The 72,089-nt window shown below is 40.7% G+C and overlaps 1 long non-coding RNA gene and 2 pseudogenes across 1 annotated transcript; all 3 read left to right on the top strand.

The window, feature by feature from the left end:
- The first annotated feature begins 24,127 nt into the window (after window positions 1-24,127).
- LOC117308800 (mitotic checkpoint protein BUB3 pseudogene) lies at window positions 24,128-25,454 on the top strand (annotated as a pseudogene).
- A 21,841-nt stretch (window positions 25,455-47,295) lies between these two features.
- LOC117308881 (protocadherin-8-like) lies at window positions 47,296-49,321 on the top strand (annotated as a pseudogene).
- Window positions 49,322-49,491: 170 nt separating this feature from the next.
- Window positions 49,492-50,465, top strand: LOC141276969 (uncharacterized). The gene is made up of 3 exons (XR_012327457.1): window positions 49,492-49,818; window positions 50,208-50,275; window positions 50,373-50,465. It is a non-coding gene; the product is annotated as an uncharacterized lncRNA (long non-coding RNA).
- Window positions 50,466-72,089: the final 21,624 nt, after the last annotated feature.

Raw genomic sequence — 72,089 nt, forward strand, 5'->3', positions numbered from 1 at the left:
GGGGGCTGGAGTGGATGGGGTGGCGGGTAAGGTATGATGAGGTTGCTTAGAAGGATGCACTGACCTTGGTCCTGAAACGTGGCTGAGAGAGCGGGGATACAGGGAGGGAGGGATTAGAGTGGTATTGATGAGGTAGAATAGATATGACTTCATTGCGGTTAAGATGGAGACGCGGGAGAGGGAAGCATGAAGGATGTCCCCAGGTTTAGGGGACTTCCTAGCTGGGAGAAAGAATAAATTTGGGTTTGATGGGAAGATAATGAATTCTGTTTGGACATGTCAATTTATGGTACCTGTAGAATATCCTGACAAGATTCAGAATTTCCTGGAAAAAACACTATGGATTCACATGTGTAGTGGGGCTATGGATTTCCACAACTGCAACAAAATTCCCATGTGGAAAAAAAGAGGAATGAAAAATAAAGTTCCACCTTAAGAAGAATTTAAGTAAATTCTCTTTTATGAAAAAAAAAAAAAAGAAACTTTCTTCAAATTCATAAAAGTCACACAAATTTCAATTCAAGCTTGGAGCTATGTTACTTTTTCTTCAAAACGCCCTAAGGCTTTAATTTAGACTGTGGTTGAGCATCAGAGTCCAGTGTGTGTGTGAGTGTGTGTGTGTGTTTATTTCTGTATGTTTTTGTTGTTTTATACAGGAAGAAACTTTTTTACTATGTATATAATTCCCAAATGAGTGAAGTTTCTGTATTAAGCCCTCTAAGAAATGTAATATTTTACTATGGTAATGATTTATTGCAGGTCAAAAGTTGGTTAGACAAACATGTGTAAACTCAAAGGAAGGAGGTGGGGTTAATGGACTGAAAAGACAAAAAAATATATAATCCTCCCCTAGCATTTATTTCTTGTGCCAAACATCATGGCACTTAGTTGTATTCTGTATTTTGTGCCTAATTATTTTCTGTACATAACTCTTGCTTCCTCTTCTGTGCTAAGTTCCAAGAGAGCAGGAAAGATTCTACGTGTTATTTATTCTTCACAGTTTAATAATAGGTTCTCAAGAAAGACTTCATTTGTATTGCTCAACTAATGTTTATTAGGCATCACTCTGACCTTACACAAGTAAAATGATCCTTGGAAATGATATGAAAAACACACAGTTTTTTTCCTTGAAGAGTTCATAATTTAAAGAGAGAAAAACACAGAAAAAGCCCATTTTCATAAAGTATGGTTAGGTGCTTAAAGCGATAATCCTTTTTCTAGGCAGACCCTTCAATTTTTTTATTTGATTTTTATTTTATATTGGGATATAGTTGATGTACAATGTTGTGTTAATTTCAGGTGTACAGCAAAGTGGTTCAGTTATATGTATATCCATTCTTTTTTAGATTCTTTTCCCATATAGGTTATTACAGAGTACTGAGTAGAGTTCCCTTTGCTATATAGTAGATCCTTGTTGATTATCTATTTTATATATAGTTCATAGTGTGTATATGTTAATCCCAACCTCCTAATTTATCCTCCCTTCCCTCACCTTTCCCATCTGGTAACCATAAGTTTGTTTTCGAAGGCTGAGTCTGTTTCATAAATAAGTTCAGAACCTTCAATTTTCAGTGAGTCTTTGGACTAATGAGGCAGGAAGTACTATCTTTTCTTCACACTGAAGTTTGTGAGCTGACTGGGTTTATCAGACACTGTGTGGGCTGATCAGATCTCCAGTAGTATTTGTTTGCTAAAATCAAATGAATGTTCACATATTATATGGAATTATACTGGAGGGAACATCAGAACAGACTAAAGCTTTATAAAATTGACAAGAACGTTGGGAAGATTAGCAAGTTAATATTTCACAAAATGCTTTGAAGATAGAAAGTACCAACATAACTGCTAATTATTATTATTAGCCCCACAACCTTTTTCTTTTTCCCTTTAATGTTAGATCTATCATAAAACCTCTTAACTTCAAGGGAAATTATTTTTTTAGACGAGCATTTTTTTAATGAAGTCAAATGTTAATATATGCATTTATGGAAATACCGTTTCTTCCATTATTATTTTTTATCCTCCCTAGAAGGCAGAGATTGTGTCATTTATCTATTTTGTGAGGTGCCTAGCAAGGCAACACTCATTTTGTCACTCTAGAAGTGTGTTGGCAATGTCTGGCTTACCTTTAAGAGAAGCAAAATGCGTGTTTAGAATCCTAGCTGTGACTGCAAACTACTGAGATTAAAAAAAAGAATCAGAACTTAAGTAACTAAAGAGATTTGCATTTTAAAGTGGTCACCAGGGGAGATTGTAGGGTCTATTCTACCAGAGATGCTGACATTACTCTAAATATTTTGGTTCTCCTCATTTGAAATTGCTTTCAGAAGCACTTTTACAAACCATATTAAGAGCTAGTGTGATTACTTCATGTCACATCTTATGTATGAAAAGAACATGAGAGATCAAAAGCAGGAAATGTACCCAAAGGGACCTCTCTGTATTGGTGTGTGTAAGGCTCGGAGAGTTAATGAGTTAGAAATTCATTGTAATAATATAAAGCAAACCATCCTAATGCTTTACCCACCCATATGGGCTTGAGAAAATTTCAAACACAAACATTGAAAGGCTTTAGAGCATTTTCAAATTTAGATGTTCTGTTAAACTTGGTTGCTTGGGATAAAAATCAAAACTGTGCTTAAAAGACATTCACTAAAGAAGAAAAAAAGCAAACATAATAACAACACCACACACACACACCCTACCCACTCTTTTTCCAGTAGCTTGATTAGATATTCTGAAAAACCAACTCAGTTCCCACAAGGTTTCTTCCTTTTTTCCATCACAGGCAATGATAGCCAGAAATTTTTGGTTACTTTCCTCTTTTTTCTCATCAATCTGATTTGCTGCCAGGAAAGAAGAGGAAAGAGAAATAGATAATGCGCAGCTGGAACATGGAGTTGGCTGAATCATTGCAGGCTTGTATTCCTTTCCCTATCTGCCACGTCTGTTTAAGGCTGCATTGGTTTGCTAAGGCTTCTGTAATAAAATACCTCCAACTGGGTGGCTTAAACAACAGAAATTTATTGTCTCATGGTTCTGGAGGCTAGAAGTCCATATCAAAGTGTCAAGAGGGCTGATTCGTGGTAAGTGCTGTGCGGAAGGATCTGTTCCATGGTTTTCTCCTAGCTTCTGTGGGTTTGCTGGCAATTTCTGGTGTTCCTTGTCTTGTCGACACATTACCCTGACCTCTACCATGATATTCACCAGGCGTTCTTCTTGTGTTCATGCCTGTCTTCACATTTCCCCTTTTATAAGTATACCAGTCAAGTCGGATTGGGGTACACTCTAATGACCTCATTTTAACTTAATTACCTCTGTAAAGAACCTATCCTTAAATAAGATCACATTCCAAGGTACCAGAGGGTTAGGACTTCAACATATAAATTTGAGGGGGGACATAATTCAACCCATAACAAGCCTAGAGCAGGAGTGTACAGAGAAATGAGAATGTGGGGAAACAGCAGGCATCACAGCTTGATCTTTTGTACTATGGCAGGTATGAACAGGAAGTCATTCCTCTCACTTTCAGAGATTGCCATGCTTATAAGGATCTAGGCTAAGAAATCTTTATCATGTCCATCTCAGGTAGATTTCCATAACACTTTACCTGTACCTAACTTATGACCCTCACAATTTTCTGCCTTGTATTACAGTTCCTTACGTACCCAAATTATCTCTCCTATAAAACTATAAACTCCTTGAAAGTAGTATCTAATTCATATTTATTTTTATTCCTTGATCTAGCAGAGTGCCTTGTACATAACAGATACTCAATAAATTGTCACTGAACCTATAAATCCATGCAAGCTTTATAGTTACAGAGTTCCAAGAGTATACAAACTCATTGCCAAGCACTATATCAGTCAACATAGGTTAGATTGTGCTGCAGGATCAACCAACTCCTAACTCTCATTGACTCAATACAACAAAGTTTATTTCTTGCTCAGGCAAAATCTTCTGCAGGTCCAGAGAATTCTCCAAGGTGGTCATGTTCAATTGTGGGAGCAAGGCACCCCAGGAAACTCAGCATGAAACTTCAGTGTTTCCTGTAGCAGGAGAAGAGATCATGGAGAAACCAGCACTGGATCTTAAATGTTTCAGCTGAAAAGTGACACATGTCACTCTGCTCCCAGTCTGTTGGCCAGAACTAGTGTCATGACCATCATGACCCAAATGCAAGGGGGCTAAGAAATGTTATCTTCCACATGTCAGGAAGGGGAGAAGGACTAGAAATGCTGCTGAACACTAGTAATTTCTACCTTAGGCACTTTTTCCCCTCAAAGGTATATTTTATATTAGCACTGTGTTTCATATGGCATTTATTGAGCCCTTACTATGTGCCAGGCAATGTTCTAAATGCTGGTGCTCCAACATACAAAAGACAGATTAGAGGCTACATTCCAGTGTGGCTCAAGGATGACAAAGGGGTAACCAAATAAATAAGTGAGATATCTGCATACCGTAATAAATGCTATAAAGAAAATAGAACAGGATAATATGGTGGAGAATAACTTCCCTGTGATCTCAGCACCAGTATGTCCTAAGGTTCTTCATCTTCTATTGAAAAGTTAGTGCTTATTTTTGCTTTCTCATATAATTCAAAATGTAATATAATCATTCTTATACTGTATTATCCTAACTGAAACCCAATTGAAGAGAAACTTTAAATTGCTGGAATTTGAAACCCTCCAACACATTTTTAGGTATTAAAGTCAAGTAATGAGAAAATTAAGTCACACAGAATAGTTATAAAAAGAGAAAAATAATTTAAAAAAAGAAGCACACACAAGCTGTTTTAGTTATCTATTGCTATATAATAAACCGCCTCAAAACTCAGTGGTTTAAAACAGCAGCAATCTCTATTTACAATAGCCCGGAGATGGAAACAATCTAAGTGCCCATCATCGGATGAATGGATAAAGAAGATGTGGCACATATATACAATGGAATATTACTCAGCCATAAAAAGAAACGAAATTGAGCTATTTGTAATGAGGTGGATAGACCTAGAGTCTGTCATACAGAGTGAAGTAAGTCAGAAAGAAAAAGACAAATACCGTATGCTAACACATATATATGGAATTTAAGAAAAAAAAATGTCATGAAGAACCTAGGGGTAAGGCAGTAATAAAGACGCAGACCTCCTAGAGAACGGACTTGAGGTTATGGGGAGGGGGAAGGGTGAGCTGTGACAGGGTGAGAGAGAGTCATGGACATATACACACTAACAAATGTAGTAAGGTAGATAGCTAGTGGGAAGCAGCCGCATGGCACAGGGATATTGGCTCAGTACTTTGTGACAGCCTGGAGGGGTGGGATAGGGAGGGTGGGAGGGAGGGAGACGCAAGAGGGAAGACATATGGGAACATATGTTTATGTATGACTGATTCACTTTGTTATAAAGCAGAAACTAACACACCATTGTAAAGCAATTATACCCCAATAAAGATGTTAAAAAAAAAAAACAAAAAAAACCCCCAAAAAACAGCAACAATCACGTACTCACTCATGATTCTGCAATTTGGCCCAGACTTGGTGGGGAAAGCTCATCTGTGCTCCATGTCTGCTGGGCTGGAATATCCAAGATGTCTTCATTCTGCATTAATGACTTAGGTGGATGACTGTAATTGCAGCGGCTATCTAGGTATCTCTGTATCTCTCTGTGGCCTTTCCTCTCTCTCGTTCTAGCTTGGGCTTCCTCACAGTATGGCAGCTGGGTTTCAAGATGGGGCATTCCAGAAGGATAAGCCCAATACATAGTTGCTTATTAAGCCTTTTCTGGCATTGCACTTGCTAATGTTCAATTTAAACCAAAGCTTGTTCCGTGGTCAAGTGCAGAGTCAATCAAGGAGGCAACTTTATATTCTACCCTTTCTGAGTCTCCCATAGTCTCATTCCATTAGAGCATCAGACTCAGGCTTGAAGTCTAGAATCTCATTGTCTAAATCAGGTCCAGGGAGGATAAGGCTTCTTAGGTGTGGTGGCTTTCAAGCTGAATACCTCTAAGGTAAATAGATAAGTTATCTTTACCCCTTCTGCCCACTACCCACAACCTAAAATCATGGAGCAAGGACAGAAAACAAAAGCACCTATTCAAAGAGGGGAAATGGGAGAAATATGAGTCACTAGTCCTTAGCAAGTCTGAAATCTAGTTGGGTACATATGCCAGTTTCATGATTAGGGCCTAGTTCTGATAGCTGGTGGTGGTTCTCCCATGGCTACAACTGAGTCACTTTTTCAGTTTTCTTCCTCCACAAAGAAGGTTGAGAGGATAAGGTCTTCTTTTAATTTTGAAATTCAAGTTTCATTTTGAAATACTTCTGTCTCTTTTAGTCCAATCTGGCAATGTTGATATTGTATAATTCTCTTAAAAACTTTGTGGATTTCTTATAAATCTTATTATGGGTTCACTTCATTAGGCATTAGTTTTGTCATATCCATAAAGACTGAGCCCTTTCTAATTTTGCCTGCAAGTCAGTGTACTGTAGGACTGTGCCCTTAATATACTTAGAAGACCTTTTTTTTCCCTCCTAGATGAGAGTCTATGAGTCTTGAGGATTATTAGAAGCCCATTTGTCTAGCCAGGAGTATACGAGGCAGTGCCCTAAATCTTTCTGAGTTCTTATAAAAACATCTTTGATTCAATCTTTACTTTGAGGTCTCATTTTACTGGTAGTGCCGTGGATTTGGTATTTTTCTGAGGTAATTTCTTACTCTGAAAATATTTCACCAACTTACACTGGGGATAAGAATTTGTTTTATATTTAAATCCCCAATTCCTTTACATTTGCTTTAAATTCTGCTTGAAAACGAAGTTACTATTTTAGCTCATCTTACTCCTTCCGTAACTTACCTTAAGCAATTAAAAGACATCAAGTGCTACTTGAAGCGTTCTGTATCATCCTTAGCTGGAACTACAAATTAGGTATCCTTTCTGTTTTCCATGTTACTGTAGATGACAGCTTTGCTAATTAATCTGCACATACATAACTTGGGTTTTCTTTTCTCCAGCTTCAAAAAGCAATTCCTACTGCTTTTCTAACGATTACTAAGAGTCTTCTTGAGGTTTGTCAGGTCTCTGCTCACTTCACTAGTTTAGGTTTTTGTTGTAGCATTACTTCAACTCTGGGTACCAATTTCAAATTTTCAAGTTATCTTAAGGGGCTGTTTTACTAACTGTTCTGCCAGTACATAACTCAGGACCCTTTTTCTCCAGCTTCCAATAGCTATTGCTTTACTGCCCTTCCATTCTCTACTAACACAGAAGTACAAACAAAAATCTCTTCCAAGTTATTTCCTTAGGAAAATAAGTACACATTTAATTTGATCTCCTATATTTTCTGAATCAAAAGTTATAGCCTGAATAGCCATAACTGCCATTATGAAATTTCTCACTGCCAAAGATTCAGTTTTCTTAAACTTAGAAAAAATTGCATTCAATAGTTCTCTTTTCTTTCCTACTTTTTCTCTTTCTTCTTTCTCTCTCTTTTCCCTCCCTCCTTCTTTCCTTCCTTCTTTCCTCACTCATGCATTAATTCATAAAATATTTACTGAGTACTTCTTATGAGCCAGGCACGTAGTATTTGTCATTAATGTACAGAAACAAATAAAACGATTTGTTTGCTTGCCCGAAGCTTATATTCTAGGGAGGAACTAATTCTTAGTCACCCTAAAAATCATGTGAACCAGAGAACCTATTTTGGTTATTTGATAACCCAAGTGAAAATTTCAAAGTGAGAAAAGTTCATCTTTGATTCACTTCTCTTCACCTGTTGGTGAACCCTTTCCCACCTTTGGAATTCCTCTCCCTGGAGCCCACCATTCTAACATTTTTCCTAGGAAGACTTTGTTGTCTGCTAGTTTTCCCCCAGAAAAGGCTTCAGGATCTGCCCATATTTTTCCTGTCTTTCTTTACACTAATACATATATCTCTACCTTCTTTGATTCCACCAAGGCCTTGCTTTTGACTCAGGTTCCCCAAACTCATTTTCAGTAATATGATATTGAGTAATCATTGCTTTCTTGGATAAAATAATAACAGAAAAGAGTATCCTAAAAATGTAATGCCTCAACCTAAAGAGTATCTAAAAGTATGCCTGGGCCTGTGATGGAGATATGTAGGGGTAAGTTGGCCTTTCAGGCTTCCTTAGATTGCTATGGCAATTCCACATGGCTTCTGTACCTCCTAAGATTCTCCATGTGAGCCAGGCCATGTGCTGGAGAAGGCACGCTTTCAACTGTGGGTAAAACCAATGGCTGTGCAATTAAATTTATACATTTTTTTTTCACACTAGAGAGGTTTGCAATGTAGGTCTTGCTTCTACATTGGAAAACACCTTATGGACCCTCAAGTTGCTGATGGGACCTGACCAGCCCAGGGGTAAAATTTCTGCCTCATGGCCACCAGAACTCTGATTACAAGTGCAAGTAACTTTGTGACCAGCATTTGTTCTTCATATTTACTTGAAACAAATCTATGTTAATTTATCTCTTTTGAATATTTAACACCTGAGAAAGAAGATTTCCAGCCCCACCCTCTTTTTTTCCTCATGCAATTTTCTTTTATGATTGTTTATGCCATCGTCTGCATCAGCTGGCCTGGACATCCAAGGGGAAGGTAAGACAGTGAACGTGACCCACTCATAGGGTTTGTAGCTCCCCACCACATTGGGGTTTTACCTGTGGGGATTAAATAGAGGTATCTGAACCCCAAAGAGGCAGTTCAGCCCAGGGAGATAGTCCAGCACCTGGCTCCCAGTGAGCAGATGGAGGATAGAAGCTGTGGAGTCCTGCTTTGCCCCTTGACACCTGTGGGAGCTGTTAGGTTTGGAAATTGCTACATTTCTATAAACGTGGCATGTTCTCAAGTGAAGAGAATACTGGGAAAGACTCAATCTCTTCAAATGATAGTTTCTTAATCTATAAAATGTGAATAAGAACATCTGCCCAGCTTTCTCAAATATGAGTTGTATTTATAGCTCTGGTCATCCTGGGAAAGGAGGTGTTCATCAATTTCTGACAGAGTTTCTGCAAACCAAAACAAAAATATATTCCTGCCGAGACAGACAGGTCTAACTGACTTTCTGACTCAGCTTGAATTGCTGTTGGTGGTCACATAAATTTGCTTTTCTGTGCTTCTTGGAGAGCAAGTTGAGATGGAGAGGCAGAGAGGGACATTCCTTTGTACTTTTGTTACTATCTGAAAGAATTTCATTTCTCTCTCTCTGTAGGAATAAAAATAGAATCTAAAAATGTTCCCTTTCTCTGGGGATAGTTAGGTGCAAAACAGCTTAAAGCCATCATCTAAACAGTTATGACAAAGCTACTTTTTTTTTTTAGGGAGGGAAGGTATAATCCTATTATCTTTGTGTGGTTATCAGCGCCACTTGAAATTCCAATTAGTGCAGCTAATCACCATGGGCTCCTCTGGTACTTAGCTGGCAAACAGCTAAGTCTAATTAATACTTTGGAGTGGTGGGTAAATGGCATTTATTTTATTCCTTCAGACACATTTTCTAAGTAAAATTCTGATTTGGGGCTTGTTTCACTGCCAACGGGCAATTTATAAAAAGGAACAAAGAAATAATTCTGTATGAAACTAACAAAATAAGGTCCTTAAGTGATCTTGTCAAATCTGAGAGGAACTAGAGGTCCCAGAGATAAAGAAAGGTAGGTTACTTGATGGCCAGTCAAAGGTATATTTCTCAACTATTTATTACTTTTTTAAAATGTATAAAACAGGAGAGGCATTATTCATTTAAACTCAGATTTGTATAAAGAGTCATTACCATTTGACTCATTAACAATGATTCTTTGCTTAGAAACAGGATAAAGTATTAATAACCCAGGACTCTGGGCTTTTTTATTCAAATGGCTTAGAGCCAGGGTTGCAGGCAAGTCCAGTATAATTACCTGGGTAATCTCCAAGCAAAATAATATCAATGCTTTCTCTGTGACCAGTAGGCATTTTAAATGGGAACTAGGGCTTGGCAACTGTGTTCCTTTATGCAGAAGTTCTCTATTAGTTCCTGCTCCCCAAATTCAGAGTCCCACAGTCTCCTGTCCTAGAAAGGTCCTGCCGTTGACTTGGATGTGAGTCAGCTTCTCATGGGGAAGCCAGGCTTGACCACATGCCCAATGTTGACCAACATGGTCTACAGATGCCTTGGAGGAAGAGGCAGATATGCTTACAACTTAGTCAAACCCACCGTGACTACTGAAAAATCTATTCTGCTGGTTATCATCCTCTCAATGTCTGAAGAAAATCACTACAATATTAATATTAACCCAAAGAGTAAGGGTCTGGTTTCCTTTCAAGGCTGTCTCTCTCTGTGGTCCTGGTGGATTCCTATACATGTGTCTCAGAGTAACTTGTTTATAATTAAACAATTGCTTTGTTCTCTCTCTCTCTCTCTCTCTCTCTCTCTCTCTCTCTCTTTTTTGCGTTATGCGGGCCTCTCACTGTGGTGGCCTCTCCCGTTACGGAGCACAGGCTCCGGACGCGCAAGCTCAGCGGCCCTGGCTCACGGGCCCAGCTGCTCCGCGGCATGTGGGATCTTCCCGGACCGGGGCACGAACCCGTGTCCCCTGCATCGGCAGGCGGACTCTCAACCACTGAGCCACCAGGGAAGCCCCCCCCCCCCCTTTTTTTTTTAAAGTGTGTATTTGCAGAGACTTCCAGACTTTCTAAACCAGAAAATGCTGTTGAGAAGAATAATGAGTCCTAAAGTTTTGTAAATTCCTCTGGTTTTGAGTTCAAGTCTTTGACTGGGCCCTGGAGTGGGAAAAGGGGACACTTATTTTTAGGACAAGAATTCTGTGTTTAATTTTGGGGAATATGAAAGCACTGAATGTTTACTTGGGAAGGGATTTGAAACATTTTGTAGGCTTTTTGAGTTTTTCAGATAAAGGCAATCCACACCACCGTTCTTAGGCAAAGTAGTTCTGCAAGTAGCTCTTCCAGGAACCAAGAGCTGTTCCCCAATGGATAAGCATTATTCTGTATAATTATGGATATTTTCCCTTCCAAAAATATTTTTTTTTTCTAGAAGCTGCTGTTTCAAAGGCTTTCAATTCTGTGTGTCATTATCAAATAATCTTTTTTGTACTCGGGTGTTTATTATTGGATTGCAACAACGATAAAGCTCTAGGGGTTTTTGTCTCCTTTGGTATGCTAATTAGCCAGTTTCCTTTTGATCTTTTTCTCACTGAATAGAGTGAAAAGCTATCTCGGTAGGGAATCTTAGTGCTGTACATTCATCCCCTCATCTCCATAATCTGAGGATCAGAGGAAGATAACAATTTCACTGCTGAATGAGAGCTTCTAGAAGCTTTAGTTAGAGCCCAGTGCTGCCAAATAATCCCACTGGCACTCAGAGGTGGGCACAGAGGAAGGAGACGCAGAGGGGAAAGAAGCACAGATACTTCTTTTAGCAGAGTGAGCTCAATCGCTTTTATTTCTTCCCCAAGCATTCAGTCCAAGGCAGATCCATGTCATTTCACCTAATTTTTAACTTTTAGATGTCTTTCTCCTATTGATATGTTTTTAGTGACAACGAATGAATATTTAGTTTGAGGAAAATGGCCTGAATACTGGGAAAACAAGCAGCTGACAAAATCTGTTAGACTCTAAAGCTGTCTTTCAAAAGACACAGTAAATTCACATATGCAAGAGTAACATGTGGGAAATTGTGTGGCTCTTATGGGTTGAATGCACATGCTTGTATGCTTGGGAACGGATAGGAAAAAGAAGCTATTAGATTTTTAGTTTGATCACTGATTGGTCTGCTATAGTTGTGAATATTCGCCTTTTTATTAAGATCTTAAGATGTAAGATAAAGTCTGGGAAGTCAAATGGAAAATTTCACCATCAATATCTAATATCTCTTGAGAATGCACTGAGAGGGCAGCACTGCATTACGATGACCCAGCAAGTTGATACGTAAATATTCTAGTCTCAGGAATTACACCCTGCCCATATGAGCATGCGCGCATGTACGCGCGCGCGCACACACACACGCGCGCACACACATTAGGTTGAGCCATATGAAATCACTGTTTTTGCAAGTAAAAAAAGCAATTTCATATGGTTCAACCTAACACAGTTTTCTGTTTGGGAGCTATGATTACAGGTAATCAAGCTTTATTTAAAAAAAAAAAAAAAAAGAGTTCATACATTGAAAAGAGTATTGACTCCTTTAAAATCATCCCCATAGGGCTCTTGGGGCGCTGGGGGCGCAGGAGGCGACGTGGCGCTGGCCCGTGGGGCTTCGGGGCAGGAGCCAGAGCCTCACGGCCACGTCAGCAGATGCTCACTCGTTGACAGCAGAGGAGAGGAACCAAGTTATACTTGACCTTAAAGCAGCACGATGGTCGGAATTAAGTGAGAGAGATGCCATCTACAAAGAGTTCTCTTTCAAACATTTTAATCAGGCATTTGGCTTTATGTCCTGAGTTGCCCTGCAAGCAGAGAAGATGAATCATCACCCGGAGTAGCTCAACGTGTACAACAAGGTCCAGATAACTCTCTCATCGCATGACGGCAGAGGACTGACCAAAAGAGATGTGAAACTGGCCAAGTTTAGCGAAAAAGCAGCTGCTTCTGGATGATTTTTTTCCAAAACGCATGTAAAATCTTATATACACATCTAGCTCCAATGTATTTTGAAGGCAATTTATCAATACATGAACAAATTAAGTTGTAAATTTAGTTCACCTTTTGAACCATCACATTTTGTAAAATCAGTGCTTAAATAAAAATGATTTAAACTTGAAAAAAAAAATCATCCCCATAGAGTTCTGTTTCCGAAAATGCTGCATGGCTTAGGGCAATTCTAGAATAGTCCTAAACCTCAGGGTTTTCATTTCCTCAGTGCTTGGAAAACCATCTTTACCTTTTGAAGATGAGCTTGAAGTTTGGAAATTTAAAAAAAGTCATTCAAAATCACCTCTTGGAGTAAAATAATTTATACTGAATAAAAGTAATTTGAGTTTTCTTTCAAATAAGCAAAATTTAAGTATAAATAATGCAAAAAATTACTTGGGTGTCATATCAACCACCATAGCCATATCATTTTTGATTTAGAGATCAACTGGTCCAGAAGTCCTTAAATTTTATTGAACCTAAAAATCCTTGGGGATTATTAATAATGCAATTTTGGACACTTTGCTAGAGAGAGTCTGATTTATTAGATTTAAGAAGAGACTTTGAAATCTACATTTTACATACACTTTTCAGATGATTCTGAGGCAGGAGGCTGTCCATCATACTCGGAATTGCCACTCTGGTCTGTAGAGATAGATACTGAAGTTCAGTGACTTGCTGACACTTACCCTACTCTACAGAAACTGGCCCGGAAGCAGAACTCCAGTCTCCTGGACTCCCAGGAGAGCCTTAGAAAGGGACTTCTTGGTCTGAATTGCAGTCCGGTACTTAATAAGCTGAGTGGCAGTCAACCACTTTTAAAAACCTGTGTTTTAGGCCCATGTTTTCTCTTTTGTAAAATAGGGGTAATACTGTTACCAAGCTCATGGTGTTGTCTATGCAAATTGCTTGTTGTGGTGCCTAGCAGTAGTAATGGCTCAGTGAACACTAGCCATTCTATTTTTATCCAAAAATTTCCATTATGGTTCTTTTATGGTTATTTCCTTTTCTGTACTTGTCCATTTTCATGGCTCCCCGTGCCCCTGGCCCCCCTTTTACAGGCATTTCTACATGGCATTTCTTCCCCATGACTCTGGTCATTTCTTGGTCCCTGGTACTGCCATCAGACTAGAGAATCATGTTGAAAGGTAGCAATCAGCTATAATAACTCTCTGCAATCCTCCCTGAGAGGAACAGCTGGGTCTTTTCACATTTTGCCTTTATGCCCAATTAACCCCTAACTACAGCCCTACTGGCTTGATTTTGTTGAAAAAAAAAAAAAGTCTTCAACTGTGAAACCAAAGAGTGCAGAGATTGAAGATATCAGCACAGAAATCCCCTCTTGTGCCAGGTGAGTGGAGAACAAGGATCAGGCAGTGGGGAAGGGCAGCCAGACAGCTGGTGGCATCTGCACTTGCCCAGGGCTCTTCAGACCTGGCTCAGAAGCCAGGGCACTAACGATGGCGCCAGAGGGAGAAAGACAGCATGAGGCATCCATGCAAGGCACCAGTGAAGCGCCTGTATCTCTTCCCCATCTGTTCCTGTCACCCCTACACCCTCCCATTTGCTCACAACTAAATAGGCAATGGGTGACCAAATGCTGCCTGAGCTACCTGATGCTGCTAATTACTATGTCTGTTTAGAGCCAATTATCTCCGCAAAAGCAAAACATCTTCATGTAGCATTCCAAATGGGTACTGTTTCGTCTGGGGCAGAGACAAATTGAACACTGGGGCTTAGTTCAGGCTAAAGGGGCTTTTCCTTGGCACAGTTTTCAAAGACACATTTGTTGTCTTTTCTCTTTCTTTTAATTTTATTGTAGCTTTGCAGATGCTATAATTCCTAAAAATGCAGGAAGCATGATTGGGTGGGATAACTCTGTGTAGATAGATTTGTATGTATCTTTTCATCCGTGTAAAAAAATATATAAGTAATACACAATAGATGCAGAATGCATATAGTCAGTTTTACAAACCAATCAGATCTTATTCCTAGTTTGAACCCTGTAAGTATTTCTCCACTCTCTCTCAATTGCAATACGGTTAAAAGGTATAATATAAATGTACTATGTGGGACCTCCATGTAACACAATTATGCATATATTTATTCAAACTTTTGCTGGGAATCTACTCTAGGACTTTATTTATTTAGTACAAATGGTTGGATAAAAACCGTTAGGCTAACTCTCTTTAGCCTTTAGTATTGTGAAATGATGCTTACATAAGACAAATGAGGTGTAAATCTGCAATAATGATCTGATTTTCTGGTCAAAACATTTCACCTAAGGGAAAGGTGTGCTATAAATAATACGTATTCACTGCTGCTCTGATTAGTGTCTTTGGACAATTACTCAGCTCTTACCCTTTTGTTGAAAGGTACAGGCTGAGTCATTGCTCTCCAGTGTCACTACGGGAAGGAATGAAGATAATTTATATGAAAAGCATATGCATGGCTTCAGTCTCTTCTCTAAATGGAGGAAGTTGCCACAAGGAAGCCGAGTACCTGGAGAGAGAGGGTGCTGACAAGTGCATTCCTGACCTGTGGAAACACCTGGGAAAGTGTGGGTTTTCTTGGGCAGCTTCCATTTTCTCCTTTGCTTCTCTAGAGGAGAGGAGCCTAATATGTCATGGTGAATGCCCACAAATTAGCTGATGTCAATGTTAACTAGAGAGTTTTGCAGCATCCATCGGGTCACTCATTCCTTCACTACGGTGATGGCTGTGGGTCCCAGTGGTGAGAAGGGCACACAAGGACCTGTTCCTGTGGGGTTTCCAGTCTAGCTAAGGGGAACCTTGTAGGAAGAACAGAAGGGGTTTACTCACTTGCTGGAGTTGGAGAAGCAACACCAAGATACTTTAAGGCCTAAGAATGCAGCTTTTCTTAGCCCTAATTTTGTGATTACAGCTCACTTCCCTGAGATTTAAAAATACCAAGTTTATTTCTGATAGTGTCAAGACCTGCCGCTATCCTTAATATTTAGCAGAAATGTGTGTGAGAATATGTGCTAATAATAAACAAGACTCCAATTTCTGAGACTTGGTTGCTACTGATGGCTACTATAAAATACAAATGGCAACTGGGCTGAAACCTACTAGGCACCCCCTTTTCATCACATGAGAGTCAGATAATAGCTGTTCTAGAAATAACCTGTTTACTGAGCCGCTTTCACTGGATAATTGGATGTGTGTGTGTGGGTGTGTGTGCGTGTGTGAGAGAGAGAGAGAGAATATATATGTGGGTGAACATGTATGTGAAAGTGTTTGCACACCTGGGTGTGAATGTCCATGTGTGTGAGTGCATGTGAGTACGTATGTTTGCATGTGTGAATGTGTGTATTCATTATATACGTCTCTTCATGCCCTGCAGAGAATTAAGAGACTCTTCTGGAGAAAGTTATTCAAATCATACAGCAGTTGAGTAATTCTGGCAAGTCAGTGCATCCCTAAATATATTTTTGCAAAGGGGCTGTGGAAAAGAAACAGCCTTTTTCAATAAGCTTTAGGTTCCTACCATAACTATGAGGCAACCTTTGGACAATGTCCATGGTAATCTGTGCAGTGGTCCATGCAGCATTCATTTTAAATGTAAGCGTACTTTTAAGTGTAGATTTAACTGTCTTCTCATAAATGGGACTGAGAAATTTCTGAGTGGGAGGAGATTCCTTGGATCCTCACCCATGTGCTCTATAAACGTGATGTTGGTGTATAACATTTCTGCCCAGGATATAATTATATAGCACATGGGGATATTCCAGGGTATATATTTTCATTTTTTTTCCTGATGAAAAATATGTGCCCATTGCTAAAATTCCTTTGGAAAATGAACCCCACATAAAAGATAATTATTTTTCATTTCCTTTTCCTGTAAAAATTCTTCTCTGTATTCTATGCTAAGTCCTCTTAGGGGTTGTCACATCCAAGGCTGATTTCATAACTGCTATGTTCTGGCAGGTTTCCCTAATTTCAGACTGGGTCTTCGTGACATACAGTGAGTGGAGCTTTATTAGTTGTCTGTCTAAGTATCTGGGAGTTTGATTTTTTTTTTAAATATTAGTCACTTAGATTTATTGAGCATACATTTATTAAGCACATTTTTGCATCATCTGTAATGACAAGCCTTGGGGAGAAAATGATGAATAATAACCCAGGGCCCTCAAGGTGCTCTCAGAGTTGAGGGGAGACTTCCTCTAAAAAGGGGACTGATTGAGTGAGACAGGAGAACAAAGGAGAGAGAAAGGAGCTCCTTTTGTGTTGTTGGGGAGGCTTTACAGAAGAGATGATGTATGAGCTGAAGCTTGAATAATGGGTATGACTTTGTCATGTGACAGAGTAGAGTTGGGGGGAGTGGGGAATCATTCGAGGCAAAGATCTGAGTTTATAAAAATAAACCCAATTGTTGAATTCCTATCCTCAGAGTAAGCAGCCACACCTCGAGACCTATTTATCATTTTTCTCCTTTCTCACTCAGTAGTCCAGTCTTGCCATTTCCCCTCTTGTCCTGTACCTGATTTTCTTTCAGAATCTTCTGAATCAAGCGCTTCACTCAGTATAAAAAATATGATACCCAATCTAACAAAGAGGAACTCTATTCTGTGCTGTTTATTAGGCTGCCTTCCTTGTCTAGGATAAACTGATGTCTTGGTTCGGAATTGTTGTTAGAGGGAAAAATAACACTTCATTCTCCTGAGCTACTACAGCCTCTATACAATCACCCTGGAAAAGGAACAAACCCTACATTCCCATAGAATAGACAAATAGTTTGGGCAAACCACAGTTCTGGCCAGAGCTTATGTGAGGCTGTGTATTACCTCAAGAGACTCACATGAAGTCAAGGCTAGTTTGAAATTGTTCTCCATCTGCTTTTTAATTTTATTTCATGTTTTTGAATTGCGAGGCACTGGGACTTAAGTGCCCTTTAGATAGTTGAAGACGGACAGACTGATAAAGCGAAACCAAACCAACAAAAAAAAGCACAAACCAAAAAGCAAAAAAGCACCTTGTCAGATGTTGCAACAAACTCAGACCTTTTGTGTATAGGAATGGATGCCAAAAGTGCTCTGTTTGTAAACAGAAAGTGAAGATTTATTGGAGTAAGGTAATGAAGGCGTCAGCTGGGGGCTAGGGCAAATATTCTTCTGAAAACATCAAAGACATTCTGCTCCATTTCATACTAGGTGGGACTGTAAATCTACCAAGGTCAGAAAATGGCTTCCCTTTGGGCTCATGTGAAATGTTTGAAGATGTCAGTTTGCACTAATCTTGTTACAATGTTTCAAAGCAAACAAGGCTAAATTGTGATTTAATTCATGGAAGTGTGTTCTTGATTTCTCTCTTGATTTATGTAGAGCAAAGCATTTGGTTTATGACTCCTGAAATTATCTATTTTTTGTACTAACCCCTGTTTGGTCCTTTGCTTTGCATAAATGATAGTCTCCTTTTGTCTAGGGGGTGATTTTTATATGGTATGAGAAGAGAATTCTCTCTATGCTTTTACCTCTGGGATCTTACATCTTTTTTCCCCTCAGTTTTCTCTAATTCCACACCATTCAGTGTCATACAGCCATGACAAATGTGATGTGGAGACCCTGGGCTGATTTATATTATTTACTGTGATGCTTCTGGTCAACCACAGCAGAAATGAGAGCCATCAGACCTGACCTGGGAAGAGGTAGTTGGAGCCTCTGGTTTCCATTATCTTCCACACTTTTGATTTCTGCTTCCTTAGTGTTGGAAGATTCTGTGGTTGGGTTGATAGTTTTGGTTGGTTCCACAAATATTCATCATACGCATGTGCAAGTCTTTGTATTGGGGGTGTATGTCAGGGGAGTGCAGTTGGAAGGGTTGGGAGAACAGCATTGTGGGCAAAGATAAACAAAAATTAGTCTTTTTCTACAAAGACCCTAAGTTTTGAAGGCAGGAGGTTGACCTGTGAACAAGAAGGAATGAAATGAGTTTTATGGTAGAAGCATAAGCACAGTGCTCTGGCAACCGGGAGAAGGGAAAGCTTTAGAAAAGCTGATTTTTCTTGAGCTGTAAAAGTCCTTATAAACTGGAACTCATTACTTCTAGCTTGATATATTCTCTGGAGCTGTGATATGAATAGACCCAACTCCATTTCACATGTATATTTCAAAATTGCCTCTGGTTTTGGATTTTTGTGGTGATGCGTTTTATAGACTGAACTGGTTCCAAAGGCGGGTAGTCCATAGTTAAGTAGTTATAAAAATGAAAATATTTAGATTTAGAAACTCAGCCTTTTCAAATCTTCTTTTTCTGGATAGCTTTATCTTGCATGTGGTCTTGAACATCAGTGCCTTTGATTGTAGCTCAGGAAGTTTCGGTCATCAATTCACTTCCCTTGTTATTATTACACATTGTGTTTTCTTACTCATGAATAGCATCAGGGAATCTATGCACTCACTGTAAGCATATGCAAAAATCTTTCTGTGTACATTTTTCTTGGAAGAGAGTCCATTCTTTTCATCAGATTCTCAAAAAGATCCATGAACCAGACAATGTAAAAGTACTATGTTTTCACTTCATGATTTTCTCCAGTCTCAATATTTCAATACCAGCTAAATGTTGATGACTCTAAAACCTGTATTTTTAGCCTAAATTTCCTCTGAGTTTTATTCTTATATATTCTAATGTTTACCACCTATCTTTGCTTCTTTGGGCCAACACCCCCAGCCCACCAATTTCAAGATTAAATTCATGACTATTCGTCCTAAATCACGCTTACATAGTTTCCATTTTCTTTGATGTTACCAACATTCACTCGGTCATCCAGGAGAGAAAACTGAGAATTACTGAGCTAATTTTTACTTGCCTTTTAAGGCAACTCAAATAGCACTTGCTTCCAGAAGCCCCTCTTGAATACTGCTTGCTCTCTTCTGGGCTCCCACAGCACCCTGTGCATATCACCATCATTGCTCAGCCATATATTAATGATCTGTTATTTTTTTGGTTCCCTTATTAGTTGGTAAGCTCCTCGAGGGAAGCGACTGTTTCTTATTTGGTTTTGGAATTCAACAGTGAGCCCAGAATCATACACTCAGTAAATGCTTAGGAATCAATTAAGAGGAGAAATTAGGGGTCTTCAAAGAACTTATATTACACTTGGCTTCCGAAAATTCAGATACAGTGATAGTGGCTTGAAATATTCTGATTTCATGGCTCATGAAGTATAGAAGGAAGAAAGCTCTGTTCATTGTGGTCTGCTAACATGAAACTATTTTTAAAGTCAGATCTTAATGCTGATTCTATGTCATTCAGCAGGAAGGAGATGGCAACTGGGTAGTAATAGCCTATATTCTCTGTGTTCTTTCTAAACTTAGAAATCTTAGTCTCCAGAGGGAATAAAATTCTATTAAGTTAAACATTTAGGTTTTAAAAGTAAAGTTTTAGAACGAAGTAATTAATAATTCATAGCATCTTGTGGCAAATTGTGTTAGACACAAGTGCAAAATTCCTGAGGCTTCATGAGTTCTGGTGGAAGCATACACGGCAAGTACAACAATACTTTGGCCATTGTGTTTAAGACAGAAACACTCTTAAAATAAGCACTAATGGAAAAGGAGTTTGAAAATGTCCTTTGGTCCTGCACCTATCAGACATCTTTTAAAACCATTGTAGTTAGGTTTTCTGTAGTTTTCAAATGAATCAGAATTATTTCCCTTTCTCTCCTCATGGTTTAAGGGTAAGGGAATGGCTCCCTCTACTCTACACCATGTAAGAGAGACTTAAGAGAAATTGTGGTGTTTGTCAGAAGGAGAGCCTAACGTATCATCTTGGTTTTGACTGTTGGCTGAGCTGTAGAAATGTATCCATCCCTGTGTCACCATGGGAAAAGAGCTGAGTGAAGAGACAGTTCTAGGGAAACAGCTTGTGTCCTTTGGAGTCTATACCCAGAAACTGGGCCCTTATTCTTGCATAGAAAATCCTAAAGGCAAGAGGTTATGTGGAGATGCCTCTGAAGATTAGACCAATGGAAGAAGCCACAGGAGGAGTGTCATTTCATCTAGATTTTGGAAAGACAGAGGTATAGCTTTCTCATGGGTTAACTGGACATTCTTTGGTAAGTAGCAAGTTCAGAGGAATCTTGAAAAGACTCTGCCTGAGAGGTCTGCTTGTCAGGGCAAGGTGTCCCCAGTAAAGAGGCTGAATGGGATACACTACTGGGGCAGCAGTGAGGTGAGTGGTATAGGACTGGTGTTGGAGATACTGTGTGTGTATGTTTTGGGGTGGGTTCTTTTCCCCTAATCCCATTCTCAGCTCCCACCCCCTCCCAAGTTGTTGGGGGGCCAGAAAAAAGTGTTTGCAATGGAGAAGGAAAGGGAATAAGGAATACCTGGATAAAAACTGAAAAAGTAAAAAACAAAATCTGCACTACTGAAAGGATCAGGATATCTGTTGTACTCAATGCTATTGATGCCCTCATAGATATCCTTTTCACCTAATGCATCAGTCAGCCAGCTGCTGTGAACGGTGGCTGCTAATAGCTCACAGCTGCTCTGTGCCGCTGAGGCTTGCCCTTGGCCAAACACCTTGCCCCGAAATCTGTGAATCTTCCCTTAGCTAAACCTAAGACATCCAGTATTTTATAGAAATGGTCAAATTTCTGCTGCTGCTGGGATTGCATGTTAAAAATATTAGAAGTATTTTGGAGGGATATCTATTCTTTGTGACAGTGAAATTTAAAAAAATCTAACAAAATGTATTTTATAAAAAGTCCATTTGAAGCATTGGAGAGCTACTAAAGCAACTACATCTTGAGGGGCCAAGATTTTGGAAAGAAAACTGAAAATAGATAAATTTGATTTTCAGGGATGTTTTCCCCTTCAAGGTACTTGCTAATTCCAAAGAAGCAGCAGAGAGGCTAAGAAATTGAGCAGAAATTGATGGCTGAAAAGTTGAGAAGCCAAATGGAGTTTCTGGTGGTCTCATGGGTCAGAGGACAAAAACTGGAATTCAGGGCCAGCTCAAGGAGGGAAACCTTGGCAAACTCTCCAGGGTTTTAATTATACTGCTGGATGGCCTGTACCCTAGGAGTGAGAGTGGACCAGAAATAGACCAACCCCACAAAGCAGAGCCCAGATTTAAATCAGCTTTTATTCCCTGATCAGATGAAGATGATCTTTCTCTGTTCTGTCAAAAACAAAACTAAATGCTGTCTTGAAGGGGTTGACAGTCTCCAGAATCTCAAACTATTTCTTCAAATTTTCATATATGTTATCTAGAATTCAATACAAAATTACCAGGCAATGCCTGGAGATAAACATGTTCCTGAAAACTAGGAGAAAAAGCACAATAGAAACAGACTTGGAGGAGATCCAGATTCTGAAGTTATCTGACATAAACTTAATGAATGAGTAGAAAATAAAAAGTTAGACAATTTAAGCAAATAATAACTTTAAAAATAATCAAATGCAAAATTTGGAGTGTAAAAGAATGACAACTGAAATTATTAACTCAATAGATATGTTTAGTAGCAGATTTTAAAAACTGCTTAAAAGAGAATTAGTGAACTGGAAGATAAACCATAAGAAAATCTCAATACTACAGAAATATGGGACTTAGTAAAAAGATCAAACATGTTTTGAACACAACTTTTACTGAGGGGTACATTTAGAACCCCTCAATGAAAGAAGAATGAGATTAGAAGAGAAGTCATATTTGAAGGGATGATGGCCATGAGTTCTCCAAAAATAATGAAAGATACCAAGAGTCAAGGAGCAGTACAAATCCATAGTAGGATCAACATTAAAAAAATACCGTACTTAGACATATCATAGTAAAACTGCTGTAAACCGAAGAAACAGAGTCTTAAAAGCAGACAGAAGCCCAAATAAAACTGTTATATGAACTCTCCAAAGCAACAATGGAAGCTAGCTGGCAATGAAATTATTTATTCAACGTTTTGAAAAAACTGCTTTGAATAATTTACTCAAAACTAACCTAGAATTCCATCCCTGTAAAAATCTTCTTTAATAATAAATGAAATAATTCTACACCAAAGAAGAACTGAGATAATTTTATCATTAGCTCACCTGCATTGTAGTAAATACTAGAACAAATTCTGCTCTAGTATTTACTGTATTTCCAGATAGAAGCATGGAGATACAAGAAAAAATGAAAAGCAGTGTAAAGGGTTAATATACGGGTAGATCTAGATGAATATTTAAGGTATAAAATAATAATATTGTTTTATAGGGTTTAGATATCTATGGGATAGACACAGGGCAAAAATAGAACAAAAGGTTGGAGAATGGATAAATGGAGTTATATTGCTCTAAAGTCCTTGTGTTATGCTGCAGTTAAGAGTCAAGGATGCATGTTTTATACTAGGGTGACCCTTGAGAGAATAGTAAAAGTATAATCAACATAATGAAAGGGGAAATGGAATAATAAAAATATCTAATTAAAACAAAATAAGGCAAGAAATGAGAGCAAAGGGAACATGGCACATGCGAGAAGAGAAAACATATAGTAATGTGGTAGATTTAAACCTGTAAATGAAAGTCTAAATACTGCAATTAAAAGACAAATATGGTCAAACTAGATTTTTAAAAAACCTTCACGCTGCTTATAGTAAACAACTTAAAAATTAGGATGCAGAAAGTTTGACAGTAAAAGGATGATAGACATTTCTTATTAACATTAACTAAAAGAAAGCTGTTTTGTAAACTAGTAACAGGCCAAGCAGGCATTAAGGTAAGAAGAATTACTAGAAGGATAGCTCACATCGATAAAATGGTTAATCTTCCAGGAAGTAGCACTGTCAAATTTGCATGGATATAATAATAAAGCCTCAAAATTTATGAAGTAAAAATTCATAGAAACAAAACAAGAAAAAGGCAAATCCACACTAGTCTTAGATAATTTTAATATATCTCTTTCAGTGACTGATAGCATAAGCGAGGAAAACAATTTGTAAGGATACAGTACATACTTGACCCAATTGACATACATTGAACACTGCACCCAACAATTGCAGTGGAACCTAAAACAAGTTTCAACAAATTTCCAAATGTTAAATTCATACAGAGTATGTCCTCCAAACACAGAGAAATTAAGCTAAAAATCAGTCATGAGACGATAACTAGAAAACCCCCAAATATTTGGAAATTAAGTGATATAGTCAGCTCTTGGCATCAGGGAGAGATTGGTTCCAAGATCCTCGAAGATACCAAAATCCTCAGATGTTCACGTCCCTTGTATAAAAGAGTGTATTTGCACATAACCTATGCACAACCTCCTGTGTACCTAAATCATCTCTAGATTACTTATAATACCTAATACAATGTAAATTCTATGTAAATAGTTGTAAATGCAATGTAAATGCTATGTAAATAATGTGCAGCAACTTCAACTTTTGCTTTCTGGAATTTTTCTGGAATTTTTTTAAAAAATTGTTGAGGAGAGCTACGAGGGAAGCTAGGCGGCGGCGAGTAGCGGCGAAGTTGCTTCAGAAGGAGCTAAGATGACCGGTTCTAACGAGTTGAACCAGCTCGTTCACCTGGTTCACCTGGTTCACCTTCCTCGGTGAAGTTCAGCCTGAACACCTCTCAGTTCCTGTTGGTCTCCTCCTGGGACACGTCCGTGCGCCTTTACGATGTGCCGGCCAATTCCAGGCGGCTCAAGTACCAGCACACCGGCGCTGTCCTGGACTGCGCTTTCTACGATCCAACACATGCCTGGAGTGGGGGATTAGACCATCAATTGAAAATGCATGATTTGAACACTGATCAAGAAAATCTTGTTGGAACCCATGATGCCCCTATCAGATGTGTTGAATATTGTCCAGAAGTGAATGTGATGGTTACTGGGAGTTGGGATCAGACAGTTAAATTGTGGGATCCCAGAACCCCTTGTAATGCTGGGACCTTCTCTCAGCCTGAAAAGGTGTATACCCTCTCAGTGTCTGGAGACCGGCTGATTGTGGGCACCGCAGGCCGCAGAGTGTTGGTGTGGGACTTACGGAACACGGGCTACGTGCAGCAGCGCCGGGAGTCCAGCCTCAAGTACCAGACTCGCTGCATACGAGCATTTCCAAACAAGCAGGGTTATGTATTAAGCTCTATTGAAGGCCGAGTGGCAGTTGAGTACTTGGACCCAAGCCCTGAGGTACAGAAGAAGAAGTATGCCTTCAAGTGTCACAGACTGAAAGAAAATAATATTGAGCAAATTTACCCAGTCAACGCCATTTCGTTTCACAACATCCACAATACCTTTGCCACAGGTGGTTCTGATGGATTTGTAAATATTTGGGATCCATTTAACAAAAAGCGGCTGTGCCAGTTCCATCGGTACCCCACCAGCATTGCGTCACTCGCCTTCAGTAATGATGGGACTACACTTGCAATAGCATCATCGTATATGTATGAAATGGATGACACGGAACATCCCGAAGATGGTATCTTCATTCGCCAAGTGACAGATGCAGAAACAAAACCCAAGTCCACCTAATCATCTCGTGAAAGTGGTTTCTCTATGGAAAGCTTTGTTTTGCTTCCTACAGTTACATGCTTATCCCCTAAGGGATGTGTTATAGTCATTGTGGACGCGTTATTTAGTATGTGGATTTCTCTGTTTTCTGTCTTGCAAAAAACTTGTCTGTGTGCCCTTTCATACTGACTGTGTGTAGGATGAGGAGTCCTTGTGTCCTTTTGCAGTAGTCTGAAGAATTGTTTTCCCCCAGCAAGCCCAGTTGCTGTGTATGAGCAGCTTGAGCTCTTTTTGTAAAATAACCTAAACCTGTTAATTCCATGCTGTCTAATAAATCAGAGATTCAGAACCCTTAAAAAAAATTGTTGAATATTTTGGATCTGCATTTGGTTGAATCTGCAGATGCGGAACCCGCGGATATGGAGGGCCAACAGTATACTTCTAAATAAACCATGGATCAAAGAAGAAGTCACAAAGGAAATTAAAACGTGTTTAGGCTTTAGAAGAAGAACTAATATCATTGTGCTAAACTCATAACTGCAGCAGTCAAGGTGCTAGCTCAAGGAAATGGAATAGATTCTTTCTCTTTCAGTCTCTTCCCATTAAAATGTCAAGGAATTTTGTATCTGTGGCACAAAAATGACATGGCAGGGCTTTGTAAGTGTCTGCTTTGTAGTTTGTATGAATCGTATAGGTCAAATGGTCAATGTAGGGTGGCTTTATGGGACAATAATGATAGCAAGATTGGGAACATTGAACCCTGTGCCAGGCATAGAAGTGATATTTCTATCATCCAAAACATCTGTAGAATAGCCTGAGTCCTCTCCTTTTCTCATTCATGTAAAATGTTACTCTTCCCTGGAAAAAATCTGGCAGATGTTTAGGAGCACAGAGAAGCACTTCACACCACTATTTAACCAAGCATACTGTGCTGAGTAATTAAGAATCCTGCTATCTGTTTGCTCAAATATGAAGGAAAGGGCTATATAAACAAAGTGAGACAAATTAGATGTTTTTGTGTTCAGAATAAGGGCAAAGATGGCCTTTTAAAGAAAATATTTTCTTATGTGCAAACTCTCAAAAAGTTGTTTCTTTTTAGGGAATATTACATGATGAAATAATAATAATGTCCAGAAGTTATGAAATGGAAGATGATGCCTGTGTTTAGGAAGTGTTTCTCTTCCTAACCCTCTGATGAAGATCACAGGCTTCCAATGCCAAAAGCATTGAAGACTTGTCATATTAGAGACCTTCAGAAGCTCATGAGGCCAAAAGTTACTCTGTGGCATGAGTTACTGTGCTCTGAGGGCCCTGGTTTTCTGTTGCAGGTTACTACAAATTAAGTGTCATAGATTAATCACCCAGAGCTAAATTAGGGAGTTAAGAAGCTGTTGATTCCTCCCATAGCTTTAAACTCCAAGGCAAACTACCAGCCCATCAGCTGCAAAACGCTGCTGGCTTCTACAGGAAAAGCAAAATTCTTCCTTGATGTTAGGATGAAGGGTCTGTGTTTGTAATATGCTCATAAAACAAACTTCATTCTTTTCCAAGTAATTGGCTTCCTGCTGTCAGGAGCTCTAAAGAGACGTTTGACAAGAGTTTGAATTGGTGTGTTAGTACATTTTTTATGTCTCTCTCTCTCCGTGAGCTGTTTATATTTCGTCCTGTTAGCATACTCTTCACTTGGTAAAGATGAATTTGGATTTTGTACAGACTTATTAGTGATTTGTAGTTGCACAGAATTTTCATGCCTTTGTAGCTGTAAACTTCACAAATAGGCTAGACCACATGAAATCTTAAGGTCTTGGAAGCCTGAGTGGCTCCAAACAGCTTCAGGTTTTTGACCTTTTCCTATTCTGGGCTCCTTTGCTTGTTCTGAAAGACTCCCTTGGATTTTAAAAGATGCAAAAGATAGTTCTATTTTCAGTGTCTTGCCCTTTAGCCTATTACAGAGCACAACTTGATTCTTCTTTCAGAGGATGGTTCAAACCCACATTGAATGACTGCTTTTGGGAGAAAAACATCTAAGATCCTAATGTGCTGAGACTGAAGTGGTTCTGGGCCACACATTAATAGGTAACGAAATAAGAATAAAAACATTTCTGAAGATAAATATCACATTAAAACAATACGAGAGGTGCAGAAATTCCTTGGCGTCAGGGCTGATTGGTGATGCTTTTGCTGGAATAATGGGTGGGAGAGAATTTAGAAGCAGGTTTTTGCATCTATAGTTATAATAACACTCTTTCCTCATTCCCACCCACCCCTAAACCATGAGGTGGAATTGCAGTGATGACATGTTCCTATTAAACTCTATAAAGAGTAAAAACTAGGAAGTTCCAAATATCTTCTCATTATCAATTAGGAAGGTTTACATTTAAAATCTGTGGCTAGAATGCAGGTCTTAAATATATAAACTAAGCAAGCAGTTTAAGAGACCAAAGTCCATAAAGGCAGGACTGAATCACATGAAACTCAGTTGGGATACTGCTTAATAAAGAGTGTAACCATTGAAAGACCTGGATTCCAAGCTTAGTTCTTCCACTTACTTGTCATATGACCTAATTAAAGCAAGTCACTTGATCTTTCTGGACCTCAGTTTCTTCAAGTATAACCTAAAGGGTTTCGACAAATGTTAAGGAGTTTGTGAGTCTGTGAATTATGCCTAGGGTACTAACCAGGCTTGGATTAGCATGCTGCAAATAACCAACATATATGGTCAGGGTTGATATTCTAAATATTTAGCAGCCCTGTAGCATAAGTACTCACCAATCAAGATGAAGGTTTGATATAAACAACCTTCACCAGTGCGTGATAGATAATTATCAACTACACTTATGGGAATGGAGCCCCAGCTACTGGTGTCAAATTGCCAAAGCAGAAAACACCTTAGGAATCACTGGTCCACCTTCCTGATTTTACTGGCTATTTCATCCTCTGTTAGAAAAAGCACATCGTGATATTTAAGAATTGTTGCAGAAAGATGACACCAATGCATAAGGGCTTAGGTACATGACTGGATATGTCAATACATGAGGTAGATTGTTACAGTAATGGCACTGACAAATGATACCTTCCTGTATCCTCACCCTTTATTAATCCTCTTCCATGTTGACACTGGCCATGGCTATGTGACTTGCTTTGGCACCAGGGCATTAACAAATATGATTCAAGCAGAGTCTTACCAAATACTTTCTCATTAGGGTTTGCCCCATCTCTTGCTGCTTTTGGAACACAGCCACTATGTAAAGATGTCTCTTGGCCTGCTGGTGACACATAAAGGGCAATTAAAAAATCCATTTTATCATCATCCTAAAGTTTCTGATATCTTACCCCTGGTGGCTGTGAGACAAAGAGTTAATTTAAAACAAAACCTTGAAGACTGCTGCTTTTTGTCATAAATGAGTCTTAAAACTGGACAAATATATGAGACAACTAATATCAGGTATTGAATAACAAGGGCACAGTCCCCAAGAGAAGGGACCTTTCTCCCCACGTTCATCCAGGTCTCTGCTCATGTTTCCAGCTGTAGCCCAGAAAGCTGAGTCCATGCTGAGAGTGGTGGTTCAGTTGACTTGAAGAGGCAGAGATAAGAGCTTGGGACCACTCAAGTGGATGGAAGCTGCATATCTGAGCATTGGGGAGGAGGGAGCTATATTGGATGGTGAGAGAGTGAGAGAGAAATGTACATAGGAGTTCCTGTGAATCCTTGACTGAGGACCCAAATGCATATGTGCAGAACGAAATCACAAAAGCTTTCTACTAACAGGATTGAGAGCAAGACAGAGATACTAGAGGTTGAGCATTGCTAGATGTTAGAGTTCTGATTCAGCCTGAGGAGGTTCTTGTTAACACCCTAGGCATTCATCTGAGACATCAGAAAGGCCATACCTCAGAAGACAGGACCGTGTCTTATAGTCAGGTCTAATCTAGGCCTACCTTATTAAAGCCTAAACATCTAAGCTTTGACAAGATCCACAGGGGAGACAGAGATTGGATGCTGAGTTTACTAAGTTATGGGCAATGAGAAATAACTAGAGTTTTCCACAGACTAAAACCTAGGCTAACAAGTCCAAATTTACTAACAGTAATTAATTTGCCTGCCAAAGACAATGCAAGAAGAAAAAATTATAAACTAATACCCCTCATAAACATAGATGCAAAAATAAAAATGTTAGCAAATCAAGTAATAGCTAGAAAAAAAGTAATATGTTATGACCATGGGGGGTTGATCCTAGGAAAACAAGGCTGGTTTAACATTTAAAACAAATATATGTAATTCACCATGCTAACAAAATGAAGAAAAAAAATCATATGATAGTCTCAATAGATACAGAAAATAACACTTGACAAATTTCAACACCCACATATGATGAAATCTCTCAGCAAATTAGTACTAGAATAGAAGTTTCCAAATCTGATAAGGAACATTTAAAATATATCTACTAAAAATATCATAGCTAATGGTAAAACTCTGAATGCTGTTTTCTCAGACTGAGAATATGGCAAGGATGCTTGCTCTCTTTACTTTACTTCAACATTTACTGGAGGTTCTCAGCAGTGAAATAAAGCTAGAAAAAGGAATAAAAAAGATAAAGATTGAGAAGAAAGAAGTAAGACTGCTTCTATTCACAAAAGACATGATAGAAAAAACTGAGTCTATAGAAAACAAATAAGTAGGAGATAGCTTCAAGATGGCAGAGGAGTAAGACGTGGAGATCACCTTCCTTCCCACAGATATATCAAAAAGACATCTACATGAGGAACAGCTCCTACAGAATACCTACTGAATGCTGGCAAAAGACCTCAGACTTCCCCAAACCTTTGCTTTTACCATTTGTCCTAGGGTTCTCTCTGTCCATTTTTTTTTTTTTAGTATAGTTTTTTAGCACTTATTATCATTGTGGATTGCTTTTTGGCTTGGTTGCTCTCTTCTCTCTTTCTTTCTTTTTTTTAGTTAATTTTTTATTTCTAATAATATATTTTTTATTTTAATAACTTTATTTTATTTTATTTGTTTTTCTTTTTTTCCCCACTTTTCTTCTGAGCTGTGTACCTGACAGGGTCTTGGTGCTGTGGATGGGTGTTAGGCCTGAGCCTCTGAGGTGGAAAAGCTGAGTTTAGGACATTGGTTCCCCAGAGACCTCCCAGCCCCACATAATATCAAATGGCGAAAGCTCTCTCAGAGATCTCTATTTGAATGCAAAGACCTAGCTCCACTCAACGACCAGCAAGATACCGTGCTGGACACCCAATGCCAAACAACTAGCAAGACAGGAACACAACCCCACTCATTAGCAGAGAGGCTGCCTAATTCACAGACACCCAACAACACACCACCAGACATGTCCTGCTCACCAGAAAGACAAGATTCAGCCTCATCTACAAGAACACAGGCATCAGTCCCCTCCAACAGGAAGCCTCCACCACCCACTGAACCAAACGTACCCACTGGGAGCAGACGCGAAAAACAAAAGGAACCACAAACCTGTAGCCTGTGAAAAGGCGAACCCAAACACAGTAAGTTAAGCAAAATGAGAAGACAGAGAAATACGCAGCAGATGAATGAGTAGGTAAAAACCCACCAGACCAAACAAATGAAGAGGAAATAGGCAGTCTAACTGAAAAAGAACTCAGAGTAATGATAGTAAAGATGATCCAAAATCTTGGAAATAGAATGGAAAAAATAGAAGAAATGTTTAACAAGGAACTAGAAGAACTAAAGAGCAAACAAACAATGATGAACAACACAATAAATGAAATTAAAAATTCTCTAGGAGTCAATAGCAGAATAACTGAGGAAGAAGAACAGATAAGTGACCTGGAAGATAAAGTAGTGGAAGTAACTACCACAGAGCAGAACAAAGAAAAAAGAATGAGGGCTTCCCTGGTGGCACAGTGGTTGGGAATCAGCCTGCCAATGCAGGGGACACAGGTTCATGCCCTGGTCCAGGAAGGTCCCGCATGCCACGGAGCGGCTGGGCCCACGAGCCATGGCCACTGAGCCTGCGCGTCCGGAGCCTGTGCTCCACAGTGGGAGAGGCCACAGCGGTGAGAGGCCCATGTGCCGCCAAAAAAAAAAAAAAAAAAAAAAGAAACAAGAATGAAAAGGATTGAGGACAGTCCCAGAGACCTCTGGGACAACATTAAATGCACCAGCGTTCGAATAATAGGGGTCCCTGAGAAGAAGAGAACAAAAAAGGGACTGAGAAAATATTTGAAGAGATTATAGTTGAAAACTTCCCTAATATGGGAAAGGAAATAGTCAATCAAATCCAAGAAGCACAGAGAGTCCAATACAGGATAAATGAAAGGAGAAACAAGCCAAGACACATATTCATCAAACTATCAAAAATTAAATACCAAGAAAATATATTAAAAGCAGAAAGGGAAAAGCAACAAATACATACAAGGGAAATCCCTATAAGGTTAACAGCTGATCTTTCAGCAGAAACTCTGCAACCCAGAAGGGAGTGGAAGGACATATTTAAAGTGATGAAAGAAAAAAACCTACAACCAAGATTACTCTACCCAGCAAGGATATCATTCAGATTCAATGGAGAAATTAAAATATTAACAGACAAGCAAAAGCTAAGAGAATTCAGTACCACCAAACCAGCTTTACAACAAATGCTAAAGGAACTTCTCTAGGCAGGAAACACAAGGGAAGGAAAAGACCTACAATAACAAACCCAAAACAATTAACAAAATGGTAATAGGAACACACATATCAATAACTACCTTAAATGTAAATGGATTAAATGCTCCAACCAAAAGACATAGACTGGCTGAATGGATATGAAAACAAGACCCATATATATGCTGTCTACAAGAGACCCACTTCAGACCTACGGACACATACAGACTGAAAGTGAGGGGATGGAAAAAGATATTCCATGCAAATGGAAATCAAAAGAAAGCTGGACTAGCGATTCTCATATCAGACAAAATAGATTTTACAATAAAGAGTATTACAAGAGACAAAGAAGGAAACTACATAATGATCAAAGATCAATCCAAGAAGAAGATATAACAATTGTAAATATTTATGCACCTAACATAGGAACACCCGAATACATAAGGCAAATGCTAACAGCCATAAAAGTGGAAATCGACAGTAACCCAATCATAGCAGGGGACTTTAACATCCCACTTTCACCAATGGACAGATCACCCAAAATGAAAGTAAATAAGGAAACACAAGCTTTAAATGATACATTAAACAAGATGGACTTAACTGACATTTATAGGACATTCCATCCAAAAACAACAGAATACACCTTTTTCTTACAAGCTCATGGAACATTCTCCAGGATAGATCATATCTTGGGTCACAAATCAAGCCTTGGTAAATTTAAGAAAATTGAAATCATATCAAGTATCTTTTCCAACCACAATGCTATGAGACTAGATATCAATTACAGGAAAAAACCTGTGAAAAATACTAACACATGGAGGGTTAACAATACAGCACTAAATAACAAAGAGATCACTGAAGAAATCAAGGAAAAAATAAAAAATACCTAGAAACAAATGACACTGAAAACACAACAACCCAAAACCTATGGATGCAGCAAAAGCAGTTCTAAGAGGGAAGTTTATAGCAATACAATCCTACCTCAAGAAACAAGAAACATCTCAAATAAACAACCTAACCTTACACCTAAAGCAATTAGGGAAAGAAGAACAAAAAAACCCCAAAGTTAGCAGAAGGAAGGAATTCATAAAGATCAGATCAGAAATAAATAAAAAAGAAATGAAGGAAACAATAGCTAAGATCAATAAAACTAAAAGCTGGTTCTTTGAGAAGATAAACAAAATTGATAAACCACTAGCCAGATTCATCAAGAAAAAAAGGGAGAAGACTCAAATCAATGGAATTAGAAATGAAAAAGGAGAAGTAACAAACGACACTGCAGAAATACAAAGGATCATGAGAGATTACTACAAGCAACTATATGCCAGTAAAATGAACAACCTGGAATAAATGGACAAATTCTTAGAAAAGCACAACCTCCCGAGACTGAACCAGGAAGAAATAGAAAATATAAACAGACTAATCACAAGCACTGAAATTGAAACTGTGAATAAATCTCTTCCAAAAAACAAAAGCCCAGGACCAGATGGCTTCACAGGTGTATTCTATCAAACATTTAGAAGAGAGTTAACACCCATCCTTCTCAAACTCTTCCAAAATATAGCAGAGGGAGGAACACTACCAAAATCATTCCATGAGGCCACCATCACCCTGATACCAAAACCAGACAAAGATGTCACCAAAAAAGAAAATTACAGGCCAATATCACTGATGAGCATAGATGCAAAAATCCTCAACAAAATACTAGCAAACAGACTCCAACAGCACTTTAAAAGGATCATACACCATGAACAAGTGGGGTTTATCCCAGGAACGCAAGGATTCTTCAATATACACAAATCAATCAATGTGATATACCATATTAACAAATTGAAGAAGAAAAACCATATGGTCACCCTAATAGATGCAGAAAAGTCTTTTGACAAAATTCAACAGCCATTTATGATAAAAACTCTCCAGAGAGTAGGCATAGAGGGAACTTACCTGAACATGATAAAGGTCATATATGAAAACCCACAGCCAACATTGTTCTCAATGGTGAAAAACTAAAACCATTTCCAAAAAGATCAGAAACAAGACATGGTTGCCCACTCTCACCACTATTATTCAATACAATTTTGGAAGTTTTAGCCATAGCAATCAGAGAAGAAAAATAAATAAAAGGAATCCAAATCAGAGAAGAAGAAGTAAAACTGTCACTGTTTGCAGATGACATGATATTATACATAGAGAATCCCAAAGATGCTACCAGAAAACTACTAGAGCTAATCAATGAATTTGGTTAAGTAGCAGGATATAAAATGAATGCACAGAAATCTCTTGCATTCCTATACACTAATGATGAAATATCTGAAAGAGAAATTAAGGAAGCAGTCCCATTTACCATTTCAACAAAAAGAATAAAATATCTAGGAATAAACCTACCTAAGGAGACAAAAGACCTGTATGCAGAAAGCTATAAGACACTGATGAAAGAAATTAAAGATGATACAAATAGATGGAGAGATTTACCATGTTCTTGGATTGGAAGCATCAACATTGTGAAAATGACTATATTACCCAAAGCAATCTACAGAGTCAATGCACTCCCTATCAAACTACCAATGGCATTTTTCACAGAACTAGAACAAAAAATTTCACAATTTGTATGGAAACACAAAAGACCCCAAATATCCAATGTGATCTTGAGAAAGGAAAATGGAACCGGAGGAATCAGCCTCCCCGATTTCAGACTATGCTACAAAGCTACAGTAATCAAGACAGTATGGTACTGGCACAAAAACAGAAATATAGATCAATGGAACTGGATAGAAAATGTACAGATAAACGCACAAACATATGGCCACCTTATCTTTGATACAGGAGGTAAGAATATACAATGGAGAAAAGACAGCCTCTTCAATAATTGGTGCTGGGAAAACTGGACAGCTACATGTAAAAGAATGAAATTAGAATACTCCTTAACATCATACACAAAACTAAACTCCAAATGGATTAAAGACCTAAATGTAAGCCCAGACACTATAAAACTCTTTGAGGAAAACATAGGCAGAACACTCTATGACATACATCACAGCAAGATCCTTTTTGACCCACCTCCTAGAGAAATGTAAATAAAAACAAAAATAAATAAATGGGACCTAATGAAACTTAAAAGTTATTGCACTGCAAAGGAAACCATAAACAAGATGAAAAGACAAACCTCGAATGGGAGAAAATATTTGCAAACGAACCAACTGACAAAGAATTAATCTCCAAAATATACAGGCAGCTCACACAGCTTAATATCAAAAAAACAAACAACCCAATCCAAAAATGGGCAGAAAACCTAAATAGACATTTTTCAAGAGAAGATATACAGATTGCCAACAAACACATGAAAGGATGCTCAACATCATTAATCAATAGAGAAATGCAAATCAAAACTATAATGAGGTATCACCTGACACCGTTCGTAACGCCTATCTTCAAAACAATCTACAAACAATAAATGCTGGAGAGAGTGTGGAGAAAAGGGAATCCTCTTGTACTGTTGGTGGGAATGTAAATTGATATAGCCACTATGGAGAACAGTATAGAGGTTCCTTATAAAGCTAAAAATAGAACTACCATATGACCCAGCAATCCCACTACTGGGCATATGCCCTGAGAAAACCATAATTCAAAAAGAGTCATGTACCACAATGTTCACTGCAGCTGTATTTACAATAGCCAGGACGTGGAAGTAACCTAGTGTCCATTGACAGATGAATGGATAAAGAAAATGTGGCACACATACAATGGAATATTACTCAGCCATAAAAAGAAATGAAATTGAGTTATTTGTAGTGAGGTAGATGGACGTAGAGCCTGTCATACAGAGTGAAGTAAGTCAGAAAGAGAAAAACAAATACTGTATGCTAACACATATATATGGAATCTAAGAAAAAAAATGGTTCTGAAGAACCTAGGGGCAGGACAGGAATAAAGACTCAGATGTAGAGAATGGACTTGAGGACACGGGGAAGGAGAAGGGTAAACTGGGATGAAGAGAGAGGGTGGCATGGACATATATACACTACCAAATGTAAAATAGATAGCTAGTGGGAAGCAGCTGCATAGCACAGGGGGATCAGCTCGGTGCTTTGTGACCACCTAGAGGGGTGGGATAGGGAGGGTGGGAGGGAGATGCAAGAGGGAGGAGATATGGGGATATATATATATGTATAGCTGATTCACTTTGTTATACAGAAACTAACACACCATTGTAAGCAATTATACTCCAATAAAGATGTTAAAAAAAACCAAATAAGCAAACAATCAACTATATTTAATAAATGAACTTATTAATGTCCTCAGGATACATCCAAGTAAAAAAAATCAAATGTGTCTCTGTATATCAGTAACAAAGAGATAAAAATAAATATCAAAAAATATTTAGGATAGTATCAAAAACATAAAATACTTTTAAGTATATGTAACAAAAGACAGGAAAGACTTGTGTATTGAAAACAATAAATATTTCTAAGAGAAATGTTTAAAACTGTAAATAAAGAGATCTACCATATTTATGGATTAGCAGACTCAATATTGTTAAGATGTTCATTTTCCCCAAGTTGAAACATAGATTCAATGAAATTCCAACCAAAATTGCAGAGGTCATTTTTGTAGAAATTGAGAAGCTGATTCTAACGTCTACACAGAAATGCAAAGGACCTAGAATAGTCAAAACAATTCTGAAAAAGAAAACTGATGTTGGAAGACTTATACTATGTGGTTTCATGACATTCCATAAATGCTACAGTAGTCAAGACAATATGGAATTGTCAGAAGGGTAGACATATAATCAATGGAACAAAATAGCGCAGTCAGAAATAGACCCATATGTGTTCATTTTGACAAAAGCAACAAGATAATTCAATGAGGAAGGGATACTCTTTTCACTAAATGTACTGGAACAACATATGAAAAAAAATAAACCTCAGCCCCCACTCCATACCATACAGAAAAATTATTTTAAAATAAATCACTACTTGGTGACCTAATCAGTTCCCTAAGGAAGCTTAATATAAGGTATAATTACTGGGTCCTGTAACAAGTCAAATCTTGGGAAGATTTGCACTGCTCTCAGTCAGGGTTGGGTATAACAACTGTTCATGATCTGACTACTTATCTGATACACTTAACATTCCCCAACAGATCAATGACAAATAACTGCAATTTAAAACACTCATCTGGAAAAGAGAAAACCACGCTCAGTGGCCACTGTCCACAGCACGTAGGCTGTTTGCCAGAAGATGAAAGGACTCCCTAAGCTGACGGTGATGTGTGTTCCTAGATTGGTCAGGATGGCCTCCCCGGATCCTAGTCACAAAGATGCTCTTTCTTAGCCTTTTTCCTCTGTGACCACATCTGAGCTGGGAATTGAGATGATATTCCAGGGGCTTTACCATTTATTATTGAGGGTTCAGGAATCTCAGCCCCTTGTTTGCCAGGTAATAGTTTAATATTTACTTGCATTTGATCAACTCCACTATCAAAGCTGAAGACAGTGCTCAAATTTACTCCCAGCCCAGGGATTTCCATCTCCTAGCAACAGCCCTGAATGTTCTGTTCATGCCTTTAACCCTCAGCTTAAATGACTTCCACCTGGGCCTCTCCAGGGTCATTCAGAACAATTTCTTGGGGTGGGAATCACAGTTGATACATGTCCCTCTGTTTCCAAGTTGCATCTCAAGGGATGGCTTTTTTGCTGTGAGGTGATTTTAATTTTTCTTAATTTGGATCTTCCAAACTTAAGGGGCGTTTGAGAGGGACTGGGGACCTCAAGGCTCTGTGAGACCTCAATGTTATCTTCCTGATTATTTCTGCCATTGATTTTTTTGCACTAACTCTAGTTTGGTACAGACATTTTTGCTTTTTTTCCCTTAAGACTTGCCAAGATTGCCAATTTTCAACCTTCTTGGATTATTGGCCTCAGAAAAGGGACTCCTTTAGTGATATTATACTTTCTTCCCCTTCTGCTCTCAGAGGGACTATCTTCAACTGGAGACTATCCTTTTTTAAAATAAATGTAGCCAAGCCCTTCCCTCCAATCATATTCTCTGGCTTTAGTAGACACACGATCTGAATCCCAAAATACAAGTAATGGTTTGCCAGCGGCTGTGCAAACACATAGCAAGAGAGCAGGGCAACCTCTTGACTTAGTGTATAGATAGGTCTCCATGGACCTCCTCCCTGGATCCCCTCAGATAATTACTCATTTTAGAGTCTGTTACTTAGAATTCCTTTCTCATTGTTAGAATTTGTTTTGATTGTTTAGGAGACAAATAACAGAAATCCAGCTGCTAATTTTCTTGGATAAAAAAGGGGAACTTGCTGTTATACTTAAATGAAAACTCGAGTGGGAGATCAGGCATGGTTGGATCTAAGTGCTCAGAGCCATTTCAGTTTTTTTTTTTTTAATGTTGAATTTATACTCAGGCAAGCACTCTCAACCTAGTGGCTCATTTCCAGCTTACATCTTCTTAGCTCAGCAACTCCAGAGGAAAAAAAAAAAATCCCTTTCTTAGTAATAGTAGCAACAATCCTGGAGCTGACGCCCAATGGCTCTGATTGGCCCGAGCTGGGAAACATGCACGTACCTGAGTCAATCACTGTAGCTAGGAGGATGGGCTATTTTAATCTGTCTAAGCCTGGGTCATGTGGTGATCTGAGTACCAGGAGTGGCGGTGTCTATCATACCTTACTCACATGGACTGACTTATCGAAGAGGTGGTTTCTCAAAAGAAAACTGGATGCTGAAGAGGCAAAAACAATGAATGTCCAATGTGCCCTGATAGGACAGTATTGAAACTGACTCAAGAAACCAGTTTTGTTACTTGTGGCTGCACCAAGTCTTGCATATTATTCCATTAAGTCTCACTTATTGCAGAAGTCTCACATAATCTACAAGTTCCGAGGATCTTATGATCCTTTAGCAAGTTTTCCAGTTTAGAATTCAGACGATGTAATGTGGTAAGAATTACACAGAAGTGACATTGGGTGGTGGGACCCTCACAACTATTTCAAAATATTCATGAGCCCCTTTCATGTGGTTGGCAATGTCCTGGGCTCCGGGATACAAATTTGATGAAAACATGATTAATACCTGGAAGAATTTCTAATGGGGATAAGAAATATACCTTTAATAAAGGTATGTGATATGCAAGTGCTTCTAACAAAGGATTCAGTTGTCTTTTGAGACCTCACAAAATGGTGTGCACTGGGCTTTTTGCTCTTCCCACATTTTCTTTCTTAAACCTCAAGGCAATCCCTCAAAGTAAGCATTCTTTCCTAAAGACATTGAAGTCTGTAGAGATAAAGTCTTTTGTGTGTGGTTGTCCAGCTGGTAAGTAGCAGGGGCCTTTGGGAATTCTATTTGGGAATACCGTATTGCTCAATATTTGAGAGCACTGAGAAAGTATGACTATTCCTTAAGCCATCCAGTACTTTAGGATCACTTATTTGTTCCATCTTCTGCATCCCCTACAGCTTATATGCCATGAAATCCTGCCAAGTTTTCCTTTTCAGTGTTTCTTATGTTCTCACCCAATACTTCTTCAAAGTCGTTGTTCAGGCCTTTAACATCTGGTATATAATTGCAGAGGCACCTAAATTGGTCTTCTCCTTGCTTCCTATCTTCTCTTTAATTCATTCTGCTACCGGGTGGGTTTTGACGTAGGCAGAAGTTGTATACCATATCATACTGCCTTGATCATTTATTTGGCAAATATTTATGATAAGCCAGTCATTGTACTGGATCATGGTTTAAAGCTTCCAAAAACACCCAATCCTTTTTGAGGATTTCACCAATGTTCAGGAAAGGCAATCGTCTACGTTATTTGTCATACAATAGTTCCCCCTTATCTCCACCTCCTTATCTGTGGTTTCACTTTCCCTGGTTTCAGTCACCTATGGTCAACTGAAGTTTAAAAATATTAAATAGAAGTTTCCAGAAATAGACAATTCATAGGTTTTTTAATTGCATGGTATTCTGAGTAGGGTGATGAAATCTCATGCCATTCTGCTCCATCCCACCCGGGACAAGAATCATCCCTTTGTCCAGTGTATCCTGACCCTCAGTCACCTAGTAGCCACCTTGGTTATCAGATAGACTGTCAGTATCACAGTGCTTGTGTTCAGGTACCCCTTATTTTACTTCATAATAGCCCCAAAGGGTCAGAATAGTGAAGCTGGGAATTTGAATATGCAAAAGAGAAGCCATAAAGTGCTTGCTTTAAGTGAAAAGGTGAAAGTTGCCTCACTTAATAAGGAAAGAAAAAAAACTGTATGCTGAAGTTGCTAAGATCTATGGTATGAATAAATTTTCTATCCATGAAATTGTGAAGAAGGAAAAAGAAATTTGTGCTAGTTTTGCTGTTGTATCTCAAACTGCAAGAGCTATGGCTACAGTGCACGAGAAGTGCTTAGTGAGCATAGAAAAGGCATTAAATTTGTACAATAAGATATTTTGATACAGAGAGAAGGAGAGAGAGATCATATTCACATAACTTTTATTACAGTATATTGTTAAAATTGTTCTATTTTATTATTAGTTATTGTTGTTAATCTCTTCCTGTGCCTAATTTATAAATTAAACTTCATCATAGGGATATATGTATAGGAAAAAACATAGAATATATAATAGGGTTCAGTACTATCTGTTGTTTCAGGCATCCAGTGGGGGTCTTGGAACAAATCCCCCTTAAGTAAGGGGGAACTACTGTAATAGAATACATATCAAAAACTTCTTTCTCCACAAACTTCAATACTTTCTCACTACTGCTTTAAAAGCGTCTAAACTCTTTAGCTTACATCAAGGTCCTCCTCAACTGTGCCACCCATTCAAGCTTGTCCTCCTAAAGCCATCTATTCTGACCAACTGGTATATTTAGTCCCCATAAAAAGCTCTGTGCCTGCCTTTCTCCATAGCTTGTAAACATCACTCCTGGGTTCTCTACATCCCTGGCAGTTCTGGCTGACTCTGATTTTACCTGTAAAGCCTGAGATCTCTTCCTATTTGCACTTGATATAACTTTCTCCAAGTCATCTGGCACTGTGTCTTCTCTGAACGCTGATGGCTTTATGTTTTTAGCATTTAAGTATTTTCTTCTACAAGGCTGTGAGCTATATTGCATCACCAATACTTGATCAAATATCTGTTGATAAAGGACCCCAAAGTGGGGACTTCCCTGGTGGTGCAGTGGTTAAGAATCTGCCCGCCAATGCAGGGGACACAGGTTCGTGCCCTGGTCCGGCAAGATCCCACATGCTGCGGAGCAACTAAGCCTGTGTGCTACAACTACTGAGGCTGCGCTCTAGAGACCGTGAGCCACAACTACTGAGCTCACGTGCCACAACTACTGAAGCCCACACGCCTAGAGCCCATGCTCCGCCACAATAGAAGTGACTGCAATAAGTTCGCACACCACAATGAAGAGTAGACCCTGCTCGCCGCAACTAGAAAAAGCCTCCATGCAGCAATGAAGACCCAATGCAGCCAAAAAAAAAAGGACCCCAAAGTGCTCTGATTACTGGTGGTCACAAGCTTTGTTTTAGATTAGGAATAGAGAGGTTCAGGTGAGAGGAAGAGAGATGAAGATAAAATAAGGCACAGATGAAAAGTTACCCCTTAGTCCATATTCTTTTATTCTTCTTTTGCTTTGCAACATTCTTGAGAGGGGGGCAGATAATTTTTTTCCTATAGAGTGGTAAGAATCCAAAGTATGGTCCTTGAGCCAATGACCACAGTCAAGTACCAAAGTCAATTTCTCTGGCTTAGTTGGGGTTTGAGATATCCCTGAACCAAAAAGGTAAAATATTTTTCATTATTCATTGACTTAATTTCCTTCATAGAGCTAGACTAATAAAATCAGCAGTTTAAAAACTAGTTTTATGTTGTATTTTAAGATTACATAGTTTTGATAATATCATTATTAACATAATGATCCTATGGGAAAATTTTTTTCTAAGTGAAGATTATGTCATTTAAATCCTTGTTTAATGTTAAGGGGAATTTATGATTAGTGTTGATACTCTATAGTGGTTCCCTGTGATTTTGTCTAGGTTCAAGCACTTAAGTAGTTGATAAATATCATTTGTTTCTAGGCTACGCTTGTAGACAGTATTTTGGCTGACTTCAGAGCTGAATTATTTTCCCTGAAATCATTTTCCAGAAAGGACCAGCAATTTGCTGATGACTTTTCTTATAAATGAATGCACAGTCAAGACCTAATGGGGTCAGTGGGATAACAGGAATGTGATATAATGACCCTTCTTATGAGAGCACTTAAAACAGTTACTCTCAATTTGGGGGGGCTCATCCTGCTGAAGAATGAGTTTAGCTTTTTCAAGGTATGATTTTTTTTTTTTTTTTTTTTTTTTTTTTTTGCGGTACGCGGGCCTCTTACTGTTGTGGCCTCTCCCGCTGCGGAGCACAGGCTCCAGACGCGCAGGCTCAGCGGCCATGGCTCACGGGCCCAGCCGCTCTGCGGCACGTGGGATATTCCCGGACCGGGGCACAAACCCGTGTCCCCTGCATCGGCAGGCGGACTCTCAACCACTGCGCCATCAGGGAAGCCCTCAAGGTATGATTTTAAAAATAGGAAGAAAAACCCCCAGTTGTTAGGTTGATTTTTTTTTTCTTTCAGTCTTCATTGCTTCAGTTTCTAGAACGTGCTGCTTTAAGACAGCAACATTGCACTTGATAATGTTTTGCTCATTATAACCTTTTCTCCAGAATGTTTGTTCAGTTGAGAAATGAAAATGGGTCTCACATACTACATAGAGTGATTTATTCTAAATGGGACAAAAACTGTTTCTGGAACTGTTAGTTTAAGGTTCTATAGAAGTTGACGCTTACTCTGAAGTGTGGACACCATAATCTAGCCAAATATTTACATTAGGGATTTTCCTGTGGTTTCATTTTTTTCCCCTAAATATGTTATTAGTTTTATGTAATAGGAAAAGGGGAATATGTAAAGGCACAGGCACTATTCTGAATTAGGGACCATTTTCCCCCATGTTAACGGTGAAAGTTATCTTAGTTTCTGTCCAGCGTGCCTTAGTGTGTAAGGGACACGCTGGAGTTTCTTGTTCAGCAAAAGAGAAAATCTTTTATTAAAATGATTAGAATGCAAATCCTGTTTTACAGATCTGGTTTTCTGGCATTTTGGGGGAACACTAGTATGTCTGGTACTTTTGTTTTAGGAACAAAAGTAAACACTGTAGGGAGTTCAACCAAATCCCCCCACCCCCCTTCATCCCTTTTGAAACCAAACTGAGCAAGAGGACCAAATTGCTGCTTTATCCACATTTTGGTCTTCCTGTAGTGGTGGCAGTATAGTTTGGCAATATGCTGGCAAATGGGAAAACAAGCAACATAAAGCAAATTTCTGCCACAGTGCTTTTAATATGGAGACAGATTTTTATCTAATAGAGCCAACAGAATGGAACATGAGAGTACCATGGGCTCAAGGCTGTAAACACGGCTTCCCGATGACACATCCTAAGGGGACAGATCATACAGTTTCTATATTATTCAGCTTGTCAATCTACTGGCACAGAACTGATTTTTGCTTCAGAAAATGTCTCTTTCTTGAAACTCCAGCTGTCTTTCATTCATAAAGCAGTGTTTTAATAACGTGGTTGTTTACTAGGAAACAAAGCTAACGCTAATAATGAATCTCTGACAATATAGCACATTCCTTATCATAGATGGTCTCCTTGCTGCCAAACGGCTGGAGGCGAAGTGGGGAAAATGCAATCAAGCATTTAAGCATCATAGGTGGATGTTTTCAAACATTAAGTGGCCAGTTGTTTAGCATTGTGGAAGTAATGTGTATGACTGCCTGACTTTTAAAATGTTTTATCTGGGTCTTTTGATGTTCAGTAGATAAGAGTCATAGACTAGTCTTCATGTTCAGGATACTGAGCAGTTATTCTGATCGTGAATGGCAAGAATGACGCTGAAAACTGGCAAGAGCCAGGCTTGGCAGGGACTGTGTGCCGAGAGAGAGAGAGAGAGAGAGAGAGAGAGGAGAGGAGAGGAGAGGAGAGGGAGAGGGAGAGGGAGAGGGAGAGGGAGAGGGAGAGGGAGAGGGAGAGGGAGAGGGAGAGGGAGAGGGAGAGGGAGAGGGAGAGGGAGAGGGAGAGGGAGAGGGAGAGGGAGAGGGAGAGGGAGAGGGAGAGGGAGAGGGAGAGGGAGAGGGAGAGGGAGAGGGAGAGGGAGAGGGAGAGGGAGAGGGAGAGGGAGAGGGAGAGGGAGAGGGAGAGGGAGAGGGAGAGGGAGAGGGAGAGGGAGAGGGAGAGGGAGAGGGAGAGGGAGAGGGAGAGGGAGAGGGAGAGGGAGAGGGAGAGGGAGAGGGAGAGGGAGAGGGAGAGGGAGAGGGAGAGGGAGAGGGAGAGGGAGAGGGAGAGGGAGAGGGAGAGGGAGAGGGAGAGGGAGAGGGAGAGGGAGAGGGAGAGGGAGAGGGAGAGGGAGAGGGAGAGGGAGAGGGAGAGGGAGAGGGAGAGGGAGAGGGAGAGGGAGAGGGAGAGGGAGAGGGAGAGGGAGAGGGAGAGGGAGAGGGAGAGGGAGAGGGAGAGGGAGAGGGAGAGGGAGAGGGAGAGGGAGAGGGAGAGGGAGAGGGAGAGGGAGAGGGAGAGGGAGAGGGAGAGGGAGAGGGAGAGGGAGAGGGAGAGGGAGAGGGAGAGGGAGAGGGAGAGGGAGAGGGAGAGGGAGAGGGAGAGGGAGAGGGAGAGGGAGAGGGAGAGGGAGAGGGAGAGGGAGAGGGAGAGGGAGAGGGAGAGGGAGAGGGAGAGGGAGAGGGAGAGGGAGAGGGAGAGGGAGAGGGAGAGGGAGAGGGAGAGGGAGAGGGAGAGGGAGAGGGAGTGGGAGAGGGAGAGGGAGAGGGAGAGGGAGAGGGAGAGGGAGAGGGAGAGGGAGAGGGAGAGGGAGAGGGAGAGGGAGAGGGAGAGGGAGAGGGAGAGGGAGAGGGAGAGGGAGAGGGAGAGAGAGAGAGAGAGAGAAGGGCCAAGACTTGGACTGTGATGAAATGGGTCCCTCTCCTGGCTAAAGTGCATGGAAGCATGTGCCTTTTAAAATGCATGGGCCGAATCAGTTTTCAGTTTTCCGATAAGGGGCACCCGGGAATGAAGAAATTGGGTAAAGGGATCAGATCCTCTTGTTTTCCCTGAGACCCAAAGACTGAATAACCAGATGCTTCCTTGGAGTACTCAGTTCTAAGAAAGCAAGCAAACTGTCTTAATACCATTGAGGATACTGGCCAACAAGAAATCTAGTCTCGGGCTTCCCTGGTGGCGCAGTGGTTGAGAATCTGTCTGCCGATGCAGGGGACACAGCTTCAAGCCCTGGTCTAGGAGGATCCCACGTGCCGCGGAGCAACTAGGCCCGTGAGCCACAACTACTGATCCTGGGCGTCTGGAGCCTGTGCTCCGCAGCAGAGAGGCCGCGATAGTGAGAGGCCCGTGCACCGCGATGAAGAGTGGCCCCCGCTTGCCGCAACTAGAGAAAGCCCTCGCACAGAAACAAAGACCCAACACAGCCAAAAATAAATAAATTAATTAATTAAATAAAATAAAATTTTAAAAAAAGAAAGAAATCTAGTCTCACTAAACTGAAGTAGAGTTGTTTCCTTCCTCAGATGAATGCCTCATCAGGCAAAATTTTAAAAATCTAAAGTACAGTAGGACCTTGTTGCCTATCCATCATATGTATAATAGTTTACCTCTGCTAATCACAAACTCCCAGTCCTTCTATATTCAATATCCTGTGAGAAATCATAATGGGAAAGAATATAAAAAAATAATGTCTATGTGTGTATAACTAAGTCACTTTGCTGTACAGCAGAAATTAACACAACATTGTAAATCAACTATACTACAATAAAAAAATTAAATTAAAAAAATCTAAAGTAAACAAAATGAAGCTTTTTCTCTTTTTAGGATCTCAGAGTACCTGATGAAAATCAAGCCATGCTCCCCACTGTACTTCTCTATCGGTTACTGGTACTTATAATTAGAGTCATTGCCAAATGTTCCACTAAATTAAAACCCCTGGAAATTAATTATCTCATCAAAGGTGGCTCAGTTTCAGAACTGGGTTCACAGATCCTGGTGCTAAAATAAGTGTACCTCCCTCTTAAGAGTGAAAGGAAAAAAAATAGTCATTTACTGACATGTCTCTGCAGGAATCAATAACATTACAGGTCATGTAGGAGCTAAGAATAGCCTGGGCGTATTAATAACTTAGCCTGCTCACTGATTTTATTCAAGATGACTGGTTAAAGAACACTCTGCCTGCTGACGGCTCCATGGCACGAGGAACAATGTCATCATTAACATGTGGGACTGTTTAGCATTTAGAACACTTCACACATAAAGAGAACTTAATATAGGACTATTGTGCTTTAGACAGATGGTTTAATGTTTCTTTAGCCTTCAGCCTATCAGGCCACCTGCGGTTTTCTTCAGCCAAGGGCTTTTAAAAAATAATTGGTGTATAACAATTTTCTAACGAGACTGACTGCAATGTATTTCCCTAAATCTTTTTCTTACCCTTAACTATCCCTTGCAGTGAATTGTGGCTGACTAACCTCCCTGACTGACACCGAGTCTTCATGGATAAGTAATTACTGACATAAAAGGAGATGAAGGGGCTGAAATTTCATCATTAATGGTTTCTTTGCTTGGGAAAAGCTATTCAGAAATTATTACTTTGGAAAACAGTTCTTCTCTGATTAGAGACTGCCTGACTCTGGAGAAGCTGCTCCCCCAGAATCTTTCAATACAGGAAATGATAACCCAATATAGGTGGATAACCGTGGGTGGCAAAGGATGCATATATGCATTTGTTTCAAAATGGTAAAGGAGAATAGCAATTGTGCCTCTGTCCGAGGACTCTGTGTGCTCAGGAAGGAATAAAGATGCTGCGGGTCCCCTGCGCATACTCTCAAAGTGAGATTCGGGCACACTAGCAAAGCAAGCAGGGTGCGTTTTTATAGTATAAACTTCTGTAGGGATCTTTTTTTGTTTGTTTTGTTTTTGCGGTACGCGGGCCTCTCACTGCTGTGGTCTCTCCCGTTGCGGAGCACAGGCTCCGGACGCACAGGCTCAGCGGCCATGGCTCACGGGTCCAGCCGCTCCGCGGCATGTGGGATCCTCCCGGACCGGGACACGAACCCGCGTCCCCTGCATCGGCAGGTGGACTCTCAACCACTGCGCCACCAGGGAAGCCCTGTAGGATCTTAATGATCCCCTGCACTGCCCTGGCCACTGTTCAGCTCTCCAGGCCCTTCTGTGAGCTCTTTCAAGGGAAGAGCATGACCCAGAGGCCGGGAGACTGTGGATTGGTCCAGATGGATGCATATTCTTCCCTACGTAACCTCCCCGGTAGGGTTCAGAAAAAGCTTGCTTGGGCCCCAGGCAGAGAAAAGCGATTACATAGCAGAGAGGGTTTAGTGATCAAAAGTTTTTAAGACAGCAAGTGTCTCCTGACTGTGCACTTAGGAGGCCTTGAGAAGGCTGGAAGTCTGAGCGCAGAGACTCGGATTGTTGGTGTTTTTCTTTCCCTTTGACTAACAGGAATGTCTCACTGGAGGCTCAGGTTCCCCGCTGACACTTTACACAGGGCTGGACTGGGGTCCCTGTTGCTTCTGCTGCTGCTGCTTCTGGTGTCAGGGTCTTGCACAGAAACTGTCAATTTCCTCACCTTTGAGGAAGAAGCCCTCGGCACCTTCATCGGTGTTCTGTCTGACCACATCCTGTTTAATTCCCAGCGCGAGGTGCCAGGCCAATTCCACCTTATTAAGATCAACAGCTCGCTGGTCCAGGTGCAAGAGGGCGACCGTCCTCAGAGATGCGGGCCTGGACCTCGAGCGGCTGTGCGGCCAGGCCTTCAAAGTGGTACGCTTTTGGCGGGAGCAGTTCCGGCTGGTGCACGTGGAGGTGGAGGTGAGGGACGTCAACCACCACGAGCCACGCTCTTCCCGGGCCCAGATCCCGGAGGAGGTGTCTGAGGGCGCGGCCGCGGGCATGCGCATCCCCCTGGAGGTGCCCATAGACGAGGACGTGGAGGCCAATGGGCTGCAGAGCGTGTGCCTGGCCGCACAGCCACTTCCGCGTGGAGCTGCAGACGCGCGCGGACGGTGCCCAGTGCGCCGACCTGATGCTGCTGCAGGAGCTGGGCCACGAGAGCCAGGCCGCTTACAACCTGGAGCTGGTGGCCCAGGCCGAAGGCCGCCCACCGCGCTCCGCCACGGCCGCCCTCAATATGCGCGTGCTGGACGTGAACGACCACAGCCCGGCCTTCCTGCAGGGCGCCGTCGCCGCGGGGGAGCTGGCGGAGGACGCACCCGTGGGCTCGCTACTGCTCGACCTGGACGCGGCGGATCCCGACGAGGGCCCCAACGGCGACGTGGTGTTCGCCTTCGGCTCCCGTACCCAGCCCGAGGCGCGCCGCCTCTTCCGCCTCGACCGGCGCTCGGGCCGCCTCACCCTGGCCGGGCCCGTGGACTACGAGCGCCAGGACACTTACGAACTGGACGTGCGGGCGCAGGAGCGCGGCCCCGGGCCCCCGCGCCGCCACCTGTAAGGTCATCATGCGCATCCGTGACGTCAATGACAACGCGCCGGACATCGCCATCACCCCGCTGGCCGCCCCGGGCGCGCCTGTCGCCTCGCCCTTCGCCGCCGCCGCCGCTGCTCTCGGGGGTGCGGACGCGACCTCGTCGACCTGCCAGAGGGGGCGGCACGCGAGAGCCTGGTGGCGCTGGTCAGCACCTCGGACAGGGACTCGGGAGCCAACGGGCAGGTGCGCTGCGCCCTCTATGGGCACGAGCACTTCCGACTGCAGCCGGCCTACGCGGGCAGCTACCTGGTGGTGACTGCGGGGTCGCTGCACCGCGAGCGCATCGCCGAGTACAACCTGACGCTGGTGGCCGAGGACCGCGGCGCGCCCCCGCTGCGCACCGTGCGGCCCTACCTGGTGCGGGTGAGCGACGAGAACGACAACGAGCCGCTCTTCACGCGGCCGGTCTACGAGGTGTCGGTGAGTGAGAACAACCTGCCCGGGGCCTACTTGGCCTCGGTGGCCGCCAGGGACCCGGACCTGGGCCGCAACGGCCAGGTCACCTACCGGCTGCTGCAGGCTCCGTGTCCACCTACGTCTCATTGGACCCCGTCACTGGGGAGCTGCACGCACAACAGTGCTTTGACCGCGAGGAACTGGCTGAGCTGCGGCTGGGGCTGGAGGCGCTCGACGGCGGCTCTCGGCCGCTCCGGGGCCGGGCCGTGATGCGGCTGCATGTGGAGGACCAGAACGACCACGCGCCTCGGCTGGTGACCCCGCCGCTCGTCAGTGACTTAGCCAAGGCCCCTCGGCCCCGGGACGCGCCCCTGGGCTACCTGCTGACCCGACTGCCGGCTAGGGACACGGACAAAGACCTCAACGCGGAGCTGACTTACATTCTCCGCAGCGACTGTGGCCCCGGGGCGCTAGCGCTACACCCGGCCACGGGTGAGCTGTCCCTGCAGTGCCGCCTGTCCCCGCAGCCTGCCGACCCGCTGACGGCGGCCGTCGTGGTGCTGGCCGGAGGCCGGCCGGCCCGGTAGTGCACGGCCACCTTGCTCCTCGTGCCCGCGCACTCGGCGCCACCTGGCGGAGAGGTGGTGCTGGTGCCACGGCCACCTCCGCCGACAAACGAGGAATGGAGGTATCCGCGGGACGGCGCACGGCGCATGGAGCAGGACGGCACCCTGACCTCTCCGTGGTTGTGGTCGGGGCTTTGACCAGCGGCTGCGGCCTTCCGCCGGTGGCCATCGTCACCGTGACTTGTTCCTGCTCAGGCAAGGCCAGGACGCGGAGGAAGAGGCTTTGTGAGCACAGACAGAGCAGGTGCCATGCGAGCAGTGGCCAGGCTTGCCCATGTTGCAGGACATCAGGGGCTGATCCTGGGAGGTCCAACCCAAGGTTCTTCGTGGAGACACCGCCGCTTTCCATTTCCTCAGAGATGCAGGAGAACGAGTCTGCCGAGACTTCCCAGTCCGGGAACAGTGCGGTGTCCTTATGCCCCTCGCCTCGGAAGAGGAACGAGGTCCCCTGGGTCCAGGTAGCGCACCCCCAGCTCTCTTAGTGTCCTCGTTAGCATTCAGTAAATTTTCACGCTGGGAGCTTTATGAAAATTCAGTGCCTGATCAGATTTGGGACTTCAAGTGGCTAATTTTTCGGGACTTATTTTTTATTTGAGAGGAAAAATTCTTCACCGATGAGGGCAGGAGGAGGCCTGATGCTCATGTGTTCCTGGAGGCCCAGGTCTATTCCTGCTGTTTCAGCCCCTGGTAACTTCCTTATGGATCCAGCCCGAATACCTTTCCATCAGGGTTTAAATGGTGTCTTCCTGCAGCACTGCAGATGAGGGATGCTGTGCCTGCTCTGTCAGTTCTGATATCTAAGGGTGAAATATTATTAACTGCTGCTCTCACACCTCTTTTTAAACAGGGTTCCGTCTCAGGTCCTTTTCATTCCACATTCCTGTGGGGAGAAGATAAATCTGCTGCAAGTTTAAGGTAATTGCAGAGTATTTATCATGATCTCTAAGCCATGGGTTTGAAATTTTGTACATTTTTATGGATAACAGAGTAGTTCTTTCCTTTTCACTTCCAGGACACATTCAAATCCAGGTGAGTTTAGTGTGAGAGATAGTGGAAAAGGAGACAGTGAATCGAATGACAACAGTTCTGATATCAGTAGAGAATGACAACAGTTCTGATATCAAGAAAGCACTTTTTGGAATGATTGCAAAGCAAGAGGGTAAGTTCACACCTGTGACTTTGAAGTTCTTGCTTTCAAAGTCATAATATTATATGCCCAAATGCATAATTAAAAAAACTAAACAAGGGGTCTTAACTGTACATTCAGAGATGGGAGTACTCTGAATGCCGCTGAATAGAGCTAATATTTTTAATCACTGACTATATAGCTGTTTCTGTGTATTTTAAATACATTTATTGACTTATTTATTCCCCATGATAAATCTAATGAGGTAAGAAACTGAGGCACAGAGAGTTTAAATAGTTTGCCCAAGTGTTGGAGTTAAGATCTTAGCCCAGGAATTCTGGCTTTAGATTTCCTGCTCTTTTTTTTTTTTTTTTTTTGCGGTACGCGGGCCTCATCACTGTTGTGGCCTCTCCCGTTGCGGAGCACAGGCTCCGGACGCGTAGGCTCAGTGGCCATGGCTCACGGGCCCAGCTGCTTTGCGGCATGTGGGATCTTCCCGGACCGGGGCACGAACCCGTGTCCCCTGCATTGGCAGGCGGACTCTCAACCACTGCGCCACCAGGGAAGCCCCAGATTTCCTGCTCTTACTCACCCTACTAAACTGCATCTATTAATGCAAAAGATTAAAATACTGAAAAATCAGAATATTGTGGTTATTAATACTAAAATAACTTAGTGTCATGAGCACTAAGGATAACTTCCCCCCTGTGGGTATTCCAGAAGGGAACAACATATGAATAGGTAAATTTCATATAGGCCAGTATGCCATTTGCTGGGAACATATGGGGATAGATTTTTTTTCTTTTTTTGATATTTCTTTTTAAATTTTATTTATTTATTTTTGAGGAGCGTGCGGGTTTTTTTGGCTTTGCTCTGTTCAGTGAATCCTGTACCAATACAGCCTTATGCTATTCAGTCCATCTCCTGTAGTGTTGAGGTCAAAATCTCTGTAATGGTGTCTGGTTCTGGAACGGTAGCTCCTGTAGGGAAAGGCATAGTCAATTTTGAGGTGTTTTATGTTAGTCTCTACAAAAGTGGGCATTAGATGTTTAGTCTCTCAGAGATGAGTCCTGATGGTATGTCCTACTGATTCAAGTGCCTCTTCACCATCATAGATACTTTTGCCCACCCTATGTTTAGTTCCTTCAACATTTTTTATTTTAAATGGTATGGCTTTTAAAAGTATCTGCATCCTGGTCCCCTTCTTCTGAATATTCTCTAGTTTGTATATATCTTTCCTAAAATGAGGCACTTAGAGTTGAACATAGTACTACGGAAACAGCCTCTCTCCTGACCTCCAAATTTGTATACCTACTTGCTTCTTCCACATCTCCATTTGGGTGTTTAATGAACATATCACATGTTCAACACTGAACTCTTGATTTCTGTTCCCCAAACCCACTCTTCCTCTAATGTTTGTAGCTCTGGAAATGACACCTCTATTCACTTAGTTGCTTGCTCTGTCCAAAATCCTTTGTGTCATTCTTGATCTGTGTCTTCCCACACGCAACTTCCAATCCATCAGCAAATCCTATTGGAATTACTTTGAAACTATATTGTTAATCAAAGCTCTTCTCACTATCTTCATTGCTGCTGCCCTAGCCAGGGCACTATCATCTCTTGCTTGGACAACTGCAGTAGGTTCCAAACTGGCCTCTCTGCTTGCATGCTTGCCCTCTTGCAGTCTGTTCTCTCTGCAGGAACCAGAGTGATCCTTTTACTTCATAAATCAGATTATGTTAATCAACTCTCCAAAGATTTCTCACTTATCTAAAATCCCTATCATGGTGTCCCAGTTATGAATGCTGGGTAACAAACTAGCCCCAGATACAGCGGTTTACAACAATCATATTATGCTCATGGATTCTCTGGCCATTTTGGACGGGACATAGCTTATGTCTGTTTCAGTTTCTGAGGCTTTAGCTGAGAAGATGTGATGGCTGGGAGCTGGAGTCATCTCCATGATGGATAATGATGATGGAGACACATCATTATTCAGTCATGTGTCTGGCGTGGTAACTAGGGTGACTGAAATTCTAGGATTGCAGACTTGGGGGTGGGAAGGGGGGCTACATGTGTCCTGTACAGGTGGCTTGATTCTCTCACAGCATGGCGGCCTCAGGAAAGTCACATGCTAGCTTACGGTTGCAAACATGAATGCTCCAACAGACAAGACAAAGACCCATCTTCTTTTATGACCCAACCTCAGAAAGACATAGTCATTTCCATCATATTCTACTGGTCCAAGCAATCTTAAGCCCACCAGATTCCAAGGGAGGGGACAAAGGCCCCATGTCTACATTGGAAAATTATTAAAGAATTTTGGGGCCGTGTTTGTAAACAAGCCATGCATGGCCCATAAAGTCCTGTATTATCTGGCTCCTGGCTGCTTCTCCCATCTGATTTCTTACCACTCTTCCCCTGATAATTTAGGTCATTTTATTGGCTTTCTTGTTTTTTTGACTTGACCAAACGTGTCTTTATTTCAGACCTCAGGGTCTTGCTGTTCCCTCTGCCTGGTAAGTTCTTTCTCAAGATATCCATATTGTTTGCTTTCTGCCTTCATTTAGTTCTTTGCTCAGATATCCATCCTCAAAGAGGTCTTCCTAACTGCACAGTGCTTCTCCCCACTGTCACTGCCACTCTCCACCCTGCTTTATTTTCCATCATAACATTTATCACTGCCTCATATTATTTTATATATTTGTTTGTTTATTATTTGTTCCCTGTTCCATGCTGAATCACTGGCATCAAATGTGTACTAACATTTTTTTACTGAATGGATGAATGAAGGTGTGGTCTAACCAGAATATACATCACAGCTGTATGACTATTTCAGATGATAATATCACATTTTATATTAGGATAAATATATCACATAAATATATCACATAAATATCACATTTTATATTAGGATAAATTTATCTTGTTTTTACAAGTTCCATTGTGCTACTTTATTTTGTGGACAATTTTAGTGTCATCTTAAAACTTGAAGATTTTACAGTAAATGTATCTTTCCAGATCATTTAATGGTAAATAAGCCTTTTCCCAAAACAAAACAAAACAAAATCAAATTCCTGGAACTCCTACTGTTTATTCACTATTTAGGGAATTACCAGCTTATTCTTCCCTTACCTCAGTTTCCTCTTTATAATAATAGGCAAGCTTTCTAAATCCATTATAGCTCAAGGTGCAATTTTAGCAAACAATAATGTGATCAAGGCAATGTGTTCACCATGAGAAAATACCATTTCTCGTTTCTCGGTAATAACAATCACATTTCCTCCTGCCAGTATGCAACAGCTACATTTTATTTATTTATTGAGCATTTATACAAGTTTTACCATGTGCCAGGAACTGTTCCAGGTGCTTTACAAGTATTAACTCACTTAATCCTCATGATAATGCTATTAAGTAGATACTGTCATTTAACACCATTTCGCACATGGGGAAACTGAGGCATAGACTTGTTGGAGTAATTTGATCACAGCCACCCAGCTGTAAGGGGTAGAGCTGGATTTCCAACTCAGGAAATCTGGCTTTGGAGTCCATGCTTTTAAAATGTTCTGCTGTAGCGTAGTTTCAGTAGGGTTTTACACACTTATTTTATGAGCCTGCTGAAGATTTAGGACCGATTTACATTTCTGAGGATGTTTCTGTCTTTGACTTCATGAGCTGTTCCGATTTATGATTTGGTTTATACTTCAACTCTCTGCTGCATTTTCTTGTAAAACTTGTAGTGGGAGTGTTGAAGGGATGCCACGTGGGTGATGGCAAGATAATTGAATTAGATGTTGACAGCTGGAGATAAGATGTTTATCACAGGTATTTTAAATTGCTTTTTGCATCTCACTTTTAATAGTTAACACAGAGGATGAGTGGATTAACCTGATAATCTTTTTAAAAAAATTTTGAATTTTATTTATTTTTTTATATAGCAGGTTCTTATTAGTTATCCCTTTTATACATATTAGTGTACATATGTCAATCCCAATCTCCCAGTTCATCACAGTACCACCCCCTCGCCCCCATAACCCGATAATCTTCAGAAACTTCATTTTAGACTGTAATTCTGACCATTTCTCCCACCAAACCTGTATCAGAGATTCTCACAAATCGTTTAATTTACTTGCTTGGGTTTTATTCCCATTTCATTTCCTCAGTGCACCAGCAGGTGGAGGTACAAGTCATTGGTAGAAAATCCAGAGGAAGAAAAAAATAAACAGCTAGAAAACCAGTCTCTGGGCAACTGAATGCTGTTTGCATTTTTAAGTATATCGCTATGTAGCATTCTGGTTATTTAAAACATTTAAAACTATTTCACTTTATTTCCAAGTTGTTTCAGATCATTCAGAGCAAAAAACATTTAAGGATCCTGAAAGGTTAATCCAGGCATTTCATCACATCATGAAAACAGCTACAGGACTGTACTCTCTTCAAGTACCCGTTGCCCTCACGGTTCCCAGCTGAGAAATATGGGTTTCCAGCCAGAACACTAAGAACTCAAAGGATGTTATTTTCAAGCCTATGCGTCCCCAAGTGCTGGTGGCCAAGTGTATGTGACAGAGTTCAGAACTGCAGGCCAGCAGGGCCACCTTCCACACTTCTTGGACAGAATGATGAATTAAATCATCCTTCAGTGGATGAATCACCTTCACATGCCTCAGAAATAGCCACTTCATTCTGAAATGCTGCAACTCACATAGACAGTTACGTCTGGGGAATATACACATTTATGTTTCTGTCAAGTATTTATAAGCCAAGCTGCACCCACGAGCCTCCAGGTTTTGACAGACGTTTCCCTAAATTACGATAATAGTCAATGTCAGAGTACATGATGATTTTATATAAGCCACGCTATTTTACCAAAGAGTTCTAGATGAGAGCCTTTTATTGCCACAAATGTAATTAGTGAACATATATTTTATTTTCTAGGATCATTTATGAATAAATAAAATATTCATCTAGCTGTTCATATACAGTTAAGTGTTTACAGTTTTACTGGGAACATAATTTAACTTTGAATAACTTTAGGCTGGATAAAGAATCTGGACCCCAGCTGTGACCATAGGCCCAATGGGGAGAAAGAAGAAGCTGTGGACGGGCACCACTGGGCTGGGGGAACCCAAACCGTTTCTCTAGCCTAACATCTGAGAGGGTTGCCTGGTGCTCAGTGGGTAGAGCAGTGGCAGATTCTGGCAATGGGTGAAAACCAAATACAGATGACCAGTGATGTTGTGCTTTTGGGCACTCAGCCCATTCACGGCCGCAGCTCCATCTGAGGCAGGGCTGCAGGGAGCAGGGATGGCAGGACCTAGAGAGCGTTTTAAGGCCTCAGTCATCTGGGTTAGAGCTCCCAATAGGACTCTTCCCTTAGCTGTGGACAAGAAGCTAGGCAGACACTGAGGCAGAAGACCGGGGGCAAAAGGAGAGATCAAACGCCCAATGCAGTGACTGGAAGGCTTAGGTGAACAGCTGACCAGATCCAGGGGCAGCAAGGTTGGGTGATGGGATGGAAGGATCTGGATTATGTCTTGTTGGCTTCAAGATTGGCTCAGACCGTGGGAAGAATTGGATCTGCAAGGGCAGGACACTAGTATCTCCCCAATAGGAAGGGTCCGGGCTCATCAAGATCTGACTGGCAAGAACTGTCCACCCAATTCAATAATCCCTCGCCACATGTGGCTGCTTAAATTTAAATGAATTAAAATTCAATACAATGAAGAATTCAGTTCCTCGGTCACAAGCCATGTGTGGCTAGTGGCTACGGTATTGGGCAGAGAGGCTGTACAACCTTTCCATTATCACGGTTCTAGTGGATTTAGAAGGAGGGCCAGGCTGGAGGACCACATCCACAGGCTGGACTTGTTGACAGAGCCACTGACCCACCATCGTTGCTCGGCACATCTACAGGCTGACGGTGTTTTCATTGTTCTCCACGCTTCCCTGGTTCATGACATCAGTCTTTTATTGGTTCATAGAAGTATCTAAAAATGGGTGGACACATTATATTATTTATTATAAAATATTTGAAAAATGTCGAATGACAGGAATTCCCGGGAATTCCCTGGAGGTCCTGTGATTAGGCCTCCTTGCTTCCACTGCTGGGGCTAGATTCGATTCCTGGTCGGGGAACTAAGATTCCACAAGTTGTGGCAGTGTGATCTTTAAAAAAAAAACCCAAAAAGAATTCCCAATACTACAAGGTTTTCTGCAGGCAGAAACTCTAATTTCTAAAGGCTCCTCTGCTATTCTAGCTAGCACCTTAAATTTGTAGTTCTCATATTCAGTCCTATAACCTTAGAGATTTTGCAGCAATGGTCATGACAGAATCAACCTGCTGTTATTCCTAAACTTGCCCAAGCAGTAATTCAGCCATTTTCATGATCAGTAATTCATTCTTTACCTATGCTCAGGCGAGACGCTAGAAAGTCCTTTAAACTCCTTTGGCTGCTGGCCTTCCGTAGAAAATCACTGCTGTAGAAATCGGTTTCCAGGTCCTGTGGTGTCTACAGAGTTAGTATGTGGCCCCAACCATCAGCTTTCCAGAATCGGTGGTCTAAGCCCCAGCGAGAGTGGAGCAAACATGAACGAGTGTACCTAAAATTACACGAGAGATACCTTCAAAGTGAAATGTACACCCATCTTTTGGTTTACGTTGAATAGTATTTCAACTTCATTAGAGTAATTTGTTATGTAAATGAATTCTGTGGGAAACAATATTTAGAAGCTGAGAATCTAAAATTTTCCCTCAAGTTTATAAACATAGGATTAGATGTCTTTGTTTTTCTTAAAACCAGGTTCACATGCATTTGTGATGTTAGCTTCTACCTTAAGTATGATTCCTCAAGCAATTTATAACTCCTGCATCCTGCCTGTTGATGACTGCATTCTCAGTGAGAGACCACAATGGGCAACATTTATCAAATGCTCATTGTATACAAGGCTCCATGCTAAATGCTTTACATGAATTACTGTATTTATACCTCATAATTATCCTAGGAGGTAGTTATAGTATCATCCACATTCTATAGATGAGGAAATGGAGGTTTAGAGAGGATGATTTGTTTGAGGTCATATAGTCGGTGAAGGAATTACGCTATAACATTAAAGTACCTGAATTTTAGGTTTACAGCTGGATGGAATTTTATATGTATACACTCATGTTACCACCACCCAGATCAAGGAATAGAACATTTCCAGCGCCCTTGATGGCTCCTTTTCGTGCACCTTTCCCAGGCAATAACTCTTCCCAAAGAAACCACTATTCAAACCTCTTTCACCATCTGACTTTTCCTGTACTTGAACTTTATACAAATGGAGCAGTACAGCCTGGCTCACAGTTATGTCTGTGAGCTTCATCCATTGCTTTTCATTCTTTCTCACTGCTGTGTAGTACTTGATTTGCGAATTTGCCACAATTTATTTATCCACTCCACCGCTGATGGCCATTAGGGTGATTTCAAGTTTTTGGCTTTTGTGAATACATTTACACGTTTTTTGGTGGACGTAACACTTGCTTCTGTTGGCCATATACCCAGGATTAGAACTGTTGAGTCAAGAGTGATGATACTGTAACTCTATCATATGATCCTGTAATCCCACACCTGGGCGTATATTCAGAGAAAACTCTAATTCCAAAAGATACATGCACCCCACACCCCAGTGTTCATAGCAGCACTATTCACAATAACCAAGACATGGAAGCCACCTAAATGTCCATTGACAGAGGAATGGTTGAAGAAGATGTGGTATATTTATACAATGGAATATTACTCAGCCATAAAAAAGAATGAAATAATGCTATTTGCAGCAACATGGATGGACCTAGAGATTATCATACTAAGTGAAGTAAGTCAGACAAAGGCATATATCATATGATATCACTTATAGGTAGAATCTAAAAAGAGATACACACAAACCTATTTACAAAGCATAAACAGACTCACAGACATAGAAAACAAACTTATGGTTACCAAATGGGATAGTGGGGGTAGAGGAGATAAATTAGGAGTTTGGGATTAGCATATACACACTATTATATATAAAATAGATAAACCACAAGGACCTATACTGGATAGCACATGGAACCATCCTCAATATCTTATAATAACCTATAATGGAAAGGAATCTGAAAAAGAATATATATACATATGTGTATGTATATATACACATATATATGATAACTGAATCACTTAGCTGTACACTTGAAACTAACACAACATTGTAAATTAACTATACTTCAATTAAAAATGAATTTTTGAAAACCCAAACAAAAGGGTGATGGATCTAGTATATGAACCTCGTTTCCTGACTCCAGTGTTACTCATTGTACACCACCCACTACATCAATAACAGCTAACATTGTCTGAGCACTGTCTATAATGTGCCAGCCACTCTGCAAAGCTCTATTTTTCCAAGTAGGCTCTTGATAAAACTGAGGACTTTTTATACGCTTAACTAGTAACCACAGGGGAGGTTTCACATTTGTTCGACAAATAAGACAGTCTTTTAAATTAACATCAACTAGCTGATATATTACAATGTATGTGGAGCACTTAGTAGCTTCTCTCTGTAAAAAAACATCATAATATCCATCGTTGACAGACTTATTTTGCTCATGGAAACGTATACAGTAAAAGTAGAGGTAGCAATTGATTATGCATTTACTTGTGTACTGTAATTAGCTAAGGAAGAAACAAATCCATTTAAAACCAATTTCCATAGTCTACACAGGCACAGGAATTGATTGCAGACTTGAGTTTGCTGAATAAAAAATGAAGCTAGCTACTCTCAGTTTGTATTTCATTGAGCAAATGTCAGCTATTGATTTCTGTGGCTACCGGCGAGGCTATGTGTCTGTCATGCTGTAAAGGTGGCACAGCGCCATCACTATGCAGTTTAATAAGGTGTGGGCTGGTCATTTCACTTGCTTGAGGCAGATGAAATATTTAGCTGTAGTGGGAGGAAAAACTTCAGCCAGCTGCCTGTCCTATCACCCTCTTTCAGACTCTTACTCATCTCAATTTAAGGTCCATTGATTCTTATTGTTGGATGTTGTACAGAGGAGCCCTTTTGTAATGTGGTGTCGGAAGCTTGGACCAAGACTGACTTAACAGGCTAACTGAATTCTCCCAAGCTTTCTTGAACTCTTTTTTTTTTGTTGTTGTTAAATAACTTTATTTATCTTATTTATTTTTGGCTGCGTTGGGTCTTCGTTGCTGTACACGGACTCTCTCTAGTTGCGGCGAGCGGGGGCTACTCTTTGTTGCCGTGTGTGGGCTTCTCACTGCGGTGGATTCTCTTGCTGCGGAGCACGGTTTCTAGGTACATGGGCTTCAGTAGTTGGGACACATGGGCTCAGTAGTTGTGGCACACAGGCATAGTTGCTCCACGGCATGTGGGATCTTCCCAGACTAGGGTTCGAACCCGTGTCCCCTGCATTGGCAGGTGGATTTTTAACCACTGCGCCACCAGGGAAGTCCCAGGTTGCCCACTCTTGCCACTTTTTATTCAACATAGTTTTAGTAGTCCTAAATATGTGACTGGACACCATAAAATTCCTAGAGGAAAACATAGGCAGAGCACTCTTTGACATAAGTTGTAGAGATAGTTATGTTTTGGGATCTGTCTCCTTCCTCAAGTTACAACGGAGTTACATCCTGATAAACCCTCATGATCACGTACAGGACTAACTGGGAGCTGCACTTCGTTGCCGCTGCCCAGCAACATGAGAAAATATCTTACTAGCCTTCAGAGTGGAAGTGAAACAGCAGCTCTCCTCAGAACTCAGTCCACCGGTTTCGCTTTCTTGAACTCTTGACAATGCAGCATTACATCTTAGGGTAATGACTTGACCCGTATATTACAGAACAGGTTTCCACAATGTGCCTGGTTTTCTTAAAGATCAATCCATGCTGCCTTGGTCAGATGGGATTTGTATAGGATTTGACAAGTTGTGAGGCCTTGTGACCTAGCGTAACACAGAATGTGTAATCTTGCCCTGTCCTTGAATGCTACTATTCAGATGAAAAGTGACCTAAAGGAGCAGTGAAAATAATGTCTTCTTTCTCAAAAGGAATACGATAATCTCTTTGGTTTTGGTTTCCTCACCTGAAATGGGGATAACAGTACCTACTTTATAGGGATTTTGTAATAGCTAAATGAGATAGTACATATAAAATGCTTAGAGCAATGCTTTGCCCATAGTTATCACTTAATAAATATTTATTATTACCATCAGAAACATTTTTCACTTCCCTCTTGTCTTGCTTAAATGGATGTAGTTTGTTATTCCAAACATTCCTAATTTTTTCTCTTTTTTCCTTTCTGTTTGGTGCAATTAGGTTTTTTTTTTTTTTCATCTCTTTTGGTTGGCTATTATTATTTTTTTAAACTAACTTTTCAAGTAGGTGAACAACAATAAAGTCCTCTGTGGATTACAATTTTTTTGACAGTGGTATGAGCCTCTGATTTAAAAAAAAGACCCTTTAGTAGAAACATTTTTTTACAGTAGTTCTTGGAAAGTTAGATCAGTCGATCATTTTGTCTTCTGGCTATATTTCAAGCCAGCAGTGAACTTGACAGGCACATGAGGGCATTTAAATGGAAGGGTTAGAGCCCAGTAATAATAAATGAACTGTTTCTTTAGTTCAAGAATCCTTTGGAAAACTCACAAAAACTTGGTAGCCCACTTTTTTCTGCTTTGGTGAATGTTAATTTGCCATTTAATTGAGCCTGTAGGCCACATGCTCTGCACCTCGTGCACCCCCGTCAGCCCGTGGTGCTGTCGTGATACCCTGCAAGAGGCATGAAGTAATAAAGTGGTGGATGATAAGCCTCTAGCTCAGGCCACTGTAGCTGGGGAGATGATTGATAGGCATTTCTAAGTAATGGGAGAGAGTCTTCCAGATAGCAAGCAGCTTGAAAGTACTTTCTTTCCAACCTGGAGGCAAGAAAACCTGTAGAACATCTCCCACGTAAGGCCCAGGAGGCAGTCACAGACATTCATAGATATTTTGGTAGACATATTTTATAGATGGCATATGCTCTAGTCCATGCTTAGTTTTCAGTTCTGTCTCCTGCCACCTTCCTGCTTATGCACCCTGCCCCAGCCTCAATGGTCTGCCTCCCCTAAAATGGAGATGGGACAGTCATATAGACAATACCCCAAGCCCTGATCACAGGAGCCAGGCCCACCTCTCAGATAGCCCTGAGGACATATTACACCTGAGGGCCTATAAAGAGATGGACACCTGAAATGTGCTGATTACCTACTCACCTGAGTTCTTATCCCCAAGCGACCTTCCTCCTCCTGCCTATGGTTTGGTTTTCCATGTAAGCTTGTTTTCAGGGAGAGAATGGGCTGGACCTATGGAAGCATGTATTCTGTTCCTATGCAAAGTAGAATTTTCACTGTAAATTAATTAGATTGCAATTTTGGTTTTATACATCAGAACCATGAGGTTGCTTGAAGTGATTTTTGCTATTCAGAAAAGGATCTATTTTCATAGTGCTGAAAAATCAGGGATTTGAATCTGCCTCTCTGAGGGCTGGACACTGTATTATGATAAATTGACAAAGATAACGAATGCAATTCCCTGAGGTCTCCTAGGGGACAGCCTGCTGGTCATTCCCCAGGCAGTATGCCACCCCCCAGCCCTGCATTGGCCATGCCAATGCATTTCCTAATTAAATGTCTGCATCAGCTGATGATGTAGTGGTAACTAATATCTGTCAGGCTTTTCACGTGTACAATGATATTTCAATCCTATGAAGCAGGCAGTGTTATTGTCTTCTACACATAAGAAAATCGAGGTTAAATTACTTAGGCAAGTCCCAGTACCGGTGAGTGGCGGAGCTTCAATGCCAGACCACATCTTCTGGGTTCAGGGCATGTCCCACCTTGCCTTACTGCCTTTCTTTTAGCTTGTTAGTTCTTCATTTTATAGGTCTATAGGTCTAGAAAGCAAAGTACTTAAAAGCCCATTTTGGTAGTTTCTCTGCTGAAATCACCAGGAGCGGATGAACAATCTAAATGCATGTTCAGCCACTCAAAGATGTGATCTGTCCTCTGCCTGCGCATCCCTCATCCATCATGCGTGCTCCTAATAGACTCGGCAGGCTTGCACAAAGGGGTGCTTTTCTTCCTCTCTCCGTGCTGCTTCCTTTGAGGCATGCTACTGTTCAGGGCCCTGTTGAGATTTTGATTAAAAAAGACAGATATTGTGCAACTTCCATTAATGTTCTATTTCTCCCGTAGCAAAATGTAAGCCTTTGCAACTTCCTCAAGGGAATTTAATTTTCCATGTCTGTTGGCAAATTCAATTTTGAGTTTTACGTAAAACACTCGAAAACAGTTAGTGGCCTGGTCAGGGGTTATGTTTGTAATTCAGTGATTCTTTGAGGTGACTTTAACCCTTTTGCAGCCCATTCCCCTTTTCTGAAATCCACAAACCACTAGCTTTCTAATGTAAAAAAAAAATTACTTTTACAAGTATAAAGGGCCTAAGGTATTTAACTTTCTTTTGCCCTCCTCTTTCTGGTTATGGTAATGCCATTTGACTTATTTTTATAATGTTCTCTAAAGGTAACAAAAGCTTTGTAAGCTAAGAAATTATAAACATGTATTTTGAAAATGCTCAGTGCAGGACAACTAAAAGTTAAGATAGCTCATTGTATATCTGAGCAGCTTTGTAACATCTCCACTGATAGTGTGCCCTTGTATATATATACACATACATATATATACATATGTATATACACACATATATATATATATATCTTGGTGCCCCCCCAGTCTTTACCTAGCTCAATGTATATATAATTTACATTCATTAATTCTGAGACTTATTACAGATTTGTGGATTATCTGAATCTTTTCTGTCTCTCCCTCTTGCCCCTTGAATAGTGTTCATTTTTTCCCCAACTTATTAGCACTTTTCTGGTGTTGAAACTAGGATAGGAGAGTGGGGAAAGTCAAACACATAAATTTGACTTCTTTTGTGATTTGATCAAACCAGTGTTTTAGAAAAGTGGTCAAATAAATCAAGCAACTGGTACAAAATTTGGAGCTGCAGCTTCCATTAATTTTTTTTTTCCTGGAGATAGGGAATAAACTGGGGTAAGGAGTAGATATGAGTCTTTCTTCTCTTAATATGAACTTGTTCCCTTAAGGCTACTATTTTTTCTTCTGGGATCCTAACTGTCATACTTACAATACCATGCAATCAACTGCCCACATTCCCTCAGAAAGACTAAGATAAACTTGGAAAATGATTGAGCTAGATATTAAACTTTGTGTTTTTAAAAAGGCTTCGAGATTACTGACTACAAGAGTCACATTTATAAACTCCATTTAACCATAAATATACAGAAAACTGAAAGAATCCAGTTTTATGCCACGAGCTTTTGTTGTTGTTGCTGCTGTTTTTTAAACAGCTATCTGAGCTGGAACCCATGCTTTCTAAAGCGAACCAAAGAACAATTTAGTGAAAAAAATGTTTCATAGTTTTCTTTACTAAAATTACTTTATGAGAAAAAGGTCAGAACATACATGTTCTCTCAGCCCTAAAGCTTGTCCACATTTGACTGGACTTGGAAACCCCTTTCCAGAGCTTTCCTTCTTGCTAAGCATCTGCTCTGCCCTGAGGCGGAGTCTACTTAAGTACTTAAGTCTACTATTTTACTATTTGTTTTCTTTGTTTTTCTTCTTTCATGCCTTTTTTTGAACTAATCAACAATTTTGAACATTACTATTCCATTTTCCCCCTTTATTTACTTGCCTTTGGCTATAATTTGTTTTATTTTTCTTTTAGTATTTAGAGATTATAACATACATACTGGACTTAATAAGAATCTACTATGAATTAGTACTTTTTTTTTTTTTTGCCATTTCCTGGAAAATGTAAGCATGTAGAATACTTTGCATTGATTCCATTCTTATCTTTTGTGCTATTATCATGTATTTTAATTCTACATGTACTTTATACTTCATAAGATACTATTCTTATTGTTTTATACAGTCAATATTTCTTTGGTTTTACATACCTATTTATAGTCTGTTATTCTTCATGCTTTCTTTCATTTCCATTTTTCCACCTAGAATCATTTTCTTCTGCCTGAAAAACTCACAATTATTTTACTCTGGACCTGCTGGCTCTGAACTCTCTGTATTTTATTTATCTGAAAGCATTTTTATTTCTTCATTTAAAGAAAAACTTTATTAGAGTATAATACATGTACAGAAAAGTGCACACATAATAAGCATCCAGCTCAATGGATTTTTACAACCTGATTACACCTGTGTAACCAGCACTCAGATCAAGAAACTGAACGTGTCTGTGAGCAGCATTCCGGGAGCCCTTATGCTCCTCTCCAGTCTATTCCCATCAAAGCATGCCCGCTCTCCTGACTCTAACATCATAGATTACATTGGACTGTTTTTGCATTTTGTGTATATGGAATCATATGTTAGATGCTCTTTTGTGATGACTTCCTTTACTCATTTATATTTGCGAGATTCACTTACATTGTTGCATTCAGTTATAAAGAGTGGATGCTAACCTTTATAGCATTCTGTTGTGTGGATCTACCAATATTCATTTATCCATTTTACTATTTTTTTATATATTTCTTTTAACAAAAATATTATTTATTTATTTAAAATTTTTTTTGGCTGCATTGGGTCTTTGTTGCTGCACGCGGGCTTTCTCTAGTTGAACTGAGCAGGGGTTACTCTTCGTTGCAGTGCATGGGTTTCTCATTGCTGTGGCTTCTCTTGTTGCCTAGCACAGGCTCTAGGCACACGGGCTTCAGTAGTTGTGGCACGTGGGCTCAGTAGTTGTTGCTCACAGGCTCTAGAGTGCAAGCTCAGTAGTTGTGGCGCACGGGCTTTGTTGCTCCGTGGCTTATGGGATCTTCCCGGACCAGGGCTCAAACCTGTGTCCTCTGCATAGGCAGGCGGATTCTTAACCATTGCGCCACCAGCGAAGTCCCTCCATTTTACTATTTATAGGCCTTTGGGTAGTTGCCAATTTTGGTTGATTACATATAGTGCAGTTATGAATTAATATTTTAGCACAAAATTCATGTCCTTCTCACATGCAAAATACATTCACTCTATCCCAGCAGTTCCAGAAGTCTTAACCAATTCCAGCATCAACTCCAAGTCCAAAGTCTCTGCTAACTAGCATCTAAATCAGATATGGGTGAGGCTTGAGATTCAAAAACAGAGAAATTGGAAAGAAGAAAGAGATGATGGATCCCAAGCAGGTCTGAAACCTAGCAAGGCAAATTCCATCAGATCTTAAGGCTCAAGAATAATCCTTTTTTAGTTTTTTAAGGAACCTCCATACTGTACTCCATAGTGGCTGTATCAATTTACATTCCCACCAACAGTGTATGAATGTTCCCTTTTCTCCACACCCTCTCCAGCATTTATTGTTTGTATATTTTTTGATGATGGCCATTCTGACCGATGTGAGATGATATAGCATTGTAGTTTTGATTTGCATTTCTCTAATGATTAATGACATTGAGCATTCTTTCATGTGTTTGTTGGCAATCTGTATATCTTCTTTGGAGAAATGTCTATTTAGATCTTCTTCCCATTTCTGGATTGGGTTGTTTGTTTTTTTGATATTGAGATGCACGAGCTGCTTGTAAATTTTGGAGATTAATCCTTTGTCAGTTGCTTCATTTGCAAATATTTTCTCCCTTTCTGAGGGTTGTCTTTTCAACTTGTTTATGGGTTCATTTGCTGTGCAAAAGCTTTTAAGTTTCAATAGGTCCCATTTGTTTATTTTTGTTTTTATTTCCATTTCTCTAGGAATAGGTCAAAAAGGATCTTGCTGCGATTTATGTCATAGAGTGTTCTGCCTATGTTTTCCTCTAAGAGTTTGATAGTGTTTGGCCTTACATTTAGGTCTTTAATCCATTTTGAGTTTATTTTTGTGTATGGTGTTAGGGATTGTTCTAATTTCATTCTTTTACATGTAGCTGTCCAGTTTTCCCAGCACCACTTGTTGAAGAGGCTGTCTTTTCTCCATTGTATATTCTTGCCTTATACAACCCAGCAATCCCACTACTGGGCATATACCCTGGGAAAACCATAATTCAAAAAGAGTCATGTACCACAATGTTCATTTCAGCTCTATTTACAATAGCCAGGACATGGAAGCAACCTAAGTGTCCATCGACAGATGGATGGATAAAGAAGATGTGGCACATATATACAATGGAATATTACTTAGCGATAAAAAGAAATGAAATTGAGTTATTTGTAGTGAGGTGGATGGACCTAGAGTCTGTTATACAGAATGAAGTAAGTCAGAAAGAGAAAAATAAATACCGTATGCTAACACATATATATGGAATCTAAAAAAAAAAAAAAAAAATGGTCATGAAGAGCCTAGGGGCAAGATGCGAGTAAAGGCGCAGACCTACTAGAGAATGGACTTGAGGACATGGGGAGGGGGAAGGGTAAGCTGTGACAAAGTGAGAGAGTGGTAGTGTATATATGGACATATATACACTACCTAATGTAAAATAGATAGCTAGTGGGAAGCAGTCGCATAGCACAGGGAGATCAGCTCGGTGCTTTGTGACCAGCTAGAAGGATGAGATAGGGAGGGTGGGAGGGAGGGAGATGCAAGAGGGAAGAGATATGGAGATATATGTATATGTATAACTGATTCACTTTGTTATAAAGCAGAAACTAACACATCATTGTAAAGCAATTATATCCAATAAAAATGTTAAAAAAAAAGAAAGCAAAAGAATAATGAAAATTAAAAAGAAAAAGAAAAAAAATAATCTTTTTGGGCTTGATTCTCCTCCCTCTGAGCCCACTGGGGCAGCATTGTCCCTTCCACAGTCCTAGGTAGCAGCTCTGCCCCTGAGGCTCTGGCTAGTGGCCCCGCCTCCAAGGTTCTGGGTGGCAGCCTGTCTCTGAGGCACTAGTGGCAACAGCCTGGCCCTCTGAAGCCAAGGAGAAGACAGCCCTGTACCCTGGGCCTGTGCTGTCTGGACCTTCAGTGGCAGTGGCAGTCCTGCCCATCTCTGAATCACCTTCGGGATCATTCAACCCTTTTCTTGAGGGATAAGGCATGTTCACAGCTAAATAGCTCTATTGTTCCATCCTGTGGAATCCCAGAAGTTCAAAAGCCTGCCTTCCTTTTGTCCATTATCTGTTTCCTTTAGCCCAAGCTGGCAGTGTGTCTCCTGGTATAATCCCATCTCTATTCCTGGCTTCTTCTTAGCTGGCTGCCGGACAATCTCTTTATGGAGTGATTGTCCAGCCACACCTGTGGTGATCTCTTCCGAGCATGCTTTCTCATTTTTGGCAATATGAATAGACTGAGGATTTTCCACATCTGTAGTTTCTGGTTCTGTTTTGCCTGACAATTCCTTTAATTTATCTCTCTTCTCTCACATTTCACTATAAGCAGTAAGGAGAAACCAGGTCATGTATTTTTTCCCTAACATGTATATCCAGTGGCCCAGGACTGTTTATTGAAAAGATAAATCTTTTTGTACTGAATTGCCTCTTTGCTATTGTTATTAATCAGGGGACCATGTATGTGTGGGTCTGTTTCTGACATCTCTATTATGTTCCATAGGTCAGTCTGTCTAGTCCTGCATCATTACCACTCTGACTCTATAATAGGTGTTGATATATAGTAGAATAAGATCCCAGCTTTGTTCTTCTAGATTACTTCATTTATTTTTAACTCTTTTCATTTCCATGAGAAGAACCAGTGAATTATGTAAAAGCAGTGGCTTGAAGTTTAATTTTGATTGTACTGAATCTGTAAGTCTTTAAAAAATATCTCTTATTCAGTGCTAAAGTCTTGCACATAGCTTAGATTTAGTTCTAGGAATTTGATGTCCTTTGATGCTATTGTAAATTATATCTTTTTACTTTTTTCATTTTTGTAGCTTATTTCTGTTAGATATATAATTCCAAGTTGATAGTTATTTTCTTTCAGCAAGTAACTGGATTTAAATTTGAAATGTTGGGACTTCCCTGGTGGTCCAGTTGTAAAGAATCTGTCTTCCAATGCAGGGGACTAAGATCCCACATGCTGTGGGGCAACTAAGCCCACATGCCACAACTATTGAGCTCACGCGCCTCAACCAGAGAGCCTGCGTGCCACAAACTACAGAGCCCACATACTCTGGACCCCGAGCGCCACAACTAGAAAGAAAAAACACACGTGCCACAACTAGAAAGAAGCCTGAGCACCACAATGAAGAGACCGCGCGCCGTAATGAAAGACCCCCGTAATGAAAGACCCCGCATGCCACAACGAAGATCCCATCTGCCACAACTAAGATCTGACACAGCCAAAAAAAAAAAAGGAAAATAAATTAAAAAAATTAAAAATGTTATTCCATTATCTTCTGGATGCTATCATTTTATTTTTGAAAAGCCAGCATTAGTCCTCTTGTTGGTCCTTTGAAGGTAATATGTCATAGTTTATTTGATTGTTTTGCAGAGTTTTCTCTTTGTTTTTCAGTGGTTTTACCGTATTAGTCCCCAAAGGTGTGCCTTTAATGAATCGTGCCCCCTAGTATTTTTGTCCTGCCCCTTTGAAAACAAAAGTGAGCCCTGTGACTCCCTTTTGACCAATAGGGCACATCTGCTTTGACACTGTGTGATTTCTGAGGCTCAGGCGTAAGTCTTGCTGCTTACCTGGCCTTTTGGAACACTCACTCTTGGGATGTGCCCTTTGAGAACCTCACTGTTAAGATGTGAAACTACTCTGAGACCACCATGCTATAAGAGAATCATGCCACGTGGAGAGGCATTGGAGGATATATTCTGGGAGAGAGAGAAGGCGTGGGGGAGATAGAGAGGGAGAGGGAGAGAGAGAAAGAGAATCTGAGATGCCTGATGTAAGAGTGAATGGGTCATTAGGAGATCTTGCCCAGCCAAGCTTTCAAATGGCTTCAGCCCTGCCACTGTTTAACTGCTACTGTGCAAGAGACCCCAAGCAAGGACTGTGTAGCTGAAGTTGGTCAATCTGCAGAGCTGTGAGATCCAAGAATAAATTACTTTAAGACATTAAGTTATGGGGTGGTCAGTTATACAATAATAGACAAATGGAACAGAAAATAATACCTAGAAGTAGGATATGATTGAAACAAAACCTTAAAACACGTGGCATCAGCTTTGGGACTCAGAGGTAGGAGGAGCCTGGAAGATCCTCAAAGGAATTGTTGATGCAACTGGAAGGACAGGGAAGGGGCTATTACTAGAGGCTGGAGGAAAGGCAACCCGTGTTACATAGTGGCAGAAAACGTAGGGTAACTGTTGCCTGGCGTAACATGGACAATAGGAAATGTACCTAATTAAAGAGCAAACCTGCATAAGGAGATTTTCAGAAAGAATGTCAAAAGTGCTAATTGGTTATTTTTAACCGTGTATGATAAAATATTATATAAGCGTGAGAAAGAGAAAGATCCTAAGAAGGAACTTTTTCAGTTTCAAGCAGAAATTAGAGAAAATATAAAGGATCCAGAGCTTACTAAGTGTAAAAATAAAGGTGTATCTTATTTTCAGCCTCTCCATAATGCAAAGCCTCTCAATATCTATCAGAGCTGATCTCAGGATAAAGATTATCTTAAGGGCACAGCTATAGGGCACATTTTTAAGATTTCAGAAAGATTTAAGGGTGCACTTTATAGACCATTAGAATTAGACAAAAATTTTCTTAGAATCTTAAGGGTGTTATTTCTCAGCTCCCTGATTTTCAGCACAAGACAGACTGGGGCCTACATCAAAAAGATTTCTGAGTGGAGTTTTGTCTAGTGGAGTGAGTCCCACTGCTCTTCATAGGAAGCCCAAAGATCTTTAAGAGAATTGTATTGACAGAAGCATCATAAGCTTGGAGTATAATGGATGGATGTAGTTCAAATGAAGAAAGACTCTGGGTCCCTAATCTTTTGTAGGCGGGAAGCAGGCTGAGACTGCTGCTTACTTGCAAACATGGACCATTTCTTGTGGAAAAGAAAGCTCGCAATAATAACCAAGAGAGAGGAGACAAAATTCCAGAGGGTAAAACCAAGAGCCTTAGAAAACCACTCCCAGAACTGAGCCCTAATCAAGGAACTGGCAATATATGCCCAAATGAATTTCAGAATTGCTTTGGACCAGTGACTGCTATGTGACTCTTTTTCCCTTATGTCCCCCACCCTGACCCTCTGACCCCCACTTTTGAATGACAGTGTCTATCACAGTTATAATATTCTGGTATTATTATTGTATGTTGAGTGTGTGGGGCAGATCATTTTTGTCTTTAGTTCACAGGTCTTCAGATTGAGAAGAGCTGTACTCAGGGGTTGCCCTGAGCATTTGCTCTTGCTAAGCCTTATTGACCCTGATTTAATACTGCTTTATGCTTGGCTTCTCATCATGGAAAGTTTAGTTCTGTTGCAAAAACTGCCATAAGTGAAAGGATTTCTTAGTACAATTTATTTCCTTTCAAGTTACAAAGGAGTTTAGAAAGAAAAACATTTCATCTTATCACACTCCTTCTTTCTTGAAGCAAGTCTCCAGGGTAATGAAGTAATTGGTGACTTTGGAGGAAGAGGAATGTGAGCAGGGAGATAATTTGGTGATTCCCTTTATCATTGAAACTGACACAAAGTATGTGGTTGTATTAATGAAAAGGATGCATCTCAGGCCAAAAAATAAAAAGCCCCCCCAAACCATACTTCTCATGATGTAGAAAAATATTTTCCATTTAATGAGACAATTTGCCTGAGGAAAATTTGAAGTATTGGAAGGAAGAAAGATAAGTTTAAATTATATTTTGTGTGGTGGTGGGGCTGGTTTGGTGGCGGGAGGGGAGTAGAAACAGGGTAATTTGTCATAGAATCAGGATTTTATGGCTGGGAGGAAAATTAAATGCCACCGTGTCCCCTTCTCTCCCATTTTACATAAAGAAATGGACATCCAGAGAGGTTAAGTGGCTTGCTCAGAGTCACACATCTAGTTATTTACTGAGAAACAGAGAAAAGTAGAAAGAAAACTTAGTTCCTGAACCAACTACCTTTTTTTTTTTTTTAATATTGCAGGTACCTCAGTAACTGATTAATTCTAAAAAAAGCACAACCCCCCCCCCCCCGAAAAAACATAAAAAATCAAACCTGGGGAAATCCCTCCTCCCTGAGGCCTTCCTGCTGCTCCTGCATCTGCCCAGATTCTTTCTGTGAGGATCTATCCCCTGTCTAACCCCCCCTGCCCCTCATCCAAGCTCTCACAGCTCTGTCAAGTGATAGCTGTTTCCTGCTAAATAGAGGATGATCATAGGAATTTTGGAGGTGGCTTTTATCGCCCCCTGTTTTGAGTAATTGGTATACTCGTTTGTTTTAATGTTTTTAAACATTAAATGTGGTAAAATACACACTTACTATCTTAACCATTTTTAAGTGTATACTGCAGTAGTGTTAAGTACATTCACATTATTGTGCAGGCATCACCACCATCCATCTTCAGAACACTTTGCATCTTGCAGATCTGAAACCCAGTCCCCATTAAACGACTCTCCATTCCCCTTTCCTCCAGCCCCTGGCAACCACCATTCCACTTTCTGT

Source organism: Tursiops truncatus, chromosome 18 (genome assembly GCF_011762595.2).
Source record: "Tursiops truncatus isolate mTurTru1 chromosome 18, mTurTru1.mat.Y, whole genome shotgun sequence".
NCBI lineage: Eukaryota > Metazoa > Chordata > Mammalia > Artiodactyla > Delphinidae > Tursiops > Tursiops truncatus.